This window comes from Staurois parvus, unplaced genomic scaffold, assembly GCF_062004578.1.
Source record: "Staurois parvus isolate SC_StPar_1 unplaced genomic scaffold, SC_StPar_1.0 ptg000030l, whole genome shotgun sequence".
Classification (NCBI taxonomy): domain Eukaryota; kingdom Metazoa; phylum Chordata; class Amphibia; order Anura; family Ranidae; genus Staurois; species Staurois parvus.
This window is the reverse complement of record NW_028317826.1, coordinates 7,420,785-7,492,873: the sequence shown is the minus strand read 5'-3', so window position 1 is coordinate 7,492,873 and position 72,089 is coordinate 7,420,785. Positions and strand designations below refer to the sequence as shown.

Below are 72,089 nucleotides of genomic sequence, written 5' to 3'. Positions count from 1 at the left end.
TCATCCTCATCCTCATCCTCTTCTTCTTCTTCTTCTTCTTCCTCATCATCTTCTTCTTCTTCATCATCCTCATCCTCTTCTTCTTCATCCTCTTCTTCTTCTTCTTCTTCTTCATCCTCATCCTCTTCTTCTTCTTCTTCTTCTTCTTCTTCTTCTTCTTTATCCTCATCCTCCTCTTCTTCTTCTTCTTCTTCTTCTTCATTCTCATCTTCTTCTTCTTCTTCTTCATCCTCATCATCTTCTTCTTCTTCTTCTTCTTCATCCTCATCCTCTTCTTCTTCATCCTCATCCTCATCCTCTTCTTCTTCTTCATCCTCATCCTCATCCTCATCCTCTTCTTCTTCTTCTTCATCCTCATCTTCATCTTCTTCTTCATCCTCATCCTCATCCTCTTCTTCTTCTTCTTCTTCTTCTTCTTCATCCTCATCTTCATCTTCTTCTTCATCCTCATCCTCATCCTCTTCTTCTTCTTCATTCTCATCCTCATCCTCTTCTTCTTCTTCTTCTTCTTCATCATCCTCATCCTCCTCTTCTTCTTCTTCATCCTCATCCTCTTCTTCCTCTTCTTCTTCTTCCTCATCCTCATCCTCTTCTTCTTCTTCTTCTTCTTCTTCTTCTTCCTCATCCTCATCCTTATCCTCTTCTTCTTCTTCCTCATCCTCATCTTCTTCTTCTTCTTCTTCATCCTCATCCTCTTCTTCTTCATCCTCATCCTCATCCTCTTCTTCTTCTTCTTCCTCATCCTCATCCTCTTCTTCTTCTTCCTCATCCTCATCCTCTTCTTCTTCTTCTTCTTCTTCCTCATCCTCATCCTCTTCTTTTTCTTCTTCCTCTTCTTCTTCATCCTCATCTTCTTCTTCTTCTTCATCCTCATCCTCTTCTTCTTCAATTGAAGCTGCTTCTGCTCCGCCACTCTGCCATTGGACTCTTGATAGTCGTCTCCCCACACTGCTGCTGGGGGGACTTTTTAACATAGGCCTCTGTATGGCCTTCAATTTAAGCTGCTTACGCTTCGCCACTCTGCCATGGGCCCCTGTACCGCCTCCTCATGCTGCTGCCAGGCCCGTAATCTGCCATGGGCCCCCGTACCGACTCCTCATGCTGCCAGCTAGTTCAGAATAGCTGGTTTAAATTTTGAGGTTTATTTTTGGCAGGCTGGCTATTCATTCTAACACATCAATTGCACATCCATTTGATGCAAATTCCTTCATTTGTGAGAGATTTGTTAAGAGTATCCACAACAATTTTTATGAATTCCAGGGAATATATATTTATTCTTTTTTTTTAATGTAATTGATATTTTATTCACTTCTATACTGTATCTATAGTATTATTAATATTATTATTATACAGGATTTATATAGCGCCAACAGTTTGCTCAGCGCTTTACAATATAATGGGAGACAATACAGCAACAATACAGTTCAATACAAGAGGGATAGGAGGGCCCTGCTCCTCGGAGCTTACAATCTAGGAGGGAGGGGCTAGTGGTACAAAAGGTAGTAACTAGAGATGAGCGAATCGAACTTGGCGAAGTGGAATTCGTTTCGAATATTAGGAAAAATTTGATTCGCGCCGAATCCGAAAATTAGCAAACTTCGGATGCACGAATCGAATTTTCCCCGATCGGCCGATTTTCATCCCTTCTACAACCGGCAAAAAGTGTCCCTGCAGAGAGCTCCGCTATTTCTGACAGTTCTCTGACAGTTCCTTCACATTTACAGCGGTTGAAACATTGTATCTATTTGTTTCCATTTAGGATACAGATGTTTTTATTCGGAAACAAATAGATACAATGTTTCAACCGCTGTAAATGTGAAGGAACTGTCAGAGAACTGTCAGAAATAGCGGAGCTCTCTGCAGATACACTTTTTGCTGTACTGGAATTCTTCTTATTTTCAACCTACTTCTTCTTCTTCTTCTTCTTCTTCTTCTTCTTCATCCTTATCCTCATCCTCATCCTCTTCTTCTTCTTCATCCTCATCCTCTTCTTCTTCTTCTTCTTCTTCTTCTTCTTCATCCTCATCTTCTTCCTCTTCTTCTTCTTCTTCTTCTTCATCCTCATCCTCTTCTTCATCCTCATTCTCTTCTTCTTCATCCTCATCCTCTTCTTCTTCATCATCCTCATCCTCTTCTTCTTCTTCTTCATCATCCTCATCCTCTTCTTCTTCTTCTTCATCATCCTCATCCTCTTCTTCTTCTTCATCCTCATCCTCTTCTTCATCCTCATCCTCTTCTTCTTCTTCTTCTTCATCCTCATCCTCTTCTTCTTCCTCATCCTCATCCTCTTCTTCTTCTTCTTCTTCTTCATCCTCATCTTCTTCTTCTTCATCCTCATCCTCTTCTTCTTCTTCTTCTTCTTCTTCCTTATCCTCTTCTTCTTCATCCTCATCCTCATCCTCTTCTTCTTCTTCATCCTCATCCTCTTCTTCTTCTTCTTCATCCTCATCTTCTTCTTCTTCTTCTTCTTCTTCTTCTTCATCCTCATCCTCTTCTTCTTCTTCTTCATCCTCATCTTCTTCTTCTTCATCCTCTTCTTCTTCTTCTTCATCCTCATCCTCTTCTTCTTCCTCATCCTCATCCTCTTCTTCTTCATCATCCTCATCCTCTTCTTCTTCTTCTTCATCCTCATCCTCTTCTTCTTCTTCTTCTTCTTCATCCTCATCCTCATCCTCTTCTTCTTCATCCTCATCCTCTTCTTCTTCTTCTTCTTCCTCATCATCTTCTTCTTCTTCATCATCCTCATCCTCTTCTTCTTCATCCTCTTCTTTTTCTTCTTCTTCTTCATCCTCATCCTCTTCTTCTTCTTCTTCTTCTTCTTCTTCTTCTTCTTCTTCTTCTTCTTCTTCTTCTTTATCCTCATCCTCTTCTTCTTCTTCTTCTTCTTCTTCTTCTTCATTCTCATCTTCTTCTTCTTCTTCTTCATCCTCATCATCATCTTCTTCTTCTTCTTCATCCTCATCCTCTTCTTCTTCATCCTCATCCTCATCCTCTTCTTCTTCTTCATCCTCATCCTCATCCTCATCCTCTTCTTCTTCTTCTTCATCCTCATCTTCATCTTCTTCTTCATCCTCATCCTCATCCTCTTCTTCTTCTTCTTCTTCTTCTTCTTCATCCTCATCTTCATCTTCTTCTTCATCCTCATCCTCATCCTCTTCTTCTTCTTCATTCTCATCCTCATCCTCTTCTTCTTCTTCTTCTTCTTCTTCATCCTCATCCTCCTCTTCTTCTTCTTCATCCTCATCCTCTTCTTCCTCTTCTTCTTCTTCCTCATCCTCATCCTCTTCTTCTTCTTCTTCTTCTTCTTCTTCTTCCTCATCCTCATCCTTATCCTCTTCTTCTTCTTCCTCATCCTCATCTTCTTCTTCTTCTTCTTCATCCTCATCCTCTTCTTCTTCATCCTCATCCTCTTCTTCTTCTTCTTCCTCATCCTCATCCTCTTCTTCTTCTTCCTCATCCTCATCCTCTTCTTCTTCTTCTTCTTCCTCATCCTCATCCTCTTCTTTTTCTTCTTCCTCTTCTTCTTCATCCTCATCTTCTTCTTCTTCTTCATCCTCATCCTCTTCTTCTTCAATTGAAGCTGCTTCTGCTCCGCCACTCTGCCATTGGACTCTTGATAGTCGTCTCCCCACACTGCTGCTGGGGGGACTTTTTAACATAGGCCTCTGTATGGCCTTCAATTTAAGCTGCTTACGCTTCGCCACTCTGCCATGGGCCCCTGTACCGCCTCCTCATGCTGCTGCCAGGCCCGTAATCTGCCATGGGCCCCCGTACCGACTCCTCATGCTGCCAGGCCCGTAATCTGTCATGGGCCCCTGTACCGCCTCCTCATGCTGCTGCCAGGTCCAGAGTGTGTCATGGGTCCCTGTACGGCCTCCCATTGCTGCTGTCTCCATCGCCACACTCTGCCATGTGCCACTTTCAGGTCTCCTCACACTGCTGGTGGTTTCCATTTTTGTCATAGGGTGCTGTATGGCCTCCCATTGCTGCTGCCTCCACCGCCACACTGTGGCTCCACACTCTGGTTTTGGCCCCGTGACTGCCCAAATGAGTGAAGTGTGCGGTGATTCTAAGATCGACGGCACTCATCTGCATGTCATACTGACTGTCAGTATTATTTCTCTTCCCCAGCAGACTCCAAGGGCATTTAAATTAAAGGTACAGTGTTCTGCACTAATATAAAGGCTCTCTGAAGCCTAGAAACCCTTTTAATAAGCTAAATTCGCAGCGAATAAATTCGCATCGAATCGAATTTATTCCGCAAATTCGGCGAATCAGCCGAATCGAATTTTTGAATAATTCGCTCATCTCTAGTAGTAACTGTGGGGGATGGACTGGTAGGAAGAGTAGAAGATTCCATAATTAGCTGACGGCAGGATAGGCTTCCCTGAAGAGACAGGTGTTCAGAGATTGCCTAAAAGTGAGCAGAGTAGGCGATAGTCTGATAAATTGGGGTAGAAAATTCCAGAGGATGGAGGAAGCTCTGGAGAAGTACTGGAGACGAGCATGGGAGGAGGAGACAAGGGAGCTAGAGAGTAGGCGGTCATGCGAGGAGCGGAGAGTACGGTTTGGGTGATATTTAGAGACAAGATCGGTGATGTAATTTGGGGCAGAGTTATAAATGGCTTTATATGTTATTGTTAATGTTTTGAATGGTATCTGTTGGGCAATAGGAAGCCAGTGGAGGGATTGGCAGAGAGAGGTGGCTGATACAGAACGGTTAGTAAGGTGGATGAGTCTGGCAGCAGCATTCATGATAGCCTGAAGAGGGGATAGCCTGCGATGAGGTAGGCCAATGAGGAGGGAGTTATAATAGTCAAGGCGAGATATAACAAGGGAGTGGATAAGTTGCTTAGTGGTTTCCGTGGTTAGGAACGGGCGTATCTTGGAGATGTTGTGGAGGTGAAGTCTACAAGATATGGACAGTGATTGGATTTGGGGCTGAAAGAACAGATGGGAGTCTAGGATTACACCTAATACCCTGGCTTGAGGGGAGGGACTGATGATTGTGTTATTGATTTTTATGGAAAAGTCGGGGGAGGGGGCGCGGGCTGGAGGGAATACTAAGAGCTCAGTTTTGGAAAGATTGAGTTTGAGGAAGTGGAGTGACATCCATGCCAATATGTTGCTTAGTAGGTTAGTAATGCGATATGTCAATTTCCACATTTGTAGCCAAATCCTGGATATTTAATTTGAAGAATAGCTAAAAAAAAAAAACATATATGAAGTTCAACAGAAGAAAATGTGAAAAAAAGAAAGATGTGCAAAAAAGTTTTTTGGAAGTTCAGCAGGGAGAAGATGATGATAATATACTCTCCTTTCAAGCTGCTTATGGTGGTGTGGCTGGAAACATACGGCTTATCTTCTGAGCCTATATAGGCATAAGGATTTCTCCCTCCTAGAGACTCTCCTCACTCCAATGCTCAATGTATCCTAATATGACCCATAGGGAAAAAGAATAAAAATATGGTGCCTTATCCAAGGTAAATAAAAACACTCTTTAATGTGCTCCCATAATGCACTCACATTGTTTAAACAGTAAACAATCATGTATTGTAATTTAAGCCGCAGAGTGCGGTAATGATCAGCCTCGTAGGAGTGTTATCACACTCCGTCAATACTCGCCGTAATGATGATCCAATACGTGGTGACGTCACTGCCCCTCCCTAACTTGTTGCGCCACAGGGAAAACGTAGCTTCGTCTGGGGGATTGACTACATCATCATTACGGCGAGTACTGGCGGAGTGTGATAACACTCCTACGAGGCTGATCATTACCGCACTCTGCGGCTTAAATTACAGTTGGCATTGAGTGAAGCTATGTATGGATGGAGGAATATTGTTCCATTTGCTGAATCCACAAGGCGATCTCTTGATTGGGATTTTTACATGCTGGTTTAAATCCACGCTCTGGTAAGGGTATTTAATCCTTTACTTATAAGTGGACACATCTTTCACAGTATGAACACTGCATGCAAGTGTCACTAGTGTTCTCACGTACAAGTTCACACTAATACTCACCTTTATTAGTGATCACTTGTGGTTTAGTGTGATTCGCATGCGTTTGCAGTGATGTTCTTTTGATCCCATGTATATTTATGGTATTACACTATGTGAGTTCTCTTTCCTTTGAGGTCTGATCTCCAGAAACACTTTGGAATTATCATTTTGCTGGAAGTTAGTCTGTGGACTGTTTCTTTGGAGGACTATCTTTTTTGGACATTACTATTTATCAAGGATTCTTATCAAACTCTTTATATTATATGTATTATGATTTATGAGTACATTGTTTATTTATAGCAATCAGCACTTTATATTTGTTTCTTTCCAGTCTGTCACTTCCTTTTAGGGCTTGTTCACATGGACTTCAGTTTGTTTAAGAGAAAAGAAAGATAGAGAATGGAAAACTTTAGCAAAGCTTTTACAATGGTTACAGCAAGCTTTGAGCTTCGTTGAGCAAATTTCAGCTCCATTCCATTGAGGTCTAAAGTATGTTAAAAAAAAACCCTTAAAGTGGAATTATACTTATAATAACTTGATCAAAAATAATGTTCTGTAGCAAGGAACATACATTCTGCCTTAATAGTTATTCTACCGAAATGAGCATGTGTTGTAAATTGCCTCCAGCAAGAATAAAAATATGGTGCCTTATCCAAGGTAAATAAAAACACTCTTTAATGTGCTCTCATAATGCACTCACATTGTTTAAACAGTAAACAATCATGCATTGTAATTTAAGCCACAGAGTGCGGTAATGATCAGCCTCGTAGGAGTGTTATCACACTCCGTCAGTACTCGCCGTAATGATGATCCGATACGTGGTGACGTCACTGCCCCTCCCCAACGTGTTGCGCCACAGGGAAAACGTAGCTTCGTCTGGGGGATTGACTACATCATCATTACGGCGAGTACTGACGGAGTGTGATAACACTCCTACGAGGCTGATCATTACCGCACTCTGCGGCATAAATTACAATACATGATTGTTTACTGTTTAAACAATGTGAGTGCATTATGGGAGCACATTAAAGAGTGTTTTTATTTACCTTGGATAAGGCACCATATTTTTATTATTTTTCCCTATGGGTCATATGGGTATACATTGAGCATTGGAGTGAGGAGAGTCTCTAGGAGGGAGAAATCCTTATGCCTATATAGGCTCAGAAGATAAGCCGTATGTTTCCAGCCACACCACCATAAGCAGCTTGAAAGGAGAGTATATTATCATCATCTTCTCCCTGCTGAACTTCAAAAAAACTTTTTTGCACATCTTTCTTTTTTGCACATTTTCTTCTGTTGAACTTCATATATATTTATATATATTTAAAAAAAAATATTTTAATTAATTTTTTATATATATATAATTATTCTTTGTTTTGCACAATTTGCACATTGGATTTTATGAATTTATTTATTTATTTCTAATGAAATATTTACATTGTAAAATTATCACAATTGGATTTATTCACATATTTTTTATTTATATTTATTTTTTGATAAAACACTGTGGTAATATAATTTGATCAATTTTGGTAATGCAGCTGATAAGTTGATATTTTCACAGTAGATATTAATTAGTTGTATTTTTAAGCATATAGTATTGGCACGGTAGTATTAGAGCGTGGTAATTAATAATTGTTTTTATATATAGTATACATCTTATGAGGGTGAGCAAAAATTCCAGCGACCTAATACACTGATTCTTGACTCCAGTGGGTCACAAGTCCATTCATATAAAAAAAAAACACACACACATACACATCAAAGGGTCCTCTTGCAGCAGCATTGTACAGATCTGCCATTCAGCAGTTCCCAGTTGTCACGTCATCCCACTGCCCATGCAGGAGGTTACAAAGTAAACGGAGGAAATCACTGATCAATTTTCAGGCTGTGAAATGGTCCTTTGCTCTTCCTGACTATGTAAATGATGTCAGCTGCCTCCAGAAGTAGAAATGTCAGCTTCCTAAATTGCCTGATGGCTCCAGATGTCTCATGAGAAGCAGTTACTGGTGGTCTTGGGGAGACCTTTTGCAATGTTTTAACAAATGGTCTAGTACAGCTTTAAAGTAATACAAACCCTAGTCCTAGTTATGGTACACGCTAAGAGAAAGAAGTGAAGATCAATATTGGGTTACTTAGAAGTAGAGAGATAATCTGTGTCCTGAATTTGTAAAAAAAAAAAAAGGTTTTGAATAATAATAATAAAAGAGAGAAAACCGAAGAGTAATAATAGGTTACTTAGAGCTGCAAGGGGCTACACCCAACTTTCAGAAATTCAAAAACTTTAAACTATAATCTGTGTCCTGAATTTATAAAAAGAATGTACCGGTAATATTAAGATAAAAAATAAATAAATAATATTAGTGAGAATACTGAAGAGTAATATTATGTAGCTTAATAGCAGATCTTCAAGAAACTTCACCCAGTGTTCGGTCCCCCCCAAAAAATGTAAAACATAACCTGTGTCCTGAATTTGTAAATAGAATGTACCATTTTTGCAAAATGACAATAAAAGTAATAAAAGAGAAGAAACTGAAGAGGAACAGTAGGTAACTTAGAAGCAGAGCTGCAAGAAGTTTTATCCAACGTTCAGCCAAAGAAAAATAAAATAAAATAAAAATTAAACTATAATGTCCAGCATTTGAAAAAAAAAATAATTAAAATTTTTGTAAAATAATTCCAGCTATGATCCATTTTAAGGCTAGGCATATATTATGCAATTTCCTTTCCTTTAATCAATCCTAGGCCGAAGGAAAAAAACCCTGACAGGCTGATTGTATGGAAAGTCGATTGATAGCTTGCCCATAGATGAACCGTTCCATCTATGAATGGCCTAAGTAGCAATTATGTGATACTAAAAAGTTGTTAAAAAACTTTGTTTTGCTATCTGCACCTATAAAGCCCTGTCCTGTTTTATAAGCAGCACATGTGAAAGGCTGTAATGTTATGAAACATAATAGCTGTCACAAAATGTAATTTTGTTGCCCATGCATAAGTTCTAATAATTTGCATAGTGTCTGCAATGTTTCTTTTATGGCTGAAACAAGTCTTTTTTTCGTTGCTTATTATACAGTTTGTATTTTATTTGCAGTACTACTTTTTTATATTAAATAATTCTCTCTTTGTGATGATTTTTAAATTCCTTTATTATGTTTTATTGTGAATTGGGGTTTTAATACCTGTTTTATGCTCACATGCATATATATGGACATAAATATTTATCATTGTTAATTAATTCTTTTTAATATTATTATTTTTACTCATTATGTTTATGTCTGTTTTGTAGCCCTGATGAAGGGGGAGTTCTGCCCCTGAAATGCGTTGACTGTTTGCTTTATTGAACTATGGACAATTAAAGGCATCTACATATTTTTCTTTGGTGTCAGTTATTTCTATACTTCATGCCGATTCTGTGTACCAATTGTGGGAGGTCTGTTTGTTTGAGAGCTGCGTTGTCAGAGTCAGGGAGCCTATTTTCAAACTTTCGTGCATTTGAACTATTTGTTCAAGCATTGAGATCCCAGCGTCTCCTAAATGTGTTTCACTGGAATCATGGGGCAGTGTACAGGAGGAGAGCCATTGAGAGACAGGAACAGAACATTGTCACCTTGAAAAAGAAAGTGCCTGAATAAAGATAACAAGGCAACATAGTGGCTAAATATGGCAGCACAGTGACTAAATGGTTAACAATTCTGCCTGGCAGCACTAGGGTTGTTGGTTCGAATCCCAACCATGGCACCATCTGCCTGTAGTTTGCATGTTCTGTGCCTGCATGGGTTTCCTCCCACACTCCAAAGACATGCTGGTATGATAATTGAATCCTGTCTAAACTGACCCTAGTATGTGTATGTATGAATGTAAATTGATGGTGCTATATACAGTGCCTTGAAAAAGTATTCATACCCCTTGAAATGTTCCCCAATTTGACATGTTACAACCAAAAATATAAATGTATTTTATTGGGATTTTATGTGATAGACCAACACAAAGTGAAGTGGAAGAAAAATGATCAATGGTTCTCAAAATGTTTTACAAATAAAAGTGTGGCGTGCATTTTTATTCAGCCCCCTTTACTCCAATACCCCTAACTAAAATCTAGTGGAACCAATTGCCTTCAGAAGTCACCTAATTAGTAAATACAGTCCACCTGTGTGCAATTTAACTCAGTATAAAAAGAGCTGTTCTGTGAAGCCCTCAGAGATTTGTTAGAGACTATTAGTGAACAAACAGCATCATGAAGGCCAAATAACACACCAGACAGGTCAGGGATAAAGTTGTGGAGAAGATTAAAGCAGGGTTAGGTTATAAAAAAAATATCCCAAGCTTTGAACATCTCATGAAGCACTGTTCAATCCATCATCTGAAAAAGGAAAGAGTATAGCACAACTGCAAACCTACCAAGACATGGCCGTCCACCTAAACTGACAGGCTGGGCAAAGAGAGCATTATTCAGAGAAGCAGCCAAGAGGCCCATGGTAACTCTGGAGAAGCTGCAGAGATCCACAACTCAGGTAGGAGAATCTGTCCACAGGACAACTATTAGTTGTGCACTCCACAAATCTGACCTTTATGGAAGAGTGGCAAGAAGAAAGCCATTGTTGAAAGGAAAGCCATAAGAAGTCCCATTTGCAGTTTTCGAGAAGCCATGTGGGGGACACAGCAAACATGTGTAAGAAGGTGCTCTGGTGAGATGAGACCAAAATTTAACTTTCTGGCCTAAACGCCAAACACTATGTGGGGTGGAAAACTAACACTACACATCACCCTGAACACACCATCCCCACCGTGAAGCATGGTGGTGGCAGCATCATGTTGTGGGGATGCTTTTGTTCAGCAGGGACGGGGAAGCTGGTCAGAGTTGATGATGTAGCCAAATACAGGGCAATCTTAGAAGAAAACCTGTTAGAATCCGCAAAAGACTTGAGAATGGGGTGGATGTTCACATTTCAGCAGGACAACCACCCTAAACATACAGCCAGAGCTACAATGAAATGGTTTAGATCAAAGCATATTCATGTGTTAGAATGACCCAGTCAAAGTCTAGACCTAAATCCAATTGAGAATCTGTGGCAAGACTTGAACATTGCTGTTCACAGATGCTCTCCATCCAATCTGACAGAGCTTGAGCTATTTTGCAAAAGAAGAATGGGCAAAAATTTTACTCTCTAGATGTGCAAAGCTGGTAGAGACATCCCCAAAAAGACTTGCAGCTGTATTTGCAGTGAAAGGTGGTTCTACAAAGTATTGGTTCCGGGGGGCTGAATACAAATACATGCCAAACGTTTCACATATTTATTTGTACAAAATGTTTAAAACCATTTATAATTTTCCTTCCACTTCACAATTACAGTATGTGCCACTTTGTGTTGGTCTATCACATCAAATTCCAGTAAAATACATTTACGTTTTTGGTTGTAACCTGACAAAATGTGGAAAATTTCAAGGGGTATGAATACTTTTTCAAGGCACTGTAAGTACCTGTAAAGAAATAAAATAAATGATGAAAGCTTCACATTTAAAAATAAACAAATAAACAAAACTACAACAAAATGTTACATCTTAGGTGAGATTGTAATTATTGGGTTTACATTTGCTTTAAAATGGTTTAAAGCTGAATTCTGGGTATAGATTTTCTAGCATAGTTCCATTGGTACAGCTTGCGCCAATGTGAGTATGCATGTTCCATACCTGTGGGATCCCTGTGGAAGATGACAATCACTGTAGTAGTCACTGCTGCCACAATGATTGCTACTGTCTTCTAGATCTTGTGCCAAGCAGCTGCATAGCTGCATAGTGAATACAGGGAATCACTTTCTCTGCATGGGCTCTGTTCACTTTTTTCATTAAATGCACAGCATTCTCTGATTGGACCATGTGGAGATTATGGCATCACCTTCCTTCATCCAGTCAGAGAACAGCTTGCATCCATTAGAAAAAAATGCAAGTCTTCCATGAAAAGAGCAATGGATATACCTCTGTACATTTCATTGGGTCCTGACATCGCTACAACCTGAGGATAGGCAGCTATCTCTCTGCCCTTTATTATTAGAGAGGTATCTGCCCACCCTTACCTTCTGTGTGCTTTTTATGACATTATTCATTTGATGCAATTAAAATTATTGATAAAAGAGATGTATATTGGCTTTGCACATATTTTATTTACTATGGTCACTCAAAACTAAATATCTAAAAAAAATCAATTTGTAGACCTGTGGAATGTTCCATATGATTATTTTTTGTTCTTCTATCCAGCCAACAGATGTAGCAGTCGACTTCCTTTCACAAGTTTCTTCTTGAACTCACAAACGTAGACCATTAAAAATGAATCCCGGGTTTCCCTTCAGTCTTGCACAGTTGTTCAGGCTCCTCTCCTGGACTGAAATGACTTAGGCTACGTTCACACTAGCATTGTGTGCAGGCGGCAGAAAGGTGTTTGGGAAGAGTTTTTACCGCTTCCCAAACACCTGGGACAATTCTGCACATTGCAACATGTGCGGTGCGGCAAAACGGACGCCTCTGGTCGAGTCAGGAGGCGTTGAAGCATACTATTCTAGTCTATGGTGCCACTCCACAAACGCCCGGCCTGCGTTTGCGGTGCGGTTGCTGGGCGTTTGCGGAGCGGTAACACCATTCAAACTTCATTATAGGTGTTTGTGGGGCGTTTTTAATGCTCGGCAAACGCCTAGCAACCGCCGCTGAACCGCGTTTGTGGAGTGTTTAAAAAACACTCCGCAAACGCCGGACCAACGCTTGCCAAACACTATAGGGGTGTTTGGCAAGAGATGGTAAAACAGTCAAGTGTGAACAAGACCTTACTCTTGTAGCACTCTTCTAGTTTAGCTAGGGAGAGCTAGACTCTAATGGTTAGTTAGGAGCTGATTAGCAGCTCAGGTAAGATAGCCAAAGGGGTCAAATTCTGGTCAGGACTGAAGGACTCTGCAGGCCAGCCACTTTCGGAGGAGGGCCTTGGAGGCACTGGGTGGATGTGAGGAGTGGTTGGGTGCACTTTTGAGGGGTCTTAGCCAATCCCCAACAGAATGCTTGGCAAGGGGCTGGACTCCTTTAAAAGTGTTGAAGCCTGCTCAGTAAGAGGAGAGTGGCGATAGGAGAGGAGTGAGGAGCAGGAAGATGTAAAGTTGGAGAAGGAAGGTTGCCAGGAGGCCTAATGGGTTGGGACCTGCCTGCGAGCCTGGAGCTGGAAGGGAGGAAAACTTGGGACTCACTGGCTCCCTGAGAGAGGATCACCTGTATGGCATGGAAGGAGCAACCAAGCTGATAGGACTGGTAGCAGCAGCCATTCCGAAAGCGGTACAGGAGAGGATCTGAGTGAGTACGCTTGCACCCCCTGGGAAACCAGATTAGCCCTCTGCTAGTGACTGTGCACCTTACTTAAGGGACAGGAGCCAGATCCCCTGCTCAGGAATAAGGTCTCCAGATTGTTGGATGAAGAGGAGTTCAAGGAGTTCATCTAGGGTATGGGGCGGTACAACATGGAGATGCTGGCTAGCACTCCAACAGAGACTGTGTCAGAGAAGAGAAGTTGTGAATAGTTCAGGAAGTTGTCCTTAGATTTAAGTTCCCTTGGGCATCCTATACCCCCCTTTACCCTATCCAAGCTCAATAAAAATCAAAGCCAACACTCAAGGCCTCATTTCAGTCTGTAGATGAAAGCTGTGTGAGAAATGCTAACTGACTGGCTGTGCAGGACTATAGGGGACCCAAATTTATCAGCAATCCATCAGGGGGTAGTGCTGCACTCTGATTTCACTGCATACTGTGAGCTTCTCACAGTGTGCATTAGATACTGCAGCAAGCACCTTATCTCCTGGCTGAAGGACATGCAGGGTCTTCTATCCCTTTTTTACCCAATCTTACTAACCCTGGCCCACCCCATTCATTTTTTGGAATTCAATCATGGAGGCTCAGCTTTCACTAGAGTAGTCTGCTTGCAAAATGCAGTCTACCTTGGAATGACAACAACAACTGACATCCATCAAGACACTTGTTTATGGCATAGCTCCTCCCAAGAGCCAACCCACTGCTTTTTAGAGAAGTACTGTTCTGTGTCTTTTCCATGACCCTTCTGGCCACTCCCACCAGCCATGATCTGCATGAACTTCATAGAAAAGTTTAGAGACCCACTGGGGGTTAATTACTAAGGGCTCTTTCACACGAATGTTCAGATCGGGTCCACTTGCCGTTTTACAGGCAGACACGATCGGAAACTCCATTCTCCTGTACGGAGCGGCGGGTGTCCATTTACACCCGCCGACATCTGATCCTATCCACCAAAAAGGGACAGATGGGGATTCAATTTCTCTTCCGTCCATTGGATTGTATCAGACTAAAATGGACAGGTGGTCCATTTTCATTCGACCACCCATTGAGGAGAGCGGCAGTGCAGCAGTGGAGGGGACACAGATCTGTCATCTGCTTCCTCAGCGAGGATTAGTGGAGAGATCCCCCCGCTGAGCAAGTGGATCCGCTAAACGGGTCCGCCCCGTGTGAGAGAGCACTAAAACTATATGGTGTAAAATCTGGTGCAACTCTGCAGAGAAACCAATCAGTGTCCACGTTATATTGTCAAATCTTAATTGAAGAAGCTGAAATTAGAAGCTGATTGGCTACCATGCACAGCTGCACAAGATTCTGAGCGCAACAGCTTTAGTTAATCTACCCCACTGGGTCTAAATTAAGGTATGTAATGAAAATGGAAAGCTTTTATTTACCACTTGCCCTCCATAGGATTTACCCCCCTTCCTGACCAGGCCAAGCACACACAGTTAACCCTTTGCCAAAAAGTTAACCCCTTCCTGCCCAGTGTCATTAGTACAGTGTCAGTACTTTTTATTAGCACTGATCACTGTATTAGTGTCACTGGGGATGTCAGTGGCAGTTAATCAGTTCCCCCTCCAATGTCAGAATGCCTGCCACAGTCCTGCGGTCCCACTATAAGTCGCTAATCGCTGCCATTACTAGTAAAAAAAAAAAAATCCAGTATACAGTATACACCTCCATTTGTAGATGCTATAACTTTCATGTAAAGTGATAAGACATGGAGCAGAATACATTGTGGCCTAAATTTATGACGAAATTTGATTTCAATTTTTTTTTCACTGGACATGTTTAAGCACTTGGCAACCGCGCTATAGCCGAATGATGGCTACAGCGCGGTTGTCCAGTTCTGGGAAGGCATCATATGACCACATGATGTGGTAAAAGGCCAATCACAGCGGCCTTTTACCACATGATCAGCTGTGTCCAATGACACGCTGATCACCGGGTAAATGCAGTTGCCAGTTATCGGCTGCACTTTCCTCATGCTCTCACAGCGTGAGGAAAGTACTGTTGACAACCGGCAATTGTTAGAAAACAGATCAGCACTGATGATCAGTGTGCAGCAGTGTCACCCACCAGTGCCGCCCACCAGTGCCACCAACCTGTGCCCATCAGTGCCACCCACCTGTGCCCATCAGTGCCACCCATCAGTGCCATCCATCAGTGCTGCCCAGCAGTGCCACCCAGCAGTGCCACCACTCAGTGCCCAGCAGTGCCACCAGTCAGTGACACCCGTCAGTGCAAATCAGTGCTGCCTATCAGTGTCACAACATGAGGAAAGTACTGCTGATAACCGGCAATTGTCAGAAAACAGATAGGGACTGATGATCAGTGCGCAGCAGTGCCACCAACCAGTGCCGCCCACCTGTGCCCAGCAGTGCTACCAACCTGTGCCCATCAGTGCCACCCAACTGTGCCCAGCAGTGCCTAGCAGAGCCAGCCACCAGTGCCCAGCAGTGTCCCCCATCAGTACTGCCCAGCAGTGCCATCAGTCAGTGCCCAGAAGTGCCATCAGTCAGTGCCGTCAGTCAGTGCCACCCGTCAGTGCCCATCATTGCTGCATATCAGTGCCCATCAGTGCTTCCTATCAGTGCAGCCTCATCAATGCACATCAGTGAAGGAAATAAACTACCTGTTTGCAAAATTTTATAATAGAAACAAAGAAAAACTTTTTTTTCACGTTTTTTGCAGTTTTTTTGTTCATAGTACAAAAAAACAAACACCCAGCGGCGATTAAAAAATGTCATATGGGTACAGTGTTACATGACCGCGCAATTATCATTCAAAGTGCGACAACGCTGAAAGCTGAAAATTGGTTAATAGCAAAAAGCCAAAAATAATTTTTTTCTCAAAATTGTCAGTCTTTTTTTATTTATAGTACAAAAAAAAATGCACAGGCGATCAAATACCACAGAAAGAAAACTCTATTTGAGGGAAAACAAGGACATAAGTTTCATTTGGGTGTAGGGTTGCATGACCACGCAATTGTCAGTTAAAGTAATGCAGCGTCGTAACGCAAAAAATGGCCTGGTCAGGAAGGGGGGAAATCCTCTGGAGGGCAAGTGGTTAAAGTGGAACTTTAGTCAGAAAATGAAGTCCTGTTAGATTACTTCATGCTGGCCCCTTTTGCAGGTATAGCTATGTAAAACATTAAAGATAAGTGCCTATACTGTTTAAAATCCATTAATGCACTGCCTCACCCTGCTCTGCACATGCTCAGTTGCTCTCTATTTATAGGAACTGTGCTGAAAATTTAGAGGCCAATCTGCTGACAGCCTAAAGTTTTCCTGTTGCTCAGGGGCTCTGGGCTTCAGCAAAATGGCAGCCTCCATCAAGAAGAAGCAGGAACAATGCTGGAGGCAATTTACAACACATGCTCATTTTGGTAGAATAACTATTAAGGCAGAATGTATGTTCCTTGCTACAGAACATTATTTTTGATCAAGTTATTATAGGTATAATTCCACTTTAAGGGTTTTTTTTTAACATACTTTATACCTCAATGGAATGGAGCTGAAATTTGCTCAACGAAGAAGCTCAAAGCTTGCTGTAACCATTGTAAAAGCTTTGCTAACGTTTTCCATTCTCTATCTTTCTTTTCTCTTAAACTGAAGTCCATGTGAACAAGCCCTAAAAGGAAGTGACAGACTGGAAAGAAACAAATATAAAGTGCTGATTGCTATAAATAAACAATGTACTCATAAATCATAATACATATAATATAAAGAGTTCGATAAGAATCCTTGATAAATAGTAATGTCCAAAAAAAATAGTCCTCCAAAGAAACAGTCCACAGAAGAACTTCCAGCAAAATGATAATTCCAAAGTGTTTCTGGAGATCAGACCTCAAAGGAAAGAGAACTCGCATAGTGTAATACCATAAATATACATGGGATCAAAAGAACATCACTGCAAACGCATGCGAATCACACTAAACCACACGTGATCACTAATAAAGGTGAGTATTAGTGTGAACTTGTGCATGAGAACACTAGTGACACTTGCATGCAGTGTTCATACTGTGAAAGATGTGTCCACTTCTAAGTATAAGGATTAAATACCCTTACCAGAGCGTGGATTTAAACCAGCATGTAAAAATCCCAATCAAGAGACCGCCTTGTGGATTCAGCAAATGGAACAATATTCCTCCATCCATACATAGCTTCACTCAATGCCACTGAACAGGCTATATTGGTGCAGTTCATAAAGACTCATCCAATACTACTTCTCTGTAAGCAATTGATTCTGGATAATGCCACCAAAACCCAGCAATGATAAGCTCATCAGTAACCAGATACATTTTATTGAATAACAAAAGTCATATAAAAAGCAATAAAAACAGGCAGACCCTCTGCAGATCCTTAGGAGCGCTCCTACTACGTTCCTGAATGAGGATTCCAGGATCCAAGATGGCCGTACGGTAACTTCCGGCTATGCTGTGCGTCTTGACATCACTTCCCTTTGACGCATTTCGTCACCTTACTTACTCATAAAGGGTTCCCTTTGACGCGTTTTGTCACCTGACTTATTCATAAAGGGTTTCCTTTATGAATAAGTCAGGTGACGAAACGCGTCAAAGGGAAGTGACGTCAAGACGCGTAGCATAGCCGGAAGTTACCGGACGGCCATCTTGGATCCTGGAATCCTCATTCAGGAACGTAGTAGGAGCACTCCTAAGGATCTGCAGAGGGTCTGGCTGTTTTTATATGACTTTTGTTATTCAATAAAGTTTATCTGGTTACTGGTGAGCTTATCATTGCCGGGTTTTGGTGGCATTATCTAGAATCAATTGCTTACAGAGAAGTAGTATTGGATGAGTCTTTATGAACTGCACCACTATAGCCTGTTCAGTGGCATTGAGTGAAGCTATGTATGGATGGAGGAATATTGTTCCATTTGCTGAATCCACAAGGTGGTCTCTTGATTGGGATTTTTACATGCTGGTTTAAATCCACGCTCTGGTAAGGGTATTTAATCCTTATACTTAGAAGTGGACACATCTTTCACAGTATGAACACTGCATGCAAGTGTCACTAGTGTTCTCACGCACAAGTTCACACTAATACTCACCTTTATTAGTGATGACGTGTGGTTTAGTGTGATTCGCATGCGTTTGCAGTGATGTTCTTTTGATCCCGTGTATATTTATGGTATTACACTATGTGAGTTCTCTTTCCTTTGAGGTCTGATCTCCAGAAACACTTTGGAATTATCATTTTGCTGGAAGTTATTCTGTGGACTGTTTCTTTTTAGGACTATTTATTTTGGACATTACTATTTATTAAGGATTCTTATCGAACTCTTTATATTATATCAAGGGCGGACTGACAACTCATGGGGCCTCTGGGCAATAGGGGATCATGGGGCCCCTGTGTCCTTGCCCAAACTGAAAAAAGCCTTTGAAAAAGGTAACAGGGGCATCTCATGGGACCCCCTACTGACCCCGGGCCCTCGGGCAGTGCCCGAGTTTCCAAATGGTCAGTCCGCCCCTGTATTATAGGTATTATGATTTATGAGTACAGTGTTTATTTATAGCAATCAGCACTTTATATTTGATTCATACACTTTTTGGGGTGAAAAGTGTTTATGTGCATTTAGGGTATTTATTATAAATATAGTAGGAACCCCGTATATTTCTGATATTATAGACTGGAAAGAAAGCATTTCACATATAAAGACATCCTAGATAAAGCATTGTTCATGTTATCACTTCATGATGGAATAAATCGATTCAGAGGTTAAAGTACAAATAATTATTTTATTCATTTGTTGGTGAACAATATGAACTGTTATAAAGCTTCACATTTTGACCAGTATCAGTTAAAATAAAAAAAATTAAAAAACACATTTTTGAAAAGAATAGAGAACCAAATTATTTATCGGATAAGTAAAATATAAAATATGCATTTTTTTAAACATTGGCATACAAATAAAAAACATAATTAATTCAATAATATAAAAATACAGCATTCCACCGTGCTTGTACTTAAAGCACGCATGACATTTATAAATTGATGGCCACAGGGCCATCCCTAAAACAAAAAAAAAAACTATAAAATAAAATAAAATTAAAAAAGAACTTTAAAAAACAGTTTATAAATAAGGTTGTCCTTTATTGCTAGAGCCGATTGGCCCACTTTCAAGGAACTTTTCCAGAGGAAAAATATACATTTAGAAAAGATCCTGTAGGCCTAAAAATATTTCAGAAGGCTTTGTTCACCACGACATAAGCATGACCAGTGAGGTATACAGAACATAACACTGTCAGGCATATGCACAATCAAAAAAAAGTGCATAATAAAATGGCTTCACCAAAACAAGGCAAGGCCTGGTTTAAAGTTGTTCATTTTTTTGAACTTTTTCTAAAACTTTTTTGCTTTGGATGCATGACAACGAGTCACAATTAGTGTTTGTTTAAGTCCCAGCAGCAGTGTTGCATTTCCCTTCAAGACATGACTTCATGTCCATAATACTTCTAGGAATTCTAAGTTTAGTAAGGATTTCTTTTTTCAAAATGTCTAATAGGTTTGCACACTTTGTAGGTAAGTGATCATCATACATCAAGTACCATGTCATATTGCTGTTCTTTCTTCCGCCTGCCACACTTTGTAATCAGAGCCACGTACAAAGTCAACAACATCACCCAGTAGCACGCATAAAGTATTGCACCAATGATGAGAACCGTCTGTTCAGATTCTGCAAATGGCTTTCTTGTTTCCCTCCATATAGTGTAGAAGACTCCACCCAAGAGGATTGTAAACCAAACGGTTATAGGAATCAATCCTATAAAATTGACGACGATAGTTTTTCTACCTGAAGTGCCCCACCCAGCCTTGTTGATGGTGGCGATGGCAAACATCTTTGCTGGTAATAAACTGGACATGTACAGGACTGAGTAAAGAGACATGAAAACCATTACTATGTTGCCCCGGAGCGCGCTGGCAAAGGAAGACTTGATAAGGCCAACAAACTGCACAGTTAACAGGAAGAGTAAAATGTTCCATATACGTCCCCTGTAGAACAACTGAATGACTGTTGCAATTAAGAAGAAAGGAAAAAATCCGGTAATCACAGCTTCATAGGTCATCCATAGATGATGCTTGTGGAACCACATAGAATTGTACAGCCACTCCCGGAAGTAAGACTTGCTCCAGCGAGTCTGCTGGTTAAGCCACCTTAGATACTCAGTAGGTGTTTCCGTAAGGCACTTAGACCGTGCTGTATATTTGGTTGCATAGCCAAGGCTCAATACCCGGTTAGTTAGATGCCTGTCATCTCCAAAGCTACACTGGGAGCCCAAAAATTCTTGATTGTACCAGTCTTCTATAAATTCATGTAGTAGTGAATTTCTGTACATTCCTAGTGGTCCACTGATGCACTGAACACACCCAAAGTAGGACTGACACGCTCTCTCGATGTTGAAGGCCATCCAGTATCTCACACTACTCAAGAAGGAAATCCACGAGTCATATTTGTTTAAAATCTGCCAGAAAACAAAACATGGCATTGTTTAGTGATAAAATAAATACCAAGTTAAGAAGAAATTGCTAAATTCTGCTGCAAACTTAAATTAAACTTAAATCTATAGATTTTGGTACTAAGAATACATTCATCTAAATTATTTAGAACTTATGTTCAATGTGCATACAGCAATACAAAAAATCCTACATAGATGATATCAAATCTGTGAATCTTGAAGAAGCTGAGGAGACATTACAAAGAATTGTATCAGGCAAACCTCATGTCTACATTGGGTGAAGCTCCCAGCACGTGTTGTTGAGACCACCCAATATCTAAGTGTCTATCACTTTTAAGGGGATTGTCCAATATTATTCCAGTACTGGATATTCAGCTGGCTGTGGTTGGGGGGGCAAGATGTCTACCTTTGTATGTATTTGTTAATCTTGTAAGGTACCTGGGCTCTGGTGGCAAGAGAAGTTTCATTTATGGCCACTTCTATTGTAGCAACTGAGAATAGTTACTTACATGGGAAGAAAGAAAAAAAGGAAAGAAACATAAAAGAAAAACAAGTGGTATGGAAAGAAACAGGAAAGAAAGAGAGAAAGAAAGAAAGAGAGAAAGAAAGAAAGAAAGAAAGAAAGAAAGAAAGAAAGAAAGAAAGAAAGAAAGAAAGAAAGAAAGAGAGAAAGAGAGAGAAAGAGAGAAAGAAAGGAAAGAAAGAAAGTTTAATTTTTTTTGTAGTTATCATTTGTGTTGCAAACCCTTTCTGCATTCCTGATACAATCATACTAATCACAATAATTAAAATATACAGAAAATACACAAAGGAAGTGTACAGTGCCAAGCTAAATAGAGGAGATTTAATGCAGGAATAATTACTCTTGGTTGAAATCATCTTGAGGAGGGTAAATTATATGTATGGGGACAAGGAACAATAGGGCAGTGAGCTGAACATCAAAAGGAAGATCTTAAGTCTTTCTCCTCCATTGCTCATATTTTACTTTAATTGTAAAAGCACAACTGCTGCTGTAGCAGAGCTGCACTTCCTGCCAGTCCTCAGGAAAGTCATAAATTAGCATTTCGTGGAGCCCCATGTCATCCAAGTGACTACAAGGAGGTATTACTTTCAAAGGGATGGAATTAGCCAAAACCAGCAAGAAACTTTGGGAAGGGACAAGCAGCGCTGTCTGGCTGGGTTACATGCAGACGTCCCTATAGAAGAAAGATGTCTGCCGGGTCAAGTAAATAAATCTATATAATAGTAAAATTCGGCAACTGTATTCTGTCAAGCTTGGGTTCATTCAGTGTGGTAAAGTGCAATGTACAAAGGGTTTTTTCATCTGGTTTTTGTAAGGTGCCAAAACCAGATGCAGCATCCACACTTCACTTATCCGATTTACAATAAAATAGTATCTGATGTACAATAAAATAATTTTGGTTGGCTGCTTGAGGGGTAATGCACGTAAATTTGTACTTAATTATATTATCTCTTTATAGTTCTTTATTAAATAAGCTTAAACTGGTATTAAACCCAAACCCAAAATGTAATATATTGCAGCCTACCAATCATTAGATATGGTGACTGTATTCATTTTCTTTTTTAGGCTTTTTTATGTTTTCACCTGGTGATCTGGCTAGTAACACACATTCTGTATTAGAATGCCCCCATTCTGGATGGAGGAGCACAGAGGGCAAAAACATACAACAGCATTGTCAGTCTGGGGGGAGGGGAACTTTAGATATACTAGCACATTTAAATACATTAACAAATTGAAGCCAAACTCCATCTAATACTTTATAAGCAGTTACAGCAGTTTTTTTCTTTTGGGATAAAGGTTTTACATAAATAAATAAAAGCTGATAATTGTACAGTTTGGGATGGTCATACACCTTACGCCCCGTACACACAATGAGAATATCGGACAAATGATTGTCCGGTTTGTTTTGCATGGTAGGCTTCATATCAAAAATGAGGTTACTAAAGTTATGAAAATTCTCTTACAACAATGTACGAAGTACGATGTATGAAGTGATGTATGTAGATGTAATGTATTGTATTGTATTTGTACTGTATTTGCGGGCGAAAACTGTTCTGCTTAAACAAAAATCGTACGATCTGGTATACAAGAAATATGTTCGTGCTTGTCCCTTTGGATAATTTAGCATGACCTATCCTGATCACGGAAGCTGTGTACTAACAATCACATTAATGTACAATTGCTTCGGACACAGTATTTTTTGCATGATTTCTGTTGTGTGTACTAGGCTTTAGAGTTGACTTTTAATCTGCTTTTGTTGCCTTCCCTGGTTTCTTATTCTCCCCTCATCAATTTTTAAATAAAAATGACAGTACAACTGTACCAGGCTGGTGTGGTTCAGCTTTAAAAAACAAACAAACTGCAGATGCTTTTAAGACAATGCCCTAAGGATACATGGGTTTTGTTGGGAAAGCGGTGAGTATAGTAAGAGGAAATGTTCAGCAATAAAAAAGATTTTCCCTCATTTCCTGTCTGTTAAAACCGTTACCACCGGGACAGTGAAGAAGGGGAGATTTCTCTGCCAGAGCCCCAAAGAGCAGGAAACACCTGACAAGAGTCCTAATTCATTCCTACTCTATTGAAAACCAAGGGTACTTGCATATAGTACTAATGTGTGAACATCAGATTTCTGGCACAAATATCCTGCCTAAAAACAAAAGGTTGAAGTGTATAGTAAATGCACATTTTTGTGCATACGTGTAGGTGTGTAAGATTCTTCTAATTTTTCTTGTGGTGTGTCATATGTGCATATACATGTGTATGTGTGTAAAATACTGTACAACAACACAAATTTTTTTTTTTTTTACTGATTTATATGCAGTATACGATCATTTATGCGCCTGTGTACGGGCCCAAAAAAATCAATGGGCTGTATTTAGATCAGTAAAAACAAAATGCCTGAATGTTTAAAAAGTGGTGTTTTAGGCATTTGTGTGCAAGAGGTCCAAAACTGCACTGGACATACACTTTAAACAAACCAGACTATGGCATGAAAGGGCAAAATGTAAGTTCAATTAACAGCATATGAAAGAATGTCAGCCACACTTCACTTAGCTCTTCTTGCAGTATTTTTTGCTAATCAATGAATTGACTGCATACAGCAATATCTCCACCCAAAAACCAACCTTCCTTGATATGTTTCACCACTCCTGGCTTGCTCACAAGGACAGGGGAAGTCCCTATCCTTGTGAGCAATCAAGCAGTGCTGAAACGCGTTAAGAAAGATACATTTTTAGGTTGAGATATCGCTGTATTCAGTCAATTATTAAAAAATACAGCAAGAACAGCTGGGTGGAATGCGGCTGACATTCTTTCATATCCTCAATGGAGAGTGGTGAAATGCGTTAAGAAATGTTGGTTTTTGGGTGGAGATATTGCTGTATACAATCAATTAATTGATTACTAAAAAATAGTGCAAAAAGAGCTAAATGCGTTTGAAATTCTTTCATATTCTCAGGGGAGAGTGGAGACAGACTTCTATGGCTGCCACCTAGGTTGTCCATGTGCAAAAGAGGCCAGGCTTCAGTAGAGCTATGGATCTGTGTGTGTTTCAATTAAGAGCAGTTTGTTGGAATTTTTAACTATATCATAATAAATCTCTGTGATGAAAAATCAATTTCTAAGTTGAAGTGTTTACCTGCACATCTCCTCCAACACCTCCAACCATGATATCTTCCTCCAAAACCTTCACCATCTCCACAGATGATGCCGGATCAAGCACAGTATCCGAGTCACAGACCTAAGAAACAAAGACATATTGAACATTAGATGGATCATAATAAATATCCAAGGTTAGATAAATCAATCATGTATTTATATGCTAAATATACAATCTCTAAAAAGAGGCATTTGTTACTATTCAAAATATTTATAACTATTACCATAATACCATTGTTTATATGTAAAGTGCTGCATGAATTGATGATGCTGTATAAGTACCTGTAATAAATGATAAATATATAATGTTTCTTCCAAGCATGATTGAATTTACTTGCTTTGGACTGATTCACAACCTCTTCCGGAAGTCTATTCCAAGCATCAACTACTCAACTATATGAACTACAAAAATAATTTCTGCTAGTTTGAGGTCATGATGGTCTATCCATGAAGTTCCTTCTGCATGTTGTGACAACTCCCCTTCACACTATCCCAATCTGTTGTGGTTCATTAATGATACTAAAACCAGAGCTACACTATTTAATGCACTGTGTAGGCAGGGCCTAGAGGAAAGTCTGCCATAGGACCAATGTGTCCTCTGCCATGGGCTCCAGGCCCCATCTTGGGAGAGTCTCTTGGACACAGAGTTCTCTTGAGATTTGGGTGGCCATCCTGAACTCATAAGGGATTATATATAGCCCTTGCTGGGTCGCTATGGTGGAACCCACAGTACGGAAAAGCACAGACAGGGACTGAAACCCACTTGTGAGGAAGAGTTAGGCCTAGTATTAAGGACAGGTTCCTGTCGAGTAGGGACAGGATAGGGATGTTCATGGACACCTCTGCAGTTAGCTCTGTGTCTACTGTATATAAGCCCTGCATTCTTGAACTGTCTTGTGCTTATGTGCCTTGCTGTACACAGTCACAGTAAAAGTTACACTCATCCTCCTCCTCCCTTCCCCCACCATTATTGAAGGTTTTTGTTTCTAGGAGTGGGTATCTTTTTCTGACAGGTACCCACTCCCACTTTCACATTTCTCATTATGGTGAGATTCAGAAGTTAGATCTTATCCTCTCCCTGCCCGCAACCTTCTGGGACATATCACATGTCTCATGAGGCTGCAGGGTCAGTCTGAAAGTGTAGCACCATCTTGTGGCAGAGCTGGGGATCTGAAAGTTGCCAAAGAACTTTATTTTAAAGGAGTTGAATCAGTTGTTCCCTTTAAATCTTTCGCACCTGGCTAGCTGCTCACAGCCATATGACAATTCGCATACCATGTGCTGTAGTGCGGGTTTGTCATCACATAATGGCACCACACAGTGAGCCATGTGTTACAATAACATGCCATAGGTATTATACCACCCATTATACCATAGCACCTAGGTGTGAATCCAGCTTCAGTAAATAAGAGATTGTGAATAATAACACTAACTGAACTAAGAAAAATGATTTTTAGTCTTTGGGAGGAATACACAAGTAACTAACCCCCGGTTTTATTTATTTCTCTGGAGCTCTTGAAATTCCTGGTTGGCAGAATTGACTGTGAGAAAATACAAATTCTGTCCTAAGTGTTAAGCACACAGACAAAACTGAAGTTTCTGTTTTCCCCTGAACCAAAAATATAAATCTCAGCTTTTGGCAGGGATTCCTCAAGATGATCTTTAAATGATTCTGGCTTCGTTGGTAATCATTTCCCACTTCGGTGTCAATTGTGAAAGCTGTCTCTGATTAGATGACTGTAGCAGAGGCACATCTCTAGGCTGTATAGCTGTAACAGACACGCTGCAGGTGCCTCGTATTGTGGGAACATCATCGGTTTGTAGAGAAAGACAATCCCAATGTACGAAAGTTTAGCCTTGCTCTGTTTCTTGTGTCTCATCAACGCAAATATAATATTTTTCAGGTTGCTTTACATCTCACCTAATGCAACTAAAGATCAATATGCTAACATTATATGTGATATTTGCTGATGATTATTGACTAATCCTGTGGTTCGAAACCACCAGTCTGTGGCCTCCCTCCTTATGGGTCTCCAGCTAGTTGGAGATCCCCTAACCTCTCAAAGTGGCATCCAGCTTGCATAGTGTCTGTAAACCTCCCATAGTGGCCTACAGGGCTCCTTAACTATCCACAGTACCACCCAGCACCTTGCAGTACCACTAGCTTTCTGCAGTGCTTCTCTAACCCCTCTTAGTGCCCCTGTAAAGCTCCAAGCCACCTATAGAGACCACATTCCCCACAGTTTCCCCAGCTAGATCCAGAAACCTCATCCCTTAGGGGCCACCAAGCCTGCTACAAAGTCCACTAACTTCCTCCAGAACACCAGTTCCTCCAAAGTGACACCTAGCCCCATCCAGAGTCTTCCTGCTTTTCGATACATATTTTGTAGTCTCATGTTTTTATTGTGTGAGTATAAACTGTTTTTTTTTTTTTTTAATATCGGAGCATGAAAGGTTTTGGAAGAATTTACCAGAACCTGGTCTCAATAAAGTTGAGAACCAACGGTCTAACCTACAATGAAGACCTGGGCATCACAGTGGGGTCCAAGATATATATTTTGCAACCATAATAGAATGTTAAAGTGTATGTCTAACCTATAAGTTATTTTTGTTTTGCACAACAGTTCTTAGGGAGCTTCACTTCCAGTTACAATGATACAAAAAAATTTTTTATGGAAACCTTTTCAAAGCGAGTGGAAATCCGTCCAGCACAATCATCACCAGAACAACTGTCCCTATTGGAAGATTTCTCCTCATTTCCTGTCCTAGTGGCAAGTGTAAAATTTTGGACGTTCACTCATTTTCTGTCTTAGGGATGACTGTTTTCAGGGCAAATCGAGAAGGTGAATCTCCCCACCAGGGACACAGACACCAATAAAACTTGACCACAAGTTCTAATCATTCCCTGCTTGATCAGTATTTACATGACTAAAGTAATTACTCTTCCTAAGTCTATCCAAAACTTAAAAAAAAACTACTGGAAATTAAAAGACTTTGGTAAATTAGAGGAGCAGATGTCAATGAATTCAAAGACACATAGGAGTTGATTTGCTATAGACAAATAGACTGTTCATTTGCAAGGGTAGTTGCACTTTGCAAGGGAATTTTCCCCAGAGCTTAGTCAATGAGGTTAAGCTCTGCTGACTTCTATCATCCAATCATATGCAAACAAAAATGCTGTTTCTTCATTTGCATTGCTTGTGATGGGTGTTCCTTGTAAAGTAAAAATTTTCAACATTCACTAAGTTCTGGGTAATATTCCCTTGCACAGTGCAACTACCTTTTCAAGTTGTTAGCATTCTTGGCTGACACTTTTTTAATGAAGTATGTATTCTGTCCTGTTTGTAGAAGTTGCTTGTGGGCTGTTTCCACACAATGCAACATACTGTTTACCGCTAGGTTACATCCAATGTATGCTTTGTAGGGACATTAACTTGTGAGGTCCTTTGGGGGCAAGGACTGTGTATATATTATGTAAAGCACTGAATGATCAGTTGATGATACAAGAGTATAGCTATACAAAAAGCATGTTCCCCACGGGTATTCCTGACACTGTAATGATCAACTAAAAGTATATCTAAAACCAAAACCTTTGTATTCAAACTTGTATTTAAATTTTAAATAGCGTGAGGAGTTAGAATCTCATTCAGGTTTTTATTGCTGTGTCCCCTTTGTGGAGATTCTTTCTCTCTATTTCACCAGGTGACCATTACTACAGGGAAAGAAAGTAATGGGAAATCAAAAATTTTACAGTTGTCACCAAAACAGCAGGTGAGGGTCAATCTTCCATGGAAATGCCTGTTACGGTGACAACTCTAAACAAATCTAGAGGAGGAATTCCCTTTGCTTTGGAGAGATTTCCTTTCCCTTCTGCATCTTGGCAACAGTAATAGAATTAGAAATCTCCTATTACTTGGACAGTAAACAATAAACAGAAAGTTACGAAAAATCTTCCAGATGGGGACACTGATTCTGATGACAGCTGTCTAGGAGTGGATTTTTCCCCACTTAAGAGAAATTGGCACTCATTTCCCGTTGTATCTCTGGGACAGGAAGTGAAAAGAAAACTTCCCAACCCCAAACTCAATTGGGGATTTAAACACTCTATACTATAAAATGTTTTAAAACGTCAATGCTACCAATGAGGGTTAAAAGTTTAAAATTTTGATATTTGTTTGACTTGATCTGGCCTTACACTATGTGAATTTGGGCTGAAACTCACTTGGTGGGTGGCCCTGTCAGCCACCTCCCAACCAATATCCTCCGATTGATAAATCAAAGAAGTCAGGCAAACAACGGTTGTATCCAATCAGATGCAGGTGCTGTTTGGGTAGTTTGACAGTCAGCTGTCAGAACTCTTTAGCTGCCCCGGTAGATTCGTCCAGCTGCACTGTATAGCGTGGATGGAGGGATAGGTTAGTTTTTTTTTTGTTAAGCCCACAGGCCAGTTTATCTGACCCTTTTATCTCACTGTCCATCAGGTGGAACAAAATAGAATGTCTGCCACCGCTATTGCCATGAAACACAAAACCAATCCTGGTATCCAAAGACCATGTGATCTTCTACCTAGGCTTACGGTCACAGGAGGGATCTCAGGAGTATTTTTCTTTTAGGGCAAGAAAAATTTACGTTTTTTTCTCCAGATACAAATGTGATTTGGTTATACTGATATGTTGATTAAAGCAATATGTGAATTTTAATGATAGATCTACTTTAATATCTTCTCTAGTAAATGTAAACGTTTGGAATAAAGTAGTAAGGCCTCCAAATTTAAATTCTATGTAGATTCTAATAGGCCTAAATTCAAATGATAGTCATGTCTGGTGAACACTGACATAAGCATCTGGAGATATCAGTCTCAGGTGTAAATAGAGGTATAGATCCTGTAAGTACAATTTTAGGTTTTTTGTGTTTTTGTTCCTGCATTTGTTGGGTTTCCTCCAAGCCTTGAACATTATTTATTTCTGCCTGCTCCTGGGGAATGTTCTTCTGTGAATAGAACAGGAAGATATAATGTTATGGGTTATGAATATTTATTTCACCCTGGCCAATTACTAGGAGGTTTATTGCCTGTAATGTGGGCTTGGGAGGAAGAAAATATTTGGATAGGGCGCTTCCCTCCAAAGCTTTGCTTGCAGAGGATGTAGTTTTAGAGTCCCTGCTGCCTGGGAGAGCAAGTAGCGCCCAGAGGCCCTTTGCCTCCCAGGCCTGCTGCCTGGGGAGAGAGCAGTTCAAATCCAAATCCTCAGGACTGGGCATAGGTTTATGATAGGGTCTAGAGGACAGGAATTTGGCTATTAATGGGAGAACCTCCAGACAAGTTTACTCCATTGTCCATTGCCTGTCTTGGCTTAAAGGCACACTGCTGACCCATGAGATGGGATGAAGTTAACTGGTTGGAGAGAATACTAGTCTTTTCCTGGGTATCCTGTAAACCTTGCCTATCTCTCTGCTAGACGTTAAGCCAAAAAAAATGGCAAGCAAAGATTAACAGAGTGGAAGTCAGTCATTTGGTTGCTGCTGGTAATTTGGGAACTGCTGCATATCAGACCACCAATAGAAATGCTAAATGGGCTCGAAAAATCCACCAGCTGCTTAGGGTATAAACACTACAACTGTATAGGCCTATAGATCTTTACAAACTTTTGAAGAGCATGGACATTTTATTGGCTCCTTTCCTTAGATCACATTATAGCATTGGCTTAGATGATCCTTCAATATTAGCCAAAAAAGTTGATCAGCTGTTCCTGAGAAAAAGTAATAGAACACAAAGGATAACAGAACAGAAAAAAAAAACCTCCCTCAAAATGAGAACTGAGTTTCCTGGAAAAATGCCACTAGACTGTTCAGGGATTAGAAAATTCACATATTTAACGTCAACCTCTTAAACAACTTTCACCAGATGTATCGGGGTGAAGAGACCCTCCCTACAGAGAGTCCTGAGGGATGTGAGACCTGTCTGACTCATAGCTAAGAGACAGTCAAATGGTTCTGAAAGGTGATACCCATTAGAGGAATCGTAGAAAAATTAAATGGCTTTCTCTGGAGAAAATATTGCTTTGTTTCACCTTGCCAACGAGCTACGTTTTCACTTACAAATCTAGTGCGTTCCTAACTCATGCCTGGAGACACTGCAAACTCCTAAACCTCACAGGATTAGGCTGGCTTGACCTCAGCTAACATTAAAGACCACTGCCAACCTTCAGGTGTTGTGCAGCATGAGAACCAGAGGAACGTGTGTGGACCATATGGACTTCAGGAACACACAGCTTAAATCTGACATGTGTTTTATCTTCAGGCTCTTATGAAAAGAATAGGCAGCTTTGTGGAAAAAATTGGAAATACTTTTTTTGTAAAAATTAAAATGGGATATTAGCAGAAGCATAGTAACCTAAAGTGAAACCAAACTCAGGCTTACAAAACATTGCTGGCAGGCAGGTTTATAGTGCAGAAGAAATGCTGTAAGCCTCTTCTCCAAAAATAGTCTTACCTGTCTGCCAGCAATTTTTTCTTGTGAATGTATGCTGAAATGCACATGTGCACCTCAGTGTACCATTCCAGCGTTTGCCTGTTTCCCCTGCTGTATGCAATGGTTCCTTAAATCCCTATATGACAATAGGACTAAGCAATAATGAAGGTCACCCCTAGCACTGAGAACTGAGTGATCAAACATCTCTGATCACTTTTTGCTTGGCTTTCAGTCTTCAGTGAGCCAGTGACTATCAGTCACCAGCTCTCTGCTCTGCACCCCCCAGCGCTCACTGGAGCATTGAACTGTGGAGGGGGCAGGATCGGCGGGTTAAGCCTCTCAGCGGTGCGCTGAGAGGCTGAACCAGTTGATATTCAGGCTACTGGGTGGGTCCTGACATTAAAGTTGGGATCTTTCCAGAGCCTGGGCTCTGTGACATCAGCCATCAGCTGACAGTGGGTTTTAGCCCGCTGTAAGCTGAAAATGGATCACAGGAGTGCAGAACTAAGCAAACTAAACATGATCTATAGAAGCATGACTGAAAACATTTTGGATATACTTCTCCTTTAAACAGCAAAAATGCTGTGTGAGGCAGCATTGCTGGATGGGACCTGACAAGGTATGTTAAAGCAGAAATATATCCACCTCCACTCCAGCGATGTGGTCCCTTGCCGGACGCTGACATGTTCACCCAGTCTCCTTCAGAGTTCTGATATTTGCATGCATGGCAGTTCGTTCATCTTGGCAGATGCCACAATTGTGCGATGAAGCAGGTAAGAATACTTTAAATGTACACTGAGCTGTCTATGTGCAGCTCTGCGCCATGATGACATGAGTCCTGTGCACATGCACTAGAATGACATCATTGTGCCCCTGCCAATCAAGCATCTGAAGAGTCTGAACTCAGAACAAAGGCTCTGGAGAATATGAAAGCACCTGTGACACCATTGCACTGGAGAGGATTGCATGGCATATAAGTCTGCCATTATGTGCTAATATACTCTGTACATTATGACATAAAGCCCCCAGGGGCCATTTTTAATTTTTTATTTCAAGGTTTAATTCCTCTTTATATTGTAGTAAAGTCATGCCCAAGCCTGCATCAGTCTGATCACTGAGGTGGGAGAAGCCTGAGGAAATATCTCCTTCTGCCCCCCCCCCCCCCCTTAGACCTATCACAGTGGGTAGAGGCATTAATTCGATTTTTTTGGTTTTCCACTTTGCTGTTAAAACATTATGTTATGTTAACCCAGAGCCATCTGTTAAATTAAATCATCCCTCACTTCAGTGGCTGGCAGCCCCCTTGTCGCTTTTCCTGATAGCAGTATCTGGGTAGAATTGTTGCAGCTGTCAGTAAGGTGTGAGAATGGAAAAATGACAGCAGTAGTCAAGGAATTGTGTCAAGAAAAGCATCAGTCAGCCCATTATAATGAAATGGGACAGTGGAAAAGAGTTTTGTATGCGGGATGGATAGTTTGGTGCACCAGAACAATGCCTAGGTGAAAAACAATAAACCCAAGTCGGTAGCTTATATTCTCTGTATGCAAATTAGAACCTGACTTTTACTAAAGCTGAACTTCAGGAAAGCATCTACGACATCACTGAAATGTGGATATGGGAACTATGCTACCTGCCAAAATAATTTTACGTATCTAGGCAGTTAGTTGTCCAGTCACTTCTGCTAGACATAGCAACCAAGTCCTCAACTTGCAATAGATCACCTTGATCAAAAACACACCCCTAGCCTGTTGAGTGGACATTGAAAGAGAAGCAGCACTATAATGAGGTTGGTTTTCTGCTCATTCGGTTCTCTTTTTACTGTTAAAATATGTGTGCAGTGGTAGAGTCTAATTGGCTTCCAGTGATGTCCCTCCCTCTGCCAGTCAGGCACAGTCGATAATTCAGTGGATAATATATATATATATATATATATATATATATATACTATATATATATATGTATTTTTTGCATAGATACATAATTGTGTTCATTTATTTATTTTAGTTTGGAGTTCGCAGTATAATGTCTTACACCATGACTTTTTTGTTAATTCGAACAACACTTACTTTACATTGACTAAACATGGGTCATTGTTAGTGGGAATTCATTATAATGTAATAGGTGTGAATGATAATCATAGGATTAAGGCCTACTTTACACTTGCGGTTGGGGAGTGTTAAAAACGTGGCCCAACCACTCCATCTAAACTGCAAAGACAGCAGACAGGGGTGTTCACATGGTGCAACTGCTGTCGTACTTAGTGGCTAGTACCTCCTAATGAATGTTCCCTATTCCCCCAAATGGGGCTAAGCATATGGTTGTGGGACTTTGGTGAAGGTTTTTGGGGGTTAAAACAGAAGGTTTTTGTAACCTGAAGAACAATCAGAGTTGTGCTTTGAAGTTAGAGTTTGATTATATTGTGCCCTCACTGGTTCCTTCTTCCCACCCTCATCAACATGCTAATGATTTTGTATTTTTCATTACATGCCATATTTTAGACCCAGTAATGTCATCACTGGGTTTCTGTGTTTTCCTCTGGAATGCAGGAAGATCACGTCTGGTTGGAGGGGTCAGCAGAGTGCTGTACACAGCACCCTGCCCCCCATTCTGCAAGTAGTGGGCTGACTCTCAGGAGGAGAGATGTACAAATATCCAAATGTCTCGATGAGTGAATAGCAATCTGGAGGGGTAGGAATTCCTAAGCAATGGTCACATATGATGCCAAGCCTCCATGATTGAAATAACAAAAATCCCAGGAAAGTGGGCAGGTGCAGTCTGTTTCATCTACTGTAGATGGCGTTCAAACGAGTGGCACCACAGCCTGGAGAGGAAGTCAAGGGAAGCTTGGTTTCTTTATAGTTTCCTGGGTCATAGAGCAGGGTTCTGATTGGCTATGCTGCATCCATGTGACCTCTGACAGCCATATTGGGTCACCAGGGTCTTTATAAGTCCATGCCCCTGGGTTTTGGCGTGCATTTGCCAAGTGGCTAGAATAGGAAGAGAGACCCCCGTCTGACAGGGAAAGTGACTAAAGGCAGGCAAAGCTTCCTGATAAGTAGGGACAGGCTAGGGATTTGCTATCCTGCAAGGAAACCTTGCCTTTGGGACTGGACCGGCCAGGCTGCACTTCAACAGATCCTGTCGGTGCATTTCTTCCCATTGCATCTCTGCATTTGATATGAACTTTGAGTGTTTTCCCCAAGGGGCATTCTCCCACTGGGGTGTTTGTATTTTGGCATTCCCCTTAATACAAGTTCCAAGTTTTATTGCAACCAACTCTGTGGCTTTACTGCCACCGCACTTCGCTGCACCTCCCCACAAGTAAGGCTGGGGAGGAAAGTTAGATGGTACCAGGAAATAAGACAGGCTCTAATTCACATTGTGAGAAGCTCACAGTGTGCAGTGACATCAGAGTAAGTGATTTAAGTCCAGGAGAGGAGCTGGGACAACTGTGCAAGACTGAACATAAGACTAAAGTTCCGGTTAAAAATTGTACATTGCTAAGTGCCAGCCAAACAAGCTACAGACTTCTTACTTTCAGAATGTTAATGCCCTGTACCGCCCACTGCATGTATTATTTTAACCTGAACAGGTTACAGCTGACAGTGTATGTGTGTGTTGTTTTGGCAAACGATGAATGAGTTTCATTTTCCCGTCCTCTTGAAGGGTCACGCCTTTCTAGGAACATATGCGAGTGTTGGGGGATGGAGGGGCTAAGGTTAGATTTGGGACCCTTCACTTCTCAAGAGTGACGTTATGCACTTCAATACAGTTTACAGTTTGTACAAGGTATTAAAAAAAAACACTTTCATGGAGCAGAGTGTGTTTTAAACATTGTGAATGGGCCACTATGTTCAAAAGAGACTGCTGTATCCTGTAACTTTCTGTTGGCCCTATACAAAGGCCCTTCTGTCTGAACATGCAGCGACTTATGACCTACCTGTACATAATCCACACTTCTTCCCAGTGCTTTGAATGCCGTGTACATCACTTCTCTCTTCCCACCCCACTTCTGCATGATGCAAATGTATCGGTTGCTGAGCACCAACTGAGTCACATGTTGCATGCTCTCTTTGTGCGATTGCTCCGTCTCCCCAGGGCCCTTTTCGTGGAAGTTATTTTTCCAGATGTAAGTGGCACTTAGGTCACTGCCCATGATTTCGCTAAACGTGTCCATCATGTAGATGTCGTCTTCGGAGTTGCCATCAATGACCATGATGACTTTTATCCCAGGGTAGGTCAACCGTTTGACGGAGAGTAAACATTTTCGTAAGTAGTCAGGATCCTCTTGATATGCAGCAATACAAAGGGCGACGGACTTGTTGAGTTTTATAGGGGTCTCCAGGGAACGTTTCATTTTCCTGTGCTCTAAGTAAGCAAAGAGGCTTTGGATGAGGAGGTGGAGGGCTAAGATTGCACCGTACAGTCCAAAAGAGAAGTAGTAATTGTCCGTTTGGATAAACTGATACCCTACTATATAAGCAGCCGTAATTCCTAGTAGGAGAGACACTCCAAAAAGGGTTGTTCCAATTATTCTTAAGATGCAAATAAATCGTTCACAATGCATCTGCAACAAAAGAGACACAAAGTCTGTTAATGCCATATTTGGAAAAATGCGTTATAGGGATCATATGTTAGCAGGTAGCCAAAATCATGAGCCAGTTTTCCCTTGGTGCCACTGACTTGGAAGAATAACTGTTTTGGTCAATAAACTCCAAAGTGACCAATAGATTCCCCCAGGACCTAGCTCTGACAAAGGTTTCTGCAATGAATGATGCTATCTCTTATACTTCCAGGACATTTCTATATTCCATTCATACCAAGAGTCTGCATAAGCCCCTGGTTCATCTCCAGTTTGATTTCTGTTAGGCAGTGGAGTGTGAGAAGATAGTATAAAGACATATGGTAGAAGTATTTTAAATGCAATTTCTTATCTTTAAATAAAAATCACTTCTAGACTATATAATCAACACAAAATAACATGGCAACACAATGTCTTAGTGGCTAACACTTGCAGCCCCCAAGTTCTCAGTTCACATCCCAACCAGGGCTACCTGCATGGAATAGTATTTTCTCCCTGTGCTTGCTTGGGTTTACTTCAGTTTCCTTCCATACTCCAAGGACATTCTAATACAACCTTTCTCAACCTTTGTATCCCAGGGGAACCCCCTAAAATAACTTTCAGGTCTCAGGGACCTCTTACTAAAACCAACTCAATAGGAACAATAGGAAAGATGCTTCTTACCTTGGTGGTCAGTAGGAGGTTTGAACAACTTCAGTGTCAGTCAGAATACCACCCATACAGGCAGCTAAAAATATCATTGGTGTCATGCTGCTGTCTCTACCATTGGCCCTGGAACTATGTAGGCACCATTAAATAGGAGGTCTTATAGCAAAAGCTGAAGTAACCCCAGTGTTCCATGGAATCCTGGTTGAGAATCAATGTTCTAATAGATTAAATGGCTCCTATTCAAATTGTGAGGCAGGGACCTTAGATTGTAGATTGGGGGCAGGGACTGATATGAACGTACAATATGTAATGTGTGAGGTACTCAACCTATGTATGAAGGCCTAAAACAGCTTTTCTCAAACTTTTTACCAAAGAGAAATCATTCAAATAATTTCTAGGTCTTAGGGAACCCCAGTAAGAAGAAAGCTTCTTAAATTAGTGACAAATAAGACATTTATTATTAAAAAGATATGCTTGAGCTCCAGTCCAGTGTCTTTGCTTAGGCTGAGATGATGTCATCATTCTGCTGTAGGCAGGAGGAAGTATTTAAAGACAAACAAACAAAACCAGCGCTCAGATCTTCATGCAGACTAAAAGGAATTCACAATGGCAAACAAAGAGGTGCAGCCCTTAAAAGATTGGGAAATCTGGGTACTAATGAACAAAGAAATAAAGGGTGCACTTTCATCGTGCATTACCGTGGTACACCATGTATTTAATATGTAATCAAATAGATATATACTCACAAACCAAAGGATAATAAAAGCAGTCTGCAATGACAGTCAATGCTGTGCCCCAATTGGGGATAAACTGACGCGTTTCAGGAGACGTACCCCCTTCCTCAGAGCTGAAGTGTGTACACTTCAATTGGGGAACAGCATTGCACTGACTGTCATTGCGGACTATTCATACTGCTTTTATAATCCTTTGGTTTGTGAGTATATATCTATTTGATTACACAATAAATAAGCGGTGTACCACGGTAATGCACAATGAGAGTGCACTCTTTTTTTCTTTGTTTAGAAGGAAGTATTTGTTCATTCTCCTCTCTCAGTTTTTTTACTACAATGATAGCAAGTCAGAAGGTGCAGTAAATAGCTATAGAAGAGGCTGATATGTGTTAGACATTTGTGAACACAGCCAAGAATTGCAGAGACATAAAGACTCACATGATTGTGTCACCTTTGAACTAGCATCTCAGTGCAGGAAGTTAATGCTGTCCCTGGATGATGTCCACACAAAGTTAGCACTACGCTCTTAGAGAAAAAAGGAGATAAGGACATGCTCAATGGGTACTGTGAGCTCTGTGAGAAGTGACAAATAAATACATGTAAATGTTTCTTTGCTAGGTCCCCTTTAGAGCCTATCTCAGAGGAAAGAAAACAATCTTCCCTTGTAAGGAGGCTGCCCCTGCACTACAATGGCTAAATACTTGTTTAGGTTTAGTTTAGGTCTAGTTTAGGTCTAGGCCTAGGTTTAGTTTTTTTTAGTTGCCTGATTCCACACTTCTCAGCAGCTTTTTTGTCTTTCCCGGAGTTTTGTCTTTCCCAGAGTTCAGCTTCAAGTACTGTATAAAGTTAACTCCACAATGATGGGTATAGTACTTTACTTAGATGCCCCTTTATGTTAGTTAAAACTGGGTGTGTTGGGTGTAGCCCCTGTGGACTGGGGTTAGGTAGGATCTGATTTAATGGCACAGATGCTTTTAGTCAACTTTTCTCCTTTAGAACCCCAGGACAACCCAGATTATGAGCTTAGGTGGTAGCTCATTTTTTTTTTTCAGGGAATAGATTTGGGTCCTGGGAACAGCATGATAAGCTTGCTGCTGGCCTTTCTTCCCTTTGTATTTTATCAGCCAGCGGAGCTTGGTCTGATTAGGCTCATCTCACATCATGCCTTGGCTTCAGCCGCCTCTTGGAACAACACCCTCTTACATCATGCAACAGCAAATGTTGCTTTTCCTGTGCCGTCTAAAGCAGCACAAACGCAGCCCAACTTAAAATGTTACAGTCTGCACAGTAGGATCAACTTTGCCTCAGACTGCTAGGAGAAGTTAGAAAGTTTACGGCAAGAGCGAAATCTGATTGCCTTAGTATAAAGTTTCAGCTAATAGCAATTCCTGAAGAAAAATTCCACATTTAGACTATTCTCTGTAAAAGTCCACTGTTAGTACACTTTTGGAATATTGAACTATCTACTGGCTAGCAATAAGCAAATCTTTCATGATTGGCTTTATCGGACATTTGATGAATTTAGAGCTGGGATTTTCTCTTCAAAGCTAGGGAGAAGAGATAACTGATTCAAAAAAGGTCCATTGAAGTAAGTTAGCCATTCAGTGCCCTATATTATCTTTAAGATGGTAAGGAGTATGGGTATATGTAGCATTGATGTAAATACCCAAACCCAGTTCCTAATTATATTGTCAAAGGTGGAATACCCAAAGGATGCATGCTATGCCATCTAAATAAATACAGGGTGCTAGATGAATATCTTTACGCAAAGACCCACTACATAAACATTCACATCTGTCTAAAATTTGTATGCATATTTATGTAATGGTTGCTCTGCGGTACAAATGTATAGTGGTTTCAGGTGTACCATCTTACAAGAAAACTGATAGATCCACACAAGATTTATATTTACATTAGTACACGCAACACATGCATGTTTAAAAATATTCATAGAGAATCAGAACACAGCCAGAATCAGGGTTGCAGAGACAGAACTGGAAATATCCACATCAGGGGCGGACTGACCATTTGGAAACTCGGGCACTGCCCGCGGGCCTGGGGTTAGTAGGGGGCCCCATGAGATGCCCCTGGTACCTTTTTCATAGGCTTTTTTGAGTTTGGGCAAGGACACAGGGGCCCCATGATCCCCTATTGCCCAGTGGCCCCATGAGTTGTCAGTCCGCCCCTGATCCACATACAGCAGGTTCATAGATGTACAATCAGGATTAGGTTCTAGATGTATGGACCCAGAGTGAGTGAGCGTGCATACACTTTGCCACCAACGAAACTGATCAAGCAGGGGCATCAAAAATGAAGTTATAGATGACACTGCTGGAAAAGGAGGCAAGCTGGAAACTGGAACGTTGAATGGAAACAGCATGAAGCTCAAGCAACTGATTGTTCCCCCTACAGGCCCTTTCAGGGTGCATCAAGGAGAAGGACCCTATACAGAAGAATGTCCAACAAACGTTAACCACTGCTTTAGGTCGATCCACATACTACCCGTCCTCAGAATCCTTAAATTGAGGTGCTTGCCCAATTTGCAACCAAAGAAACTTCAATAAAATAGCTGGATGGCAGCATACTGTTGTAAGGACACTCCAAAAATCTTCATTGAAGAAACATCTACAAATAAAAAAATCACAGCACCAGGTCTAGAGGAGATATGTTGACCAAAATATTTCCTCCAGATCTGATGCTGTGATGTTTTTTTTGTAGATATTGCTTCAATTTAGATTTTTAGATGTCCTTTCAACAGTGTGCGGCCATCCACCTGTTTTATTGAAGTTTCTTCCCTATACAGAAGGATGTTTAAGGAAAATTCACTCTGCTGAAAGTGTTACTAAACCCACAACAGTAAAATCAGGCTGTATATGCAGTAAAGCATGCTTGTTATACTCACTGTGGAAAGGGGTTAATCCTCTGCATTGTGTAAAAAAAGCTGTTTGATCCTGACAACTCTGATCCTCCCCTTCTTCCATCTCCCTCCTTTTAACTCCTTATCTAGCCATCCATTGTTTACAAATGTCATGTGACCTGCTGTGATTGGTCACAGCAGTCACATGGTACTGACAATGGGCCGGTACACAGACTGGTGACAGATCTCGCCACAGCATGCCCCCCCGATCTGGAAGGATATCATATGATGCCCATCTGAATTGTTGAAATCCAGTTCCCTTGTGACCAGGGGCACACCGACAACTCATGGGGCCCCCGGGCAATAGGGGATCATGGGTCCCCTGTGTCCTTGCCCAAACTCAAAAAAGCCTATGAAAAAGGTACCAGGGGCATTTCATGGGGCCCCGTACTGACCCCGGGCCCTCGGGCAGTGCCCTAGTTTCCAAATGGTCAGTCCGCCCCTGCTTGTGACCAATAGCAAAATGACCTGGGTTAAAGTGTATTTAAACCAAGAAGTCACAAATGTAATATATTGCCTCCCTGGATGGCAATGTCACTCCTCCACTGTATCCATGGAGGGAGCCACGGTTGGCATCCAAGTCTGCTCTTCTGCTATGGACTACAAACATGTCCATATCTCTTCATCCCAATTACATGAGGAACAGGACAATTGGTAGTTCACAGAAGATAGCTAGGAAGAAAGATTTTCTTCTGTGCAGCTCACAGGAAGTGACAAGGACATGGCATTTCTGGCAAGATTAACAAGTATTTTCTAAATTTTACGAAAATGTATTAGCTTAAAAAAAGAAAACAAATGCAGCCACCACACCTAAGGACTGTACACTGGAATATATAGCAATTTTGTTCTTGGGTTTAGTTATCCTTTAACAACCCATCACTTAGGGAGTTGATACGTTCATGTCTAATTACTATGCTGAGCTTCTATTATGTTTTTCTATTCGTCGACGTCAAAGATAGTCACTGAAAGTCAGGGAAAAGTCATAAGTCTTCATCTGCATGCATGTTCCAGGTCACTGACTCAAGCTGCTTAAGCTAGAGGGCTGGGCAACCAGTATATTCAAAAGAAATGGCATGTTTTTCTCATGACAGGTTTTCTTTACCAATGTTTCACAAAGGCATTGAACATTTCGGTAGAGAGGCCGCGGTAGTATGGAAGCGCAGCCTCTCTACCGAAGTGCCGGTGCAGACTTCATTATGCTCTGAGGCTGAACGCCAGGATATTTAAAGGCCTCTCTGTGGTGCTGGAATGTTGTGAATTTACCTCAAATAGCACATGTTATTTTTAAAAGCACAAAAGTCCGTACTTTCACCGAATGTGACAGAATCACCTTTCAAGCACATTTAAAGCAGCAAAAAGAAAGCAACAAGAGCGTCCTCTGTTTTGGACAGTACCCAATGTATATCAAAGTCAGCCATGTAGTAAATATCAGGGCAAGGTTGTTGTTTATCAGAGGGTGAAAATAATATAGGGGCTGTTCATCAAAGTCTCCGGTAAATGAGCTAATATAATGCAATTAACTCCGGGGCGGGTGACTTTGATTAGAAAACACACTGGCTAGTCATACTAGTTTCCTGAAGAGAAAAAAAATAAACAAATACAGATGGTAAACTAATCACGCTATGAGTTAGCCTGCTGGTTTCCTTTGTTTTCAAAATGGCTGACAGGAAGTGTGATACATTAGGGTAAATTAGTGTTTCTGACTACCCCTTGTGATATTATAAATTTCATGTATGACTAAAGGCAAAACCGTTTTTTTAATTTTGGATAAAGTAGAGAGGGGTTATAACACCTGCCAGTTTTTTTAATCATTGTCTGTACCCCATTAGGGAGATTCACCCTCTCCATTTGTCCTGGTGACCATTATCACCGAGAGTGAAAGTGGAAGAAAATCCCAAATTTGTCGTCAGAACAGGAGTAGAGGGGGATATTCCAATGGGGACACTAGTTCTGGTGACTGTGATAACAAACAGAGATTCCCTCACTTTGGAAGGATTTCCTCTCACTTCCTGGGTTATGGGACAAGAAGTAAAGGGAAATTTCACACCGACGGCAAATAAAAACTGACAGAGGTTACAACCAAAAATAAAAAAAGAAAAGTTTTGCCTTTTAGCTTTAAAGTAACCCTGTCATGAGAGACACATGGAGACCACCATTGATGCCCTCTCCTTCTAAATATCTGTTTACCTAGCTGTCACTCTGATCCTTTGGTCTACATATATTAAAGCCTAACTTCATCCAAAACTTACAAATACTATCTTTGAATAAAGAAGAGAAGGATTAAGGCTTCTGTTAGGATTTTACTGCCATTTGTGTCTCTGTTGGGGAGATTTTCCCTGACTTCTTGTCAAGACAAGAGGAAAATCTTTACAACAAGCAAGACAAAACTTTTTTTAGTAAAGTGGGGAAGGGTAAGAAGCAGAGGCGTCCCTAGGGTTGGTGTCACCTGGTGCGGTAACACTTGGTGACACTTCCGGCGGCGATACCCGCAGAATAGATCGGATCTGTGGATTGAGCATAATGGATTGGACTCTGATCCATTATGCTCAATCCGCAGATCCGATCTATCCTGTGGGGATCGTCAGCTTTCTTTACAACTTACCTTTTCTTGGAGCGGGTCCAGTGTCACCCCGTGTAGGTTGCATGCCGCCGATCCCCGTGGGATCATCGGCTTGCAACCTATACGGGGTGACACAGGACCCGCTCCAAGCAAAGGTAAATTGTAAAGCATCGGATCCATCCTGCGGGGATCGTCGGCTTGCTTTACAACTTACCTTTTTGTGGTGCGGGTATGGTGTCACCCCGTGCGGTCGGTGTCACCTGGTGCGGACTGCACCCCCAGCACCTGCTTCGGGACACCACTGGTTAGAACTCCTTGCGCTTCTTTTTCTTGCCCGTGCCTTCCTATCCTAGTGACAATCTCTCCCCCCATTCTTATACAGGGACAGGAAGTGAGGAAAATCTCCCCAGTTGAATGACAGACAGAAATTTAAATCTATGTGGAAAAAGTCTAATGAAATTGCCAGACCAAGGATCTAGGAGTCCAAAATCTTTTAATATTTGTGTTTGCTCATAACAAGACAACATGGAGCAACCATCATGCTCCAGGGGCTTAGACACTCCTCCTTCATCAGGGCCTTTAAATGATTTAACTAGATTCAATAAGGTGCTTTTAGTACTTGTTTGCATAACAAAAAGCAGTAATGGCAGTATTAGGAAGTTGCATTCCAGAGGTGTATACTGCCAATACTGCTCTTTGTTATATACAAACAAGTACTAAAAGCACCCTATTGAGTCTAGTTACAGCATTTATAAGACCTGATGTAGGAAGAGTGTCTAAGCCCCCGAAACATGATGGCTGTTCCATGTTATGTTGTTATAAGCAAACACTAATATTAAAATTATTTGGATTCTTAGATTTTTGGTCGCTCTCATTAGACATTTTAAGCATTGATTATAAAATGGATCTTCACCCTCAAATGGATGTTGCGTCCCCTCAACTCCTCCTCCCCTCCATTGTGCAAATTGAGCTCTCTTTTTTTTATTTACTTTTTATTTTTAAAAAAACCCTCCAGCTTGCCCCCACGCCCACCCCTTGGCCGCTGTGCGTCTTGGGATTTGTCTGTCACATATCCCATGAGGCATAGTTATTCGATGTAAAAGGAAGAAGGAGGCGGGGCCTAGAAGCTCGTCATCTGAGAACCGCTGGCTGAAGAACATGGCAGTGTGGGACCAAGCATGGGGCAGAAAAGAAATGGATCCCAGCAGGATAGTGCCAGATTCACTGGGCGGGTGAATACTTTAAATGTGCAGGACCTGCAACCAGGTAAGGATGGGTGAAAAAAATGGTGGGTTGAGGCTGAAGATCCACTTTAAGGCTAACATAGTTCCAGTCCAGCATGGACCAAGGTAAGCATGTATGTGCTATACCTGTGGGTTCCCGTGGAAGCTCTTGTGAGGTGGGGCAGTGATGTCACAGTTTCTACCTTGTCCAATCAGAGAATGCTTTACATTCATTGTGAAACTGCAAATTGTACTTTGAATGGTGCCCATGCCAAGTGAGTGACCTTCTGTGTTCACTAAGTGTTCCAGTGCAGTCACTTGGCATGGGACCTGGAAGCTAAAGGAGATCACTGTAGTAGTGGTGCCTACTACAGTGGTGTCCTTTCCAGCTTTCATGAGGATTCCACATGTATGGCACATACATACTTCAGCATTAAAGTTTGGGTCTGCTAGATAAGGGGTGCCCTGTTTTTGTTGAGCGAGGTCCCACAAGAGCTACTGTGCTTTCTTTAATCATGAACTACTGGTAAATCCAGCGCCTCAAATATACAAGGAAGATAGTAAATGCACACTTTTCCCACTGCCTGTTGTGATGAATTCACTTGCACTGAAGTGAAATTGCTGTGTACAGTCACTTTCTGGTGTGCTCCCCCCATTGTGTTTAGTAGTTCTTCCCACCAACCCCCACCCCTCTGCTTTGTCCTTAGACTGGAACTGAAGTTCTACTGTAAGAAACAGTGAGCAGGTAGGCTTTTATTGCAGATGACACATGCACTGTCTTAATAAAATGCTCCTACTTTCCCGCTCACTGTCTTCTCCGGCACTGTAAATTGAGTTGCACATATGCGGTTGGTCTGAGTCCCGGGATGACGAGCTCTTGTGCAAGCACAGGAGTTACGTCATGCTCACTGGCCAATTAGGATGTCTGAAGACCAGCACTCAGAAAAAGATGGCGGCTCCAGCAAGGGACTGGGATGACTGGATCCTTTGCATGTGTAGGAATGACATAATTCCCCGTCAGCCAATGAAGATGCCTTAAGACTGGCACTCAGAAGAAGATGTACTGGCAAAGGTCCGTTAGACAGGTAAGTATTTACCCCTTAAGTTCTGCTTTAAGTGACATAGGAGTTGGCGGGAGACACCACTGTGCACAATGGGGGATCAGGAGATCAAAACTCCCTGAAGTACTAGTTACTAAAGAGTTTTGAAGCACGATTTCTCTCCATTGCTTTGCCATGGGCAATGGGAGAGGTAAGTATTTACTATTTTCTTTGCAGGAAGCCCTTTTCTTCACAATTGCATTTTAGTGTCAGAATGTCTTTAAGCCAATAACTTAGAATGATAATGCAGACTAGGATTTCATACTTTTCTCTAACTTTCTGATCTGCGTACTTGTTCCAGGTCAGTGATTTAGAAAGTACTGAATCCAGAGGATAAGCAGAACAGCCAGAAAACTATCATTTTCAGAAAGAGATAAGCAATGGCAGCCCTCACATTTCTTTTATGGCAGGTTCACTAGCCATAGATAGTTCCTGCGAGGGAATGCTATTATGATATTACCACCAACTTTGCAAGACTGGAGGTTTTAAAGTGTTAGTCATACACCAATTCATAAAAGAATTTTCAGCAATTATCCCTGTGTTGGAGTTCAATAATCATCTCGTACATGCTTTGTTTGGAAAACATTCCACGTGGAGTGTTGTAAGATGTTATTGACCGGAGTTGGTACAATATTATTTCATTCATTGTAAATGGACCAGACTGGTATCATTTGGTCAACCGTGTTTTACAATTAGTGTAAAATTTCCAAATCTAATGAACACACTAGGCTGAAAGTCTGTATTTGCTTTGTGTCTGCTTTCCTATTTGCCTGGCACTGTTGTAGGCAGGAAAACAGAGCGCCACTCACTGCCAACACACCTTCATCACTTATGAGGCTAGTAATGGTGGAGCACTAAGAAGCATTGCAATAATTCAGAAATTGCCTTTAACGTTCAAATTCCAGACAAAACCTTAGAAATGTGTTGTGCCTCTCTGTAACAAATGTTGATGCTTCTGATATATTCATGTATCTGCTGGAAACTGGTACATCCAGGGGCGGACTGACCATTTGGAAACTCGGGCACTGCCCAAGGGCCCGGGGTCAGTAGGGGGCCCCAGGAGATGCCCCTGGTACCTTTTTCATAGGCTTTTTTGAGTTTGGGCAAGGACACAGGGGCCCCATGATCCCCTATTGCCCCATGAGTTGTCAGTCCGCCCCTGATCCACATACAGCAGGTTCATAGATGTACAATCAGGATTAGGTTCTAGATGTATGGACCCAGAGTGAGTGAGCGTGCATACACTTTGCCACCAACGAAACTGATGAAGCAATGCAGGGGCATCAACAATCAAGTTATAGATGACGCTACTGGAAAAGGAGGCAAGCTGGAAACTGGAACGTTGAATGGAAACAGCATGAAGCTCAAGCAACTGATCGTTCCCCCTACAGGCCCTTTCAGGGTGCATCAAGGAGAAGGACCCTATACAGAAGAATGTCCAACAAAAGTTAACCACTGCTTTAGGTCGATCCACATACTACCCGTCCTCAGAATCCTTAAATTGAGGTGCTTGCCCAATTTGCAACCAAAGAAACTTCAATAAAATAGCTGGATGGCAGCATACTGTTGCAAGGACACTCCAAAAATCTTCATTGAAGAAACATCTACAAATAAAAAAATCACAGCACCAGGTCTAGAGGAGATATGTTGACCAAAATATTTCCTCTAGATCTGATGCTGTGATGTTTTTTTTGTAGATATTGCTTCAATTTAGATTTTTAGATGTCCTTTCAACAGTGTGCTGCCATCCACCTGTTTTATTGGTACCTTTTTCATAGGCTTTTTTGAGTTTGGCCAAGGACACAGGGGCCCCATGATCCGCTATTGCCCGGGGGCTCCATGAGTTGTCAGTCTGCCCCTGGGTACATCTGTTTACAACATGGAGGCATGGGGGGCAGCAGTGAGACCAGAATGTCTATACATCCTCAGAGCATTCTCAGCACTTCGGATGTACAGCATTGATGCCTCCTGCTGTCAGTTGTGTTGTCGACAATGCTCTAGCTACCACTGACACTGTGTAGCCAACAATATCCTAGCAACCAGTGATGCTGTGTAGTCAACAATGTCCTATCAGCCAGTGACAAAGTATAGACAAGAACATCCTGGCAACCTTGTGATGATGTGTAGACAACAGCGTCCTAGCAACAAGTGATGCTCAGTAGTCAACAATATCTTAGCAACCAGTGGTGCTGTGTAGCCAACAATGTCCTAGCAACCTTCTGACGCTGTGTAGATAACAGAGTCTTAGCAACCAGTGACGCTCAGTATCCAACAATATCCTAGCAACCAGTGTTTCCGTGTAGCCAACAATGTCCTAGCAGCCAGTGACTCAGTGTATCGAACAAAATCCTAGCAACCTTGTGATGCTGTGTAGATGATAGCATCCTAGCAAGCAGTGATGCTCAGTAGCCAACAATATTCTAGCAGCCAGTGACACTGTGTAGCCAACAAAGTACTAGCAACCTGTAATGCTGTTTAGCCAACAGCATGCTAGCAACCAGTGATACTGTGTAGACAACAATATCCTAGCAACCTGTAACACTGTGTATCCAACAACATCCTAGCAACCTCTGATGCTCTTTGGCCAACAACATCCTAGCAACCTGTGACTCGATGTAGTCAACAATGTCCTAGCAACCAGTGATTCTATGTAGCTGACAGCTTCCTAGCAACCTTTTCTAGGTCCATGTTAGTGAGGGAAGGGGATTCCATTCATTTCTTGTTGATTTTTACACAGATGCTATCTGGGAAATTTCAGAGATCTTGATAGTAGATAAGATGAAATAAACAGCTCTTAGCACAAGCGTTGTTTGGTGAGATAGCAAGAGGGAGGGAAAGGGTTACTTTGGGACACATATTAGCCCTCAGTGATGAAAATAATTTCCAAACAGGTGAAGGTAGTTTCCTTTTCTGTGGGAATAAGCATTTCACCGTACATGTGCATCCACACTCCTCAGTTGACCCAGATGTGACATTGAAGAAGGTCCCAAAGCCATGGCAGTGCAGTCAGTTATAGGCATATATTTCATGAGCCATCTTAGTTAATGAGATACCCTCCTCTCAGCATAACTGTACGCTACATGGCCAAGGACCATCTTGACCCAGAAGCCCAGTGAGATAGTCAAATAAGGAATGGACCAGATAGACCTTCTATATAGGGCACAAACTAGCGCATCCCACCATCACAAGTGTTTGTTATTGTGTTGGAAGGTAACTGTTTAATGCAGGACAGATCCTTACTTTTTCAACCTGGAAAGTGTACCATAACATCAAGGCTTTATAGATGTCTCATCTCCATTGCTGGCAGAGAGATATCCATGCACTCTATGCATATGTTTGCCCTTACACAGATGATATATTTTGATTCTCCAAAAAACAATACAGTGAAACAGATTTTTTTTACAGAAATGTTGGAACACTCTAAGCATGTAAGTGAATAGGAAGGGATGGATTATTGTAAAGAATGCAGCCTTAACTGGATTACCCAGCAGGGTCTATGTTGTTGGATGCATGTACAACTGTGCTGGAAAATTATATCATGTCTACAGTGGTCCCATAGATCGCTTGGCTGCCAAGTTTCACAGGGGCCTGGAATTAAGAGATGCCGAGAATCCAACCGTAAATGGTTTATATTTCTTAGTATCTTTGAGGGAGAACAATTACAGGTTTTAATTTATTTGGTGAGGAGCATGGGCAGCATAACAATAAGACGGTAACCCACAGCTACATACCAAATCACTTTAAATTTGGTATGTCTGACTACAGCCAACTACTAAAAGCTCATTGGTTGTTATAAGTTACTGCAAATTGTCTCTTTGACTACTCAAATCAATATGTCCCTCTGTCTTCCACAACTGTTACTCTTGTATATATTATACTGTACATATATTTGTATAGATAAATATATTGCTTAACAAGCAAAATTGTTTACATTGATATAATTATATAACAAAATGTCAAAAAAGTGTCTCATCTATGAAAGTCAGGAGTCTCCATGTAACCCTTATACATATCTTCCCTGTTACCATTTCACTAATCCTCCCTGTAACCCTACCTTTAACCCTTACACATACTTTCCCTGTAACCCATTCCCTAGTCCTCCCTGTAATCCTACCACTAATCATCCCTTTAACCCTTGCACATACTGTATCTTTCCTGTAACCGTATCATGAATCCTTCCTGCAACCCTAACACCATCCTTCCCTGTAACTCTAATACTAATTTTTACTGCAACCCTAACACTAACCATTCCTATAACCTTACGACTACTCCCCCCTGTAACCCTTACACATACCTTCCCTGTAACTCTTTCTCTAATCCTCCATGCAACCTTACCACTAATCCTTCCTGCAATCCTAACACTAACCTTCCTGATAGCCCTACCACTAATCCTTCCTGCAACCCTAACACTAACCTTCCTGATAACCCTACCACTAATCCTTCCTGCAACCCTAACACTAGCCTTCCCGATGACCCTACCACTAATCCTTCCTGCAACCCTAACACTAGCCTTCCCGATGACCCTACCACTAATCCTTCCTGAAACCCTAACACTAGCCTTCCCGATGACCCTACCACTAATCTTTCCTTCAACCTTAACACTAACCTTCCTGATAACTCTACCACTAATCTTTCCTTCAACCCTAACACTAACCTTCCCTATAACCCTACCAATAATTCTTCCTACAACCCTAACACGAACCTTCCTGGTAACCCTTCCAGTAGTCCTTCCTGCAACCCTAACACTAATCTTTCCTATAACCCTACTACTAATGCTTCCTGCAACCCTAACACTAACCTTCTCTATAGCCCTACCAGTAGTCCTTCCTACAGCCCTAACACTAACCTTCCCTGTAACCCTATAATTACCTGTACCCTCAATTCAGCTCAATCACTAACCTTCACTGTAACCACAGCAACTGTGCTCCCTGAAACCCTACTACTAACTCTTACACTAACCATCCCTTAACACTTGCCCTGACCTATTACTTAACAATAACTCATACACTAACCTTCCCTGTAGCCCTACCACAAATCCTCTCTGTAAACCTAACACTACCTGTAACCCTAACACTAACCTTTCCTGAAGCCCACCACTAATCCTCCCTGTATCTCTAACACCATCCCTTCATGTAACCTTACTTCTAACTCTTAAACTAACCCTTCCTGTAACCCTAACATTATCTCCTTTAATCTTAACACTAATCCTCTTTGTAACCCCAACACTAACACTATCCATCCTGTAACCCTCACACTAACCCTCCTTTTAACCTTATCATTAATACTCATTTTCCCTGTAACTCTGACACTAACCAGCACAATCTCTCCCTGTGACCTCAATACTAACACTAACTATCTTACTTCTGTATAAAAGCTGCCATGAAAAACTGTCCAGGTCCTGGTGCCAGCAACAGATACCTATTAAGCTTTTCCTGTAGTGTTTTGCTCTAATTCAGTTTTTTTTTTCTGCCTGATTACTGACTTTAAAAAGTTCTTAGCACTATATTTGGAATCTCTCTGCTACCCAAACTCTCTGGCTTGATGCAAAGACAGACAAGCCCTGCAATCCTCCATGCAGAAGAGTTCTTTATAAAAAGAAAACTAAGCAGCTAACAGGAAAATGTAAGAAACATTTCCAAAATAGAAGTAGGAAGAAATCTGAAATACAACTTGCATAAAATTTCCTTTCAGTATATATATATATATATATACATTTTTATGAAGTGGGAGTTTTGCCTAAATATGGTGAAATATAACCAGATTATGACTAAACTTAGAAAGACAGAACACTACAATTATTTAGATCTTCCACCATTCCTTTCAGAAAAATGAACTATGGTTCATTGACAACAACAGTGTGAATTAAGTTCCTCGCATAATAATGCCAAATAACAGGTGCTAGTGACCAGTTCAGAGAGGTGCAGAAGAGGACACAAGTGGCAGGAGGTGACACCCTTGCAGACCATCTACATCCCACCCAACTGCTAGGGACAGATGTCATGACACTACAATACAAAAAAAGGGTAATTAAGTACCAATAAGATCCTGCAGTGTACAAAAAAGAAGTCACTATTGTCATTTACCAAAATGTATGTTATTTTTTGCAATGATAGGCCAATGAGAGATGAAAATAACAGCCAAAATGGATTAGTTAATTAAGCCAAATACAACATTAATGGACTTGATATCTAATTTTTTTTTAATTCTAACTAATTTTTGGCAGTTTGGTAAATTCCACCCACTCCATGGTGAACTGGTAAAGGGGGTCCTTTGAACCTGGTCCCTGATTTATGTAGTGAGAACACGCATGTGCATTTTTTATAATAACATAATTTAATTGTTAGAAAGTATCATTATTCTTATTTTCTATTGGTTAAAGCAACTTTGTTGCTAGTATAAAAAAAGTAGAGACAGATGGCAGACATGCAAAGAAAGCCAAAGAATACTTACCTGTCCTACTGCCCGTGCCATTGAATTTCGATGTGTTGAAAACCTAAGCTTGCTGAGTGATTTTCATTCTACTTATTATTTATTAACACTTATATAGGGACAATTTATGTAGCACGTTACATACTGTGATAATTACAAAAAACCTCCTGCGCTCACAAGGACTCCTACCCTATAACCATAAGCTGCTGACACTAAGCTTATATCCAAAATAAGTGAATAAACAGTGCAAAAATTATGAGTGCAGCGCTAATTAGTATCTAATAGAACCGTAATACAATATATACTCAATCCCCAAAAAAATTCAATATACTCAATACATATACAGTGTCATGCATGTATTCCCTCATGGGGAATATCTCGTGCAAAAACGTGAAAAAGAAGTAATATATACTATAATAACATATATCCTGTGTAATAATAATAATATACACCCTGTGTATTACCCATGCAGTACACCCATAGCATGTGGTAGGAGGCTGGAAGATTTATCGTTTTGTGAGTGGAAATCTACTTTTTATACCTATTACCAATAAAATTACTGGTTGCACTATGGAGGGTCTCTGCTTGTGTCTTACTATGACCCTGGGAGGAGCTGGCTGCTAAACTGGTGGACGCTGGAGGAGGAAGATATTTTCTAGAGAGTGATCCATACTGATAGGATTGTGTGATCCTGAAAGCGTGCTGGCCCCTTGGGGTCTAAGGAAGGAGGTGAGGGGGCATTTTGGCTGTTAAGGATTGTCACGTGTGAATCACGTACACTGCACATAATTTTGCATGAAGAGTGGAGTGTGAAGTTCATCATTAAGCACAGCATCATCAGTATTATTATTATTAACTTTGGACTTTTCTCGTATTTGAACTATCGTTTATTCCTTTGTGCATTTTTTGTGTGGCACTGTTTATTATTAGTATATATGTTATTATAGTATATATTACTTCTTTTTCACGTTTTTGCACGAGATATTCCCCATGAGGGAATACATGCATGACACTGTATATGTATTGAGTATATTGAATTTTTTTGGGGATTGAGTATATATTGTATTACGGTTCTATTAGATACTAATTAGCGCTGCACTCATAATTTTTGCACGTTACATACTGTACATTCACGTATATCCTTGTCCTTAAAGATGGTACGATCTAAGGTCTCTGTCTCACATGTATGCATATACACACACTAGGGCAATGTGGAGAGGGGAGTGTGGCAAGAACCCAGAGTAAACCCATGCAAGCACAAGGAGAACATGCAAACTCTATGATGACATTGTCCTGACCAGGCATCAACCTGGGGACCTCAGTGTTCCAGGGCAAAACAGTTGACCACTAAGCCACTACACTGTCCACATACTATTAAGAGTGTTCGATGTCTATTCCATCGGTTGTACTCTGTGGCTCCTTTCACAGACACTGTTATGTAGGGAGTAAAGTTGAAAACCTTATCACAGAAGGGCAATGCCAGCATCCAACAATTTCATAAGTGTCCAATACTGAACATTTTCAGCAAGCTTGGATCTTTAATGCAGCAGAGTTCAGTGGCACAGAAAGTAAATAGGTAAATATGAATAGCTTTTTATGCCTTAAAAAATATGTAGCAACAGAGTCTCTTTAAGTCATTTAGTGTCATTTATATAAAAAACACACTGCTATTGGTTTAAGGACAGGAGAATGGGAAGGGGAGGGGGAGTGCACTCCTGGACATCAGACAAGGACTGTTAGTACAGAGGGTCCCAAAGACTGCTCTTCAGTTTTACTTCAATGATGAGTAGTTATTCATTGGTTGGGTGTTTCCCAATATGTGTGTACCTTTGAATTTGCCATGGAGTCAATTCTTGCTTACGGCCAATCAATTTTCTTATCTCTCCAGCTTTTGAAGTTCAATTGAGTACCTCAAACTGTCAGGCTTATGATGAATGATTTGGACTGTCAGTTTATCAGCTTATAAGGGATGTAAGTGGGCCACTTTGCTGAGAATATTTATTTCTCTGGATGTAATGTTCCACTCTATACGGATGAAAGGATTAGTAGAGGACTGCCACAAGGGAAGATTATGGAAATTTCATTGTGGGTTATTTAATAAGTTTCCCATGCTAAAACATTCAAAACATTTCCTCTTCCTCCAGAAAGAGTAAAAAATATAAATTGGAATCTGAAGGCAAATGAAGTGCTACTGGTTATTCCCAATGGATAGGAATAGACCACCCTCATACTATAATTTGACAAGAGCCAGTAGGGGGCTCCAGTGGGATGGCACTACTACTGTATGGAATACATAAGACAATTAATAATGATGAAATAGGATTCCATTAACCAATCCTGTTGTTTTAAGTTTTGTACATATTTTACTGCTATTAATAATGTGGTCTCTGCAGGTCATTATCACTACAGAGATGCTATCATAGGGCGAGTCAGTGCCATATTGGAAAATAATGGATTTCTTTCTGTATTGTGTTTTTATTTTGACTATTGCTAGTTTAATTCTAAATGAACAAAGCCTATAAATAATGTATTGGCTCCAGAAAATGCAAAAAAAACAAAGCCTGGTTATTTTTAGGTGTTAAAAGAAGAAAAAAAAGGCAATGGAACATATGCAATGTAGTAAAAAAAACTTGAAATAATCAAACAACCAATTAACTTAAAAGTTTCTACTTATTAATTTGATTCCAGGTTTAGGTAACATATAGCTGTGCAGCTTTAGAGGTACTACAAGTATTAATATCCTTATTTAAAGAGAATATGTCAGGGGAGTAATAAGAAAACCGCTGCGGATGACTTGATCTTAAAGGTATGGGCTCTGTGGCTATCATCCTTATCCTTGTCTTACTACTCAATCACGAACCAAGAAAAAGTATGCAGATCATGAGTTCTGACTTTACTGTCTGCATGTTTGTTCTGTTGGTACTGAAGCAAGATGAGGAAGATTACTTTTGTCTTTAGACTCTTCTTCTTATCATTAGTATTCTGGGGTACTAGGGGTTCACCTGACAGTTTTTATTGACCATGAGAATGACAATTGATAAGTCCCAGGACAAAAACCTGAATTCTTATCACTGGTTGTTTACTATGGGTTTCTCCATTGTTTACAATGACTTTTGTCTTTAGCTTCATCTTCTTTGGGATATCATTTGTATTCTAGAGTAGAAGTCTACCTGACAGTTTCAAAGTGTGTCCCTGTCAATTAAACTTAGAACAATGATTTAAAGCCTTTTAAAATTATTGCTGATACTGGGACTGAATCAGGGCCAGATCTAGCCTATCTGATTTGGAGGTGCAGTAAAAAAAAGTCAGGGGGTCATACTGTTAACACTGTGTTTTATCATTGACAATCTGCAGGAATGCAGGGAACCAGTATTTCCTTTTCACTCAACACTTCTTTATGACGAGTCACAACCTGGAAGTAATGTCTGACTGGTAGTGCAGAGGTAATGCAGGAGGTGAACAAGGAACAGTAGTATTTATTAGGTTGTCATTGGACTAAGGTGAATAAAAAGAACCTGTGCCCCTTTATGTCACAACCAGAGTTCTACTTTACTTCAGGGTCCTCATCAGAGTCCTCCTTTACACTATGGTCCCCATCTGAGTGCCCCCTTACATCAGTTTTCCTAATCAGAGTGCCCCCTTATATCAGTTGTCCCCATCAGAGTGCCCCCATATATCAGTTGTCCCCATCAGAGTGCCCCCTTACATCAACTGTTCCTATCAGAGTGCTCCCTAAATCAACCGTCCCTATCAGACTGTCCCCTTACATCAACTGTTCCCTTAAGAGTTCCCCCTTACAGCAAATATCCCAATCAGTGACCCCTTACATCAACTGTCCCCATCAGTGACCCCTTACATCAACTATCCCCATCAGAGTGCCACCTTGCATTAATTGTTCCCATCAGACCGGTTCACTGATTAGTGCACTCTCAGATACCTGGGAGCACAATTAAAATCTGGGGGGGGGGGGAGCACACCCCTAGACCTAGACTGAATGAAAAAAATGAAGGGCAGTCAAGCAAAAATGATATTGTGTTGATTGTTAGATGCTGAAGCATTAATTCATCCATTGGTGTATTACACTTCTAGCACTCTGGTGGAAATATTTCTATACTTGAATCCCCGTGTCTAGATTTCAGCTTTGGTCATTACAAGAAGGTCCCACTCACTACGGGATTGTTAACCACTTGCCCTCCAGAAGATTTAACCCAACCCCCCCCTTGTCCTGACCAGGCCATTTTTGGAGATGCGGTAGTGTTACTTTAACTGACAATTGTACAGTCATGCAACGTTGTACATAAATTACATTTATGTATTTTTTTCACACAAATAGAGCTTTCTTTCAGTGGTATTTGATCACCTCTGCTGTTTTAATTTTTTGCGCTATAAACAAAGTAAGACCGACTATTTTGAAAAAAAAACAATATTTTTGACTATTTGTTATAAAACATATCCAATAACAAAATTTCAAAAATCAAATTTCTTCATAAATTTAGGCCAAAATGTATTCTGAGACATGTCTTTCCTAAAAAAAATCCCAATAAGTGTATATTAATTGGTTTACGTGAAAGTTATAGCGTCTACAAATAGTGGTATATATAATGGGAGTTTTTATTATTTTTTTTATACTAGTAATGGTGGTGATCAGTGACTTAAAGCAGGACTGTGGTGGGCATTCTGACACTGAGTGGGAACTGATGTCCCCAATGACACTAATACAGTGATTAGTGCTAATAAAAAGCACTGACACTGTACTAATGACACTGGGCAGGAAGGGATTAACATCTGGGGTGATCAAAAGGTTAACTGTGTGCTATTTTTGTTTCACATAGCGTTCTGTGTTGTGTTTTACTAAGGAGACATACTGCTTTGTATCTCTCTGCTGTGCAGAGAGATACAAAGCAGAATGTCCATGCTGACAAGAAAGAGATCTGTGTCAGCCCTACTAACAATCACCAAGTCCTGGCAAAGAATTGCAGGCCAGGACCCAGTGATTGACATCGCACGCCCCCACACTCGGAAATGTAAACCATGTACAGTATATATATATATATATATATATATATATATATATGTGTGTGTGTGTGTGTGTGATTTTGCGCAGCCCTGCCGCCCTGCCGCCCTGTGGCAGTACTTCTGCTATAGGGTGAAGGGCAAGAGGCTAATGTACTTTATATTATGGATAATGCAAGATGAATGTGGGAATGCCCCTGGATAGAGGTATTATGGTAGGGAAATCCTGCTGTTGGAGCAGCCAACAGATATAAAAAACCAGCATGGACTTTAATTCAGTCCTCCAGATTTCTTATATAACTGAAATATTACTTTTGGTTGAACTGCCCTATTAAATACATATGTATGCTGAACATAAGAAAATAACTGGCTCCTCCATCTATCTTAATTGCAGGGATGAAGGAATCTCCACTGCCAGCTATTGTATTTAGGCTGCTACAGCACCCCTAGATGACAATGGTGTGACAAAAACATTCAGCCAAAAAATTTCCATCAGACTTGTTCCATCAGAGTTAATTTTTAAATTGAGCAGGGTGGTACTTGCAAGGCTACCTGCATCTCGAAGTTTGGGAAATCAGGAGAAATTGGTTGAAATTCAAGACGTCTAAGAGGTCTTTATTCTACTTTATGGTGCAAGAGCTTTGGGTCATCAGCATCAGCATTCTACAGTGCTGACAGAAGAAAATAACCATGAAGGAATAACACTTTTTGATTTTATAACTTATACAAGAAAACTGTACTGGGAGCAGCATGAAAGTGGCCATTGTTATCCTTATCCTAAAAAACGCTTTCTAAGCCAATGACCCAGAACATGAGGTTAGCAAAATCAAAACTCTAGATTTACATGTTTTTGGTCTTTGGATCATAAAAACTAGTCAACTAGAATTTTCAAAAGTTCAGCAATTGCACCCTACATGTAGCTTCAGTCCATGTTTCCTTGAATGCACCCAAGGACTAAGCACTATAGCCTGCTCACTATCAATGGAATAAAAAGCGTATGTTCTATATTTGGTCATAGTAGATAAAGCAGAAGGTGACATTGAAGAATCCAAAGCTTTGGAAAATGTGCCACTATTATCCAATGGAAAGTCACCCTTTGTAGAGATAACAGCTTCCTGTCCCTATATGAACAGCTTCAGACTCCCAGAATAAAACGCCAGATAATCTGTGGGCTGTCATCACCTCTCTAAGAATTATCCATCCCTCTTTGCTATCTCTAGCTAAGCCTTCTAACACAGGGAACTCCTCTAGTCTACAGCAGCCTCCAACTCCAGCCAGAGCAGCTATTGCATCACTTGGGGAGGTCTACATTTACTTGAGGAGGTCTACATTTTAGTGACGTCAAAGGTATTCCCCCATATGGATCACGTGGAGAATGGAGCACAAGAGGCAACTTCATAAATCTGGGAGCTTGCTGTTCAGGAGCTGAGCCAAACCTCATACACTGCTCCTTCTGTACAGCTAGTTTTATGATTAAATACTCTGCTCACTCCTGACTTTCTGTGCAAACAAGCCTGCTGCTGACTTCACGCAAAATAAGTCATGTCAGAAATTGCATCTCTTGTAAAAATCACATTTACAAAGCTTTAACACCAGCCTAAGGCACTCTATTGTTATGCACGTGACTGTAATTGTCAAATTTCATTGGACTCGACTGAAAATAACTGTCACATTTTTGAAAATAAGGACACTTATGCTGTTGTGTTAGCTTTGTGAACTGAGCCTTGTATGCGTGTTATAGTCCCACGTGCTTGTTTCTGTCTCTCTTTCCGGATGGCCCTGCCTCTCTTAATGACTTAGCTTTTCATTATGCTAGAAATTTGCCAAAAAAACGTTATAACCCTGACTGTTGGATCCAGCAGAGCTCTGGGTTCAAGCCCAAACAGGGAGGGATCACAAATGTGGTTTTCTAATACAGCATGGCTATCTGGAGGCTGCTCAGCTGCCAGTAACCTCACCCTGGACATCATTAAACAGGCTTTTATTGAAGTAGGTACTCTGCATGCCACGTTTCAGTCTAATTATCAAAAAGCAAGGAGAACCTAGGCTGTCTAGCCCTTGGATTGTTAGAATGTAACAGTTATAGAATTCTAAAAAAGCTCAAACAATGTAACAGCTATAGAACTCCCAATGGATCCTACAATGTAAATTCTAGTGAACTCTAAATGGCTCCTGCATTGTAACAGTTAAAGAACTCTAAATGACTTCTACAATGTAACATCTATAGAACTGTAAAAGTCTCATACAATGTAACATCCAGTGAACTCTCAATGGCTCCTGCAATGTAACACCTATATAACTCTCAATGGTTCCTACAATGTAACATCTAAAAAACCCTCAATGGCTGCTATAATGTAATGTCAATGGAACTCCCAGTGGCTCCTACAAAGTGACATCTATAAATTGCTAAGTGGCTCATACAATGTAACATCCATGGAACTCTCAATGGCTCATAACATCTGTAGAACTCTCAATGGCTTCTACAATGTAACATCTATAGAACTCTTAATGGATCATACAATGTAACATCTGTAGAACTCTCAATGATTCTTACAATGTAACATCTAAAGAACCCTCAATGGCTGCTACAAGGTCATGTCAATGGAACTCCCAATGTCTCCTACAATGTGACATCTATAAAATTCTAAGTGGTGAAATAGCTCATACAATGTAACATCTATAGAACTTTCAATGGTTCATACAATGTAACATCTATAGAACTTTCAATGGTTCATACAATGTAACATCTACAGAACTCCCAATGGCTCTAACATCTAAAGGACTCTAAATGACCCATACAATGTAACAGTTACAGCATTCTAAAAAGCTCCTGGATTATAACAGTTATAAAATTCTAAACGGCTCATAGAATATAACAATTACAGAATTCTAAACTGATGATATCATGTAACGGTTATGGAACTCTAAGATGCTGATGCAGCGCAGCCACAAACTGTAGCTAGCTAATAACTCTTAGCTGATACAATGTAGCAAGTTTTGAATTCTAAGAACAATAATACAGTGCAGAAGGGGAAAGCCTTTGCACGGGGCAACAGGGTACATTCAGTAGACCCTTACCTAGTGTTCCCTAGTGCATGTTAGAGAATGAAAGTCACATTCTGATTGGTTGCTATGACAACAATTGCTTTTTTAACCTTTGCTTCACTTGTAGCCAGACTTTGGCAATGTTATAGAACCCTAAGCTTCTGGTACAGTTTAATAGTTTAGAACTTTAAATCCTGCTGATATAGTGGAATAAAGAGCTGTTGCTAATAGCAACAAGAGTCCATATAATAAAATCAAACAGAGATGCAGATTTGTTACCCCACCCCCAAATGGTCTCCAAAAATTCAATAATTGTTCCTATAGATGAGCACATATTCAGTTTGGTTATATAGAGAAACTAATAATGTTGAGGGGGTCTCAGTGGCAAAATGCCCCCACCCCCCAACAAAAAAAAACTTCATTGACTTGGCCACATCTTTAAAAAGTTGGCACAACTAGGTCTGAGAATTAGCTAAAGTGTGATTGGCTACTAGGATGATGCCACTATGTTCCCTTCTCCCTGGTATTCATAAATCTCAGTTCTCCTATAGAGAATCTTGAAGTGTTGACAATGCTACAGTTTAGCAACCCAAGGACTGGTGATACAATGGAGCAACCAGAGGTTTGTGGAATAATGGAAGGGTTTTTATACCCCTCCAGGCCACTGACACAAATGTTATTTGGGACAAGCTGGGATGTTGAACAGAACATCCTTCTTTCATTCAAATGCAGAGCTGGAGAGGTGTGAAGACAGACCTGCCCATGGGCACAGGTCTGGACAAAGCCCACCCTGGATCCACAATTCCAATAGAGGTGTCTGTGTCACATCATCTTTAAGTCTTTTTGTCATTGCCTCTGAGGTTGGACTTGACACCCCCCCCCCCATACCTAGACAAGTCCTTGGCACGTATTTCTGTATTCCTAGAAGCAATAATCACAGCCACAATCCCCCTCCCCTCCTCTGCAGTCATCATCGCCTGCCTTACTTATAAGGGAAGGGGCTGACTACTACAATGAATGGATGCATTCTATTACAATACACATATGTAACACTTATTAGCAACTGTGAAAATATATTGCCTGAGGATGGACTATATCCTTTGCATGCCTGAGTATAATAAATGTTACTATTATAAGTAAATGGCACATCTGTTTATAAATATAATAAATGCCACTATTACATGTAAATGACACATCTGTTTATAAATATATATATAATGAATGCTACTATTACGTGTAAATGGCACATATGTTTATAAATTTATATAATAAATGTCATTGGTATGTGTAAATGGCACATATGTTTATAAATATATATATTAAATGTCACTATTACATGTAAATGGCACATCTGTTTATAAATATATATAATAAATGCCACTATTACGTGTAAATGGCACATACGTTTAAAAATATATATAATAAATGTTACTATTACGTGTTACTGACACATCTGTTTATAAATATATATAATACATTTAACTATTACATGTAAATGGCACTTTTTTTTATTTTTATTGTAAGGGATATGTGTAAATATTTATATATATTTCTACATCTACAGTTGATTGTGAAGGTTTTCATTTATCTAAGTCTAAATAAAAAAGCTGGATTGCACTATCCAGTTAAACATTAAAGAACAAGACCAGATGAATGTGAACTACTACATTGAAAAAGTAGCATTTTGCAAAAAAAAAAAAATTCTATGAATTAGGACCACTTCTAGGAGAAGCAGGCATATTGTGCCAACTTAACTGCTGTGCAACCAGAAGTTCCAGCAGGGCACCCAACCAGTCCCACAGCCTGCTCCAAGCACCACTGATGGGAGTAGAATCAGACCCATCACCCCTCTGTTGCTGCTGTAGAACTACAAATCTCAGCAGGTCACACTACTACTCCCACAGCCTGTCCATTGATGGGAGCAAAAGATGTCCCATCAGCCATCTATAGCTGCTGTAGAACTACAAGTGCCAGTAGGTCACAATACAAGCCCCACATTCTGCCCCTAGGATCACTCATGGGAGCAAAATTAGAACCATCACCCCGCCCTAAAGCTACTGTAAAACTAAAAGTCTCAGTAGGCCACCCTACCATCTCCACAGTCTATCCTTTTTTGCAAAAAAAAAGTCTATGATTCAAAATCACTTTTAGCAGAAGAAAGCACATTATACCCATTTAGCTGCTGTGGAACCACAATTTCCAGCAGACCATCCTACCAGTCCCACAGAATACCCATAAGATCACTGATTAAAGCAGAATCAAACTTATCACCCCTTCTATACCAGCCAAATAACTAAAAATCCCAGCAGGCCACCCTACCATCTCCACAGTCTACCCTTATTGCAAAAAAAAAAAAAAACATTCTATGAACCAAAACCACTTTTAGGAGAAGCAGGCATATTATGCCCATGTATCTGCTGTGGAACCACAAGTTCCAGAAGGTCACCCTACCAGTCCCACAACCTGCTCCCTAGGATCACTGATGGGAGCAGAACCAGACCCATCACCCCTCTATAGCTGCTGTAGAACTACAGGTCCCAGTAGGTCACCCTGACAGCCTCACAGCCTGTCCCAAGGTTCAGTGATGGAAGCAAAATTAGACCCATCACCCCTCTAGAGCTGCTGTAGAACTACAAGTCCTAGCAGGTTACAATACTAGTCCTACAGCCTGCCCCCTAGGTAAACTTACGGGAGCAGAACCAGACTTATCAAACCTCTAGAGCTTCTGTAGAACTACAGGTCCCAGTAGGTCACTCTGCCAGCCTCACAGCCTGTCCCAAGGTTCACTGATGGGAGCAGAAGTAGACCCATCACCCCTCTAGAGCTGCTGTAGAACTACTAGTCCTAGTAGGTTACCATATAAGTCCCACAGCCTGCCCCCTAAGTTCACTGATGGGAGCAGAACCAGACTTATCACACCTCTAGAGCTTCTGTACAACTACAGGTCCCAGTAGGTCACTCTGCCAGCCCCACAGCCTGTCCCAAAGTTCACTTATGGGAGCAGAAGTAGACCCATCACCCCTCTAGAGCTGCTGTAGAACTACAAGTCCTAGTAGATTACCATACTAGTCCCACAGCCTGCCCCCTACGTTCACTGATGGGAGCAGAACCAGACTCATCACACCTCTAGAACTGCTGTAGAACTACAGGTCCCAGTAGGTTACCCTGTCAGCCCCACAGCCTACCCCTAGGATCAAAAGCAGTACCAACACCACTCTTCAGCTGCTGTAGAACTACAGGTCCCACCAGCCCAACAGCCTGCCCATAAGCACTGCAGAAACTTTTGCACCACGTGTAAAGCCAAGCAGCAGTAGAAAGTTTGCTCTGCATTCAAGCATCACTGTACCTTGAGTCTCCCAGGGTTCCGGTGGTCACAGGCTTTGTGTGGTCTTCTTGAACAAACAGTTTCCAACACTGAGGTAATATAATAGATGAAGTATGCTCAGCAATGTTACAGCAACCATAAAAAAAAGTGAAAAACCACTTGGAGCAAGTAAGTGGTTGTGTTAAAAAAAAAATTAAAATTAAAATTAAAAGAATTTAAAAATCCACTTGTATTCCAAGTTTTAAAAAAATCTATCTAGACTAAAAATATATAAAAACTAAAAAAAAAAAAAGCTTATGTTGCCTATCTGCCCAGGGCTGGTAATGTACATACAGTGCAAGGCATTGAGCAGTGGGCAGTCCAGATGTGCAGCATCAGTGTACAGTCTGTAGTGTGAGGCTGACACACCAGTGTGGAGCCCTCTTTAAGAGAACTTCTCCAAACCATCAGCGATTAATTTTTTCCAGACCTTCTCCTTTGACATTTCCTCTTTTTTTTATGCTGTTGCCTTTCTTCCTCCAAGTTACAGGGGTCTTTAAACCAGTGCAAATAGAGCTGGGGATCCTGTCTTTATTAGGGGAGGGACTCAGGGAGGAGGGAACTTCACCAAAAAAAAAAAAAAAAAACTCATTCACTTTTTTTTTCTCTTGGCAGGGGTGAGTTTAAAGAAAAAAAAGCATGCAATTAACATAATTGCAACCATTGTATGAGCCTACATAGGGTGTCACCACCTGATTTTTTTTAATATCGTACATAGAGATTTTGCTAGAAGGGGACTTGCTGTTGAAGTTCTTTGTAGAACTGATGCCATTTTTTTTTATTTAAAACTTTTGCAAAAGTTTAGGCAGTTTGACCATCCAGCATGCTATCCCATTTAACTGATGCTCACGGACAGCTTGCCTTTTCCTAAAGCCATCAGAATCGTTAATTCAACAGCCATGGAAGGGTTAAAAAGACAGGGATGTTAATATATACCTTTTTTATTTATTTATTTATTTTTTTTTATTTGGGGGTTATGGAGGGAAAGTTTGTTACCCAGCATCACAAATTTAAAATAAAAAAAGTGCCCCCTTGCCCCAGTCCAGTGGCAAAGTTTTTAATATCAGACTAGCTCCCCTCCAGAGTACAGAGATGCTTAGAGTTAAATGTCACCGACACAGGCTGCAGTTTGAGGAACGGTCGGTAGATGGCGCTGTTGAGAAAATAATAACTATACAGTATAGAGAAAATCATGGCAAGGTTTTTTTTTTTTTTTTTTTTACTCTTACAAAATTGCTTCTGAGACTCCACTGTATTGCAGAAATGCTAGCTGTGAACACTGCAAGCTTGCTGGAACAAGAGTTGTAGTGTGCTTCCAGCTGAGATTGCAATAAGCACTGTAAGTCTCAGTAAAGAAGTGAAAGTGTCACAGCATCATCCCCATAAAACTACCAACCCTTTTCTGCTGATGGCTGGAGGTAAAAACAACTGATTATTGAATTGGGCCACTGGAAATATTTCCTACCCCCCCCCCCTAAGAGGTAAATAAACATGCTGGCACACAGATCTCATTGCAAACATGTGGTACTGGCTAATATGACTTTGATGAGGTTGTTACAAAGCACAGCAGTGGGGAAGGGGGGTGGAGAGGGGGGTTATTACCATAATAGACTAGTTAGGAAATCTGAAAAAAATGATCTTTTATGTTTTCTGCATAAAAATGGCAATCGCATGCAAAATAAACAAATAAATTAACAAACAAATTAATTATAAATAAATAAATACATACCTACATATATGAATAAATAGACTAAATCTGACCCATAATTAAAAATGGAAATGGATGTATTTTCCAATAATTTTTATTCTTTTACCAAGGCATTTAAAACAATTACATATGACCCATTTGAACATGGCAGTTGGAATATATTTCTATAAATATTATAAACAGGATTTCTATAGCTCCAGCAGTTTGCGCAGCACTTTATTATATAAAGGGGGACAATACAATTACAATACAGTTCAATACAGAAGGAATAGGAAAGTCCTGCTCATGGAAATGACAATGTAAAGGAAGGGGGAGGAGGTACAGTATGGAATCCATTTCTACTGCAAATGTTGTAATCACAGTGAACAGTCTGTATGTTCCATGCTTCTATTATTCAGTTTTTCAATAAAAATTTAATAAAATCAGACACTTTGTAAAAAAAAAAAATAATAACATGCAGCTTACTAGACCTTAGACCTAGGGTCTCCAAACTTTTAAAACAAAGGGCCAGTTTAGTGCCCCTCAAACGTCAGGGGGGCCAGACTGTGGATAGTGCCCCCAAAAAATGCCTTGGTATTATCTTAAAAAAAAACGCTGTGACTCTTACCTAGGAGTATACAATGCCATAGGCGTGTTGTTCAGTAGGATTAATGGTGCCACATCATTGGTATTAGCTGAAGGAATAGTGCTCCATCATTGGTATTAGTGGGAGGAATGATGCCCCACTGTTGGTGTCAGTGGGAGGAATAGTGTCCCATCATTAGTATTAGTGGGAGGAATATTGCCCCATCATTGGTGTTAATGGGAGGAATGGTGCCCCATTATTGGTGTCAATGGGAGGAATGGTGCCCCATTATTGGTGTCAATGGGAGGAATGGTGCCCCATCATTGGTGTCAGTGGGTGGAATGGTGTCCCATCATTGGTATTAGCTGAAGGAATAGTGCTCCATCATTGGTATTGGTGGGAGGAATGATGCCCCACTGTTGGTGTCAGTGGGAGGAAGTGTCCCATCATTAGTATTAGTGGGAGGAATAGTGCCCTATCATTGGTGTCAATGGGAGGAATGGTGCCCCATTATTGGTGTCAGTGGGAGGAATGGTGCCCCATTATTGGTGTCAATGGGAGGAATGGTGCCCCATCATTGGTGTCAGTGGGAGGAGTGGTGCCCCATCATTGGTGTCAGTGGGTGGAATGGTGTCCCATCATTGGTATTGGTGGGAGGAATGATGCACCATTGTTCGTGCCAGTGGAAGGAATAATTTCCCATCTCTGGTGTCAGTGAGAGGAATTGCAACCCGTCTTTGGTGTCAGAGGAAGGAATACTGCCTTGTATCAGTAGAATGAATAGTGCCCCAAGGGTCAGGTAAAGGCAAGCAGAAGGCCACATCCAGCCCCCGGGCCACAGTTTGAAGACCCCTGCCTTAGACCATATGCACATGGATGCTTTTGGGTATATAACATAAATTGTGGGTGTCTTGGATATACAGCCGCTGTGTTTAGCCACTCATAGCAATGTATAGCTGTACGCAGGTTTATGTGACTACATGCATATGGGGTACAACCCTGGGTTCTGACAGTGTGCATCTAGGGGGGTACAGCTTTACACATTTGTGGGTTTATGAAAGTAGCAGCATGACCATAATGGTCAGCTGTACTCAGTAACTGTATATCCTGGGCAAGCAAATACACCTGCCATTCATGCTCTATACCAGCCTTTCTCAATCTTTTTAGAATGGGGGACCCTTGAAATATCTTTCTGGCCAAAGGGAACCCCTGCTAATAATTACTATATCTATAGCTCATGATACATTTATGTGATGGTCAGTGGGAAGGATGCTCCTTACAATTAAGGTCAGCAGGAAGAATCCCCCCTTATAGATCATTAGTGGCGGTAGTTACTCATTTGGGGGGCAGAACTGCTCTTTTCTTAAGGAACCCGTAGCACCCTCAGAAGGAACCCCATGGTTTCATGGAACCTTGGTTGAGAAAGGTTGCGCTATACCCAAAAGTGCTTTACAGAATAAAGGGAGACAGTACAGTTCCAATACAATTTAATACAAGCGGGTCAGGAGCAGAAGGCTTGCTCATGAGAGCTTGCAATCTAAAACATTTTTTATGTAATGCCAATGGTCAGATTTAGAGATAGTTTTTATCACCCAGTCCCTTAAGTTGCCGCAGTTGCAATGGTTTGCTTCCGTGTCCTGCTCAGCAGGCAGTACTGCCACTGATTACAAGCCATTCAAGTCAATGCATGCGGTTGCAGCGTGGTGGTGCAGCATTTACAGGGGTAAAACAGATGATGAAGAAATGACATATCACCTCCTCACTGCCTGTCAGAGGAGCAGCAATGTCTGCTGTGCATCTAAATGCAGCCTTAAGCCCGCCATCCACGGATCAAACTCTGGTACGTTCAGCAGGAACCGACCAATCTTCAATCCATGTATGGGCAAGTTGGTTGTACAGAAGTCAATTAACCACATCGACCTCTGTACAACCAGCCTGTTCAAATTTACCCGCATGATCAGCGCCACCAGCTATAGCCGGCAACACTGATCACTGTATTCTGACATCAGGGATGTCCCTCCATTGTAAGAATACAAAGGCTCAGCAGGGAGGATTCCACCACCCACCTCCAATGTGTGGAGAGGGAACTGAAAAATGACGAATCTATGGGCTGCTTTAGTCTACATATAGAGCAGATGATCCTGTATAATCATGCATACAAGGCCATTATTCATTGTTTCCTGAACTGCAATCCACATTTCTCCTTGTGTCTGCCCATTGTCATAGCAATACACAAACACTGTCATCCAGCAGGACAACCCATGACAGTGACATATGACAAGGTGTCTTCAGCTTTACAATGACATTTAGGAAGTTCTCTCTTTGTACAATCTCCTGGCACTTTGTCAAATTTTATGAGTTGGGATTTATCCTTCTATTTCTGAGGAATGTTCTCTCTTTCCTTAGTTTGTGCCCCTGTGCCGGCATTTTTCTCTATATACCGGGCTGTGAAGTCCCAGCGCTAGTTGTCTTACATTGATTTTAGCTGATGGGTAGAGATCTGGCTGCTGAAAGGCCCCTCCTCTGTATTAGGGACAGTATGAGAATGATTAGGACTGCCTTGCCTCATATTGCCTGCAGCTGGGGCAAGCAGGAGGGTGACAGTCCGAAATGTATAGCTATTATGCTAAGGTTTAGGTTTCTATCTATCTATCTATCTATCTATCTATCTATCTATCTATCTATCTATCTATCTATCTATCTATCTAATCAATGTCTAGCTATCTACAGTATCTGTCCATCTATTATCTTTCTTTCTTTCTTTCTTTCTTTCTTTCTTTCTTTCTTTCTTTCTTTCTTTCTTTCTTTCTTTCTTTCTTTCTTTCTTTCTTATCAATATCTATATGGCTATCTATCTACAGCAGTGGTTCTCAACCTTTCTAACGCCGCGACCCCTTAATACAGTTCCTCATGTTGTGGTGACCCCCAACCATAAAATTATTTTCGTTGCTACTTCAGAACTGTAATTTTGCATTGGGAGGAATAGTGCCCCATCATTGGTATCAGTGGGAGGAATAGTGCCCCATCATTGGTATCAGTGGGAGGAATAGTGCCCCATCATTGGTATCAGTGGGAGGAATAGTGCCCCATCGTTGGTGTCAATGGGAGGAATAGTGCCCCATCGTTGGTGTCAATGGGAGGAATAGTGCCCCATCATTGGTATCAGTGGGAGGAATAGTGCCCCATCATTGGTGTAAGTGGTAGGAATAGCATCCCATTGTTGGTGTCAGTGGGAGGAATAGTGCCCCATCATTGGTGTCAGTGGGAGGAATAGTGTCCCATCATTGGTGTCAGTGGGAGGAATAGTGTCCCATCATTGGTGTCAGTGGGAGGAATAGTGCCCCATCATTGGTGTCAGTGGGAGGAATAGTGCCCCATCATTGGTGTCAGTGGGAGGAATAGTGCCCCATCATTGGTGTCAGTGGGAGGAATAGTGCCCCATCATTGGTGTCAGTGGGAGGAATAGTGCCCCATCATTGGTGTCAGTGGGAGGAATAGTGCCCCATCATTGGTATCAGTGGGAGGAATAGTGCCCCATCATTGGTGTCAGTGGGAGGAATAGTGCCCCATCATTGGTGTCAGTGGGAGGAATAGTGCCCCATCATTGGTGTCAGTGGGAGGAATAGTGCCGATCATTGGTGTCAGTGGGGGGAGGAATAGTGCCCCATCGTTGGTGTCAGTGGGGGGAGGAATAGTGCCTATCATTGGTGTCAGTGGGGGGAGGAATAGTGCCCCATCGTTGGTGTCAGTGGGGGGAGGAATAGTGCCCCATCGTTGGTGTCAGTGGGGGGAGGAATAGTGCCCCATCGTTGGTGTCAGTGGGGGGAGGAATAGTGCCCCATCGTTGGTGTCAGTGGGGGGAGGAATAGTGCCCCATCGTTGGTGTCAGTGGGGGGAGGAATAGTGCCTATCATTGGTGTCAGTGGGGGGAGGAATAGTGCCCCATCGTTGGTGTCAGTGGGGGGAGGAATAGTGCCCCATCGTTGGTGTCAGTGGGGGGAGGAATAGTGCCCCATCGTTGGTGTCAGTGGGGGGAGGAATAGTGCCCCATCGTTGGTGTCAGTGGGGGGAGGAATAGTGCCCCATCGTTGGTGTCAGTGGGGGGAGGAATAGTGCCCCATCGTTGGTGTCAGTGGGGGGAGGAATAGTGCCCCATCGTTGGTGTCAGTGGGGGGAGGAATAGTGCCCCATCGTTGGTGTCAGTGGGGGGAGGAATAGTGCCCCATCGTTGGTGTCAGTGGGGGGAGGAATAGTGCCCCATCGTTGGTGTCAGTGGGGGGAGGAATAGTGCCCCATCGTTGGTGTCAGTGGGGGGAGGAATAGTGCCCCATCGTTGGTGTCAGTGGGGGGAGGAATAGTGCCCCATCGTTGGTGTCAGTGGGGGGAGGAATAGTGCCCCATCGTTGGTATTAGTGACACAAATGATGGGGCACTATTCCTCCCACTGACACCAATGATACTTACCTTGCTGACCCCTGCTCCAGCCTGGGCTCGCTCTCTCCCTCTCCCATCTACAGCCTGCAGAAGCAAAATTTGCACTTACCTGTCAGCTGTCTTCCTTCTCTGGCCTCTCTCCTCTTCACTCGGTCCTGCAGCTCCCTCGATCTTCTTCGATCTGCGCGCTCTGCCGCTCGGCTCCTCCTCTCCAAGCTCCACCTCCTCGCCGGTGATTGGCCGCCTGTGTGCCTCTCCTGAGCTACAGTTCCGGTGGCCAATCAGCGGCGAGGAGGCGGAGCTGTTGAGTGATCCCGGAGGTGTGGCCAGGTTACAGGGGCAGCATATCATCCCGCCCACAGATCGCGAGACAGAGCAGCGGTGTCTTGGTTCCTAAGACCATCGGAAATATGTGTTTTCCGATGGTCTTAGGCGACCCCTGGGAAATGGTCGTTCGACCCCAAAAGGGGTCGCGACCCCCAGGTTGAGAACTGCTGATCTACAGTATCTACTTACTTATCTGTCCATCTATTATCTATCTATCTATCTATCTATCTATCTATCTATCTATCTATCTATCTTTCTTTCTTTCTTATCAATATCTATATGGCTATCTATCTACAGCAGTGGTTCTCAACCTTTCTAACGCCGCGACCCCTTAATACAGTTCCTCATGTTGTGGTGACCCCCAACCATAAAATTATTTTCGTTGCTACTTCTTTCTTTCTTTCTTCTGTCTATCTATCCAATCAATATCTATATGGCTATCTATCTACAGTATCTACTTACTTATCTGTCCATCTGTTTATCTATCTATCTATCTATCTATCTATCTATCTATCTATCTATCTATCCTCTTAGATTGTAAGCTCCAAGGAGCAGGGCCTTCCTGCCCTCTTGTATTGAACTGTATTGTTGCTGTATTGTCTCCCATTATATTGTAGCGTTGAGCAAACTGTTGGCGCTATAGAAATCCTGAATAATAATAATAATAATCTGTATCTATCTTATGTACAGTACTAGTGATTCAGAGAATACATGATGTATTCAAATAATTCTCCCACCCTATAATCTACCAATACTGTGTTCTGTATTGTAGTTGGTGGCAGGAGGAACCTCAGCATGTAGAGGGTGACACACACACTATCCAACACACCTGAGAGAGCAGGAGCTTGTATAATGGCCCCTTCATATCATTGTGGTGCATTGGTGTAATGCACTGCCAGTCATCCTGAGTGGCATCCTAAAAGCCCTTCTAAGCACACTTATGTTGCAGTCAAATGCTTGGTAATGCCAAAAATGGTGAATACATGACCTTTGGTCCCTTATAGTTCATTAGGCAGCCCATTCAAATGAATTGACCCAGTTGGTACCAACCAGTTCAACAAAATTTGAATGAAAAATCAATGGAGCTGTCTGTAAAACTGTTGGATGCGGTCACTGCTTGGGCATTCAGACAGCTGCAGATGTCAGAATACCATACCTCCATCCATGCTATTTAGCCTAGATGGGGTACTTGAGTCTTGCTCAGCTAATGGGGCTGAGTGAGAAAGAAATGTAAGATGTATAGCTAGTTTTAGTATCATATGTACTCTCCAGCACCTCAGGATATGCACAGCCAAAGGGGAAGCCAAGGGAACCAGGACAGTGACAACCAAAGGAAAGGCTTCAGGGGTGCAGCCCTCCTCAGACGGGGAGATCAGCCACTAGATAAAGAAAAAACAGGTGGCGCACACACTTAGTGCATTATCCAAGGTTTATTGAAAGGAGTGAAAGATAAAAACATACTCACAGATGAAGCTTATATCTAAAAAGCATTGCAAAATGACGATGGCCACAACGGCAAGCAAGGTGTTCCCACTGTCAGTGCGGTCAAATGGCTGACGCGTTTCGGGGATGAATCCCTTTCCTCAGGCATCACCAGCAAGGCTCCCATTATCCATGCATTACACATCCGCATCAGAGGCTGGTCATTAGCTCTGAGGAAAGGGATTCATCCCCGAAACGCGTCAGACATTTGACCGCACTGACAGTGGGAACACATTGCTTGCCGTTGTGGCCATCGTAATTTTGCAATGATTTTTAGATATAAGCTTCATCTGTGAGTATGTTTTTATCTTTCACTCCTTTCAATAAACCTTGGATAATGCACTAGGTGTGTGCGCCACCTGTTTTTTCTTTATCTAGTTTTAGTATCACACTAATAATCAGGCATCAGAGCCAAGCAAGGTATGCCAGGGCTGTAGAGGAAGAGCCTGAAAGAGGAAGATTGTCAGCTCTGTGTCAGTACTACTAGAACCCATGACTAGAAGAGTAAGGAAAATGTCTGTCCTCCTTTTCTAACACTTTAACTCTCAGTGTGCAGAGTCTGAGCTGGTGAACTGTAACCACCCAGCACATTATCCTAATAACAACAACAATGAGGACCACCCATTAGGACTACAAAGGCTAGCAGGTAGGATGTCTGGGACTTTGATTATACGAAAATGTTATACTGACAGTCACCAACACAGGGGGATCATGTGCTAATTCTAGCACCTCACCTCTTTTCTTATGCTTAACACCTCTCACATAATATGTACTTTAGCCTCCTAAGTCCTGTACAAAGCCATACTTTTAACCTCAAGAGGTAAACTACCATCTGAACTAATGGCCAATACTGAACTATCAACTATATTGTTGGCCAAACACTGAACTATCATGTGAACTATTGGTCTCAAAAGGAACTATCTCCTTCGGGGTTGTGGCCATCGTGGAGATGTCTTGCACATCTGGTGGTCATGCCCGAGACTGTTTTGTTTTTGGTC

General features: G+C 41.3%; 2 protein-coding genes across 2 annotated transcripts; one reads left to right on the top strand and one right to left on the bottom strand.

The window, feature by feature from the left end:
* Positions 1-19,076: 19,076 nt before the first annotated feature.
* Positions 19,077-63,058, bottom strand: HAS2 (hyaluronan synthase 2). The gene is made up of 4 exons (XM_089659072.1): positions 62,558-63,058; positions 34,904-35,530; positions 24,475-24,576; positions 19,077-20,821 (listed from the first exon to the last, which is right to left on the bottom strand). The coding sequence occupies exons 2-4, from the start codon at positions 35,528-35,530 to the stop codon at positions 19,892-19,894; spliced, it is 1,659 nt and encodes a 552-aa protein (XP_089515198.1). The 5' UTR covers positions 62,558-63,058; the 3' UTR covers positions 19,077-19,891.
* LOC149470865 (uncharacterized) lies at positions 48,921-49,970 on the top strand (the record flags this gene model as incomplete). Its single annotated transcript, XM_089659197.1, has 3 exons — positions 48,921-49,585; positions 49,680-49,804; positions 49,858-49,970. Coding segments are annotated over 3 exons (903 nt in total), but the record flags the coding sequence as incomplete, so codon positions are not given.
* Positions 63,059-72,089: the final 9,031 nt, after the last annotated feature.

What these genes read in the sequence shown, in the direction of transcription:
- HAS2 (XM_089659072.1), bottom strand. Translation starts at nt 35,530, where the DNA reads ATGCATTGTGAACGATTTATTTGCATCTTAAGAATAATTGGAACAACC. An exon ending in GAAGTGTGGATTATGTACAG is followed by an intron (nt 24,577 to 34,903) that starts GTAGGTCATAAG and finishes TTTGTTTCTTAG; the next exon opens with GTCTGTGACTCGGATACTGT. An exon ending in GTGTTGGAGGAGATGTGCAG is followed by an intron (nt 20,822 to 24,474) that starts GTAAACACTTCA and finishes GTTTTCTGGCAG; the next exon opens with ATTTTAAACAAATATGACTC.